The sequence below is a fragment of the Euprymna scolopes genome, chromosome 3, assembly GCF_053919585.1.
Source record: "Euprymna scolopes isolate OS-2025 chromosome 3, ASM5391958v1, whole genome shotgun sequence".
In the NCBI taxonomy this organism is placed as follows: domain Eukaryota; kingdom Metazoa; phylum Mollusca; class Cephalopoda; order Sepiida; family Sepiolidae; genus Euprymna; species Euprymna scolopes.
Window position 1 is genome coordinate 180,295,809 of NC_136484.1, and position 72,089 is coordinate 180,367,897.

The following is a 72,089-nucleotide window of genomic DNA, read 5'->3' on the forward strand; positions in this document are numbered from 1 at the left end:
TTCTTAATTATGATACGTAATCAGCAGATGAGCACCATATAGGGGTTCTTGGATCTATAGTTTAAAGATCCGAAGGCGAATGCATTAATTTATGTATGGCGTGATAACTCAGACTGTCAACGTATTTTTTCGATACGTGCTGTAAGTTTTAATTATTTTCAAATGAATTCACATTCCTCAAATATATTTTGCCAATTTTTAATTTATATATTTTATATATTCAGCGTGTTCTTTCTACTTCTCCGATATAACATAATATTCTCTGAATAATTAATTGCATAATTAAAATCACCTAATATGGAATCTATAATTTGTTTAAATATGTTATTAATAGTTATAAATTTAGTAAGTGCTATTTCTAATTATATTTGAAGGTAGGACATTTATTAAGTCGGGATGGAAGACATTTTACTTATTTTTAACGTTTTATCGCGGATATTAGGAAATTGATAAGTGTAAACTTTTATAAACAGTCGTTTATTCAAGTAGAATCAGCAGTCAAAATCGAATATTCTCCTCCTTGTGTGACATAAATATATAAACCATATAATGTTTTTTTAACTTAGATTTTTTTACAGATTTTTTTAGTTATATTTTAGCTTTAACGATGTTCATTTTCAAAATAGCACGTACATTATTCGAATACAAATGTATACTTTAAAGAAATACTAAAACGATTAAGAAATGTTTCACGTAATTGTTCTGTTTTAGAAACGTTTAAGAAATGTTTCACGTATATATTCTGTTTTAGTTGTGTAATATTCGAAGCTTCATTTACAGTACTAGATATGAAATGTACTTAGAGTTAAAATAATATTAAATGGCTCTAATTTTACCCGTTTTCATATCGATATATGATGATAATTTTACAGTTCATGAATCATATCTGATATTCAACTAAAATATTTTCTTCGCACTGCTTTTGTTTCGAGTCAGCGTAAATTTTATCTGTTGAAATTTGGTTATATTAGTCGGGAGTTTCAATGATAGGAAAATAGTTCTCATAAATGAAATATCTATATTATATTTTATTAAAATATAGTTGTTATACATTCTGTTCTATGCTTTGAATTAACACACAAAAACTACTCTCTCGCCTGACTATGTCGATATTTTGAATTGTCCTGTATGTTTCACATATGCAGCCCAGATTTAGTCTATGAATGCATGTTCCACTAAACTACGTTACAAAATCTTGAAAAATATTAATGATTATCTTGAGTGTTTTCTTCTGAGAAATATGAAAGTAATTTCTTGTTGGTTGAGCGTTTCTTAATTAGGCTCTTTTTTGTTGTTTAATGATTAAATGAAATATCTGTGAGGTCCCTATTTTTGTTGTTGTTTAATGATTAAATGACATAACTGTTAATATCCAAACTTTATATTTGTTTTCTCTATAATTTATTTGGACTTGGGTTAGATCAATTCTAAAATAAATTATAGTGTATTATAAACCAACGGTGAATAGAATAATTACAATAAACGCATAGTAAACTGTTATATATATATATATATATATATATATATATGTATATGTGCAGGAAAAGAAAGAAAGACAAATATAAGGGAACAAACCTAGGTATGTGTTCATCAATTGTTCGCCTTTATTTCGAGACTTTCTCTATCTAGAGATAGATAGATAGATAAATATAGATTAATTTTTTGTATTTTTTTTTTTTGGCAAATAATAAAGGTGTTGTCATTTTTTTTATAATTTACATAGTTTAATTTCAAGATGCATTTATTAGACAGAGAGATAAATAGATAGATAAATAGAGAGAGAGAGAGAGAGAAAGAGAGAGAGACATATCACCGGACGTGTTAATTACACATAATCTAGGAAAAGCGAAAGACATAGCAACTAAATAAGATGTACTTTCGAATGTTTTTTTTTCATATCTGCCTTTATGTGTTACAGGGTTTTACATATTGCTTTATGACGATTTTTTCACTCTATACAATGAATGAATAACCCATAATTTTGTTACATATCTATATCCATCTATCCAAATACCTATCGATATATGTCTTTCTCTCTCTCTCACTCTCACACTCTCTCTCTTCTCTCCTTCTCTCTCTCGATCTCTCTCTCTCTCTTATATATATATATATGTATATATATATATATATGAAGTTCCAAATATTTCTCAATAAAAATATAGAAATAGGTTGCGATTCTAAATATCTCCAGTACTAAATAATCCTTATACGCTGCGAAATTTACTGTATGTATGTATGAGAATTTTTGTACTCTCATATTATTTGGAACCATAGCAGCGTGTATAGTCTCTCAGCCCCTGAGGCCAGATGTTTTGAGGAAATATTAGATATTTTATAAATTATATACAAAACTAGAAAAAAAAATGACTATTATTGTAACCCTCTATGGCTGTAAAAAGTGCAAAAAATAACTCCTGAATGATGGATAATCCCTTAATGTGCGATATTAAGGGTAAATATCACATAGTCCAGTACAAAATTCAGATTATTACCTCTCCAACAAGATTCTGCCCAATAGGACTGGATATTTTGAGCTGACAAAATTGTCAAAAAAGGTTATATATATAAAATAAGTACGTATTATATACGTGGGAAGCCAAAACAACGCATTATTACAAAATAAACAGATATTTATTTTGTTTGAAATTAATATTAAAATTCATTAATATATTTAGAAGCAAAGCGTCACATTCAGTATGTTCTTCTTTCAACAACATGGCAAAAAAAGAGAGAAAGACATACTGAAGATGAAGCTTTGCTTCGAAATATATTTATGAATTTCAATATAAATTTCAAACAAAATAAATGTCTGTTTATTTTGTAATCATGCGTTGTTTTAGCTTCAAACGTATAGAATACCTATTTTATTATATTCAAACTCAACCAGCGCTTCTAAGGAAATATATGCCCAAATGTTCTTACATTTGTATATACAGTCTCCAGGTAGGCTAGCTTTAGTTTTACTTCTTTAAGATAAATTTTCCTTTGGGTTTCATTTTGCTTGTCTGTCTTCCATATATATATATATATATATATATATATATATATATATATATATATATATATATATATATATATATATATACTAGAATTTCAGCCCAGCGTTGCCCGGGTGTTTGGAGGTGTATGTTGGGCAAAAAAAAACTGGTACTTGGAAGACAGGCTCGAACCCGTACCGTGAAGGAGCAAAAGAACGGGGAAAACGTGAAGACTTTACTGTTACGACCACCGTCAAACCGCGAGTGACGTAAGTTAATATTAAGGCTGAGCAATCGAAAAGAGGGGATTTCTAAAATATCCGCGAAAAAACCGACTCCTCCATGTAAAAAAGTGCCCAGTTGAGGGTTAAGAAATTAATGTTTTAACCAATGCTAAGGTATGTGTAGTCTGAAGGGTTGAGTTTAAAAGGATACTGATCTTGTGAAAATCCGTCGCATCTGTCGAAAGTTTCAGAAATACAGGAAAAATACATACATACATACATTTATATATTAATAGCTAAAATTTTCGACCTAAACCGATTGAAAAGCGTGACCTATCTCTGAATACCCTTTATGTAAAATTTCAAAGGTTTAGACCAGAAATTGTCTGAGTAATTTGGTAGCAGACGTATTTTTTTTTTTAATTTTTACCCCTATTATGGCCCCTTAACATTTATTGTTTTGGGCTCAAATCAAGTTATTATGTTGGATTCATGCCCAAGGAACCTATATCTTAAATGTCAATTGTTTATACCCAATATTGGCGGATGAGGTTGACAGAATTCTCAAAGGTATAATCGTCGAACTTTGACCTCTTTACAGCCGAATTTCTGGCCGAAAAAGGATTACAAAGATTTTCCCAAATCTCAGTACCATGCATATTAAATTTTTATTGCATAGGGAAATGTACACAGGCACACAGACACACACAAAGACAGACACGTTCACTTTTATAGATATATAGATATAACAAAGGAATCACCACTGATCAAGGTCCAGAGTCCACTCGAGTATGAAGGTGAAAGAGTGTATCGTAACCGTTAGAAGTGTAAATTTGGGAAATTGGATTTCTTTGTTGGATTTTACGTTGGAGTTAAACACGAGCATAATTTAGTCAGCTGGAATGCAGGCAGACGGAGGAGAGTTCCACAGATTTGCAGTTCTAAGAAAGAAGCTTTGTTCATAGAATCTACGTTTAGGTATAGGCACAGATAAAAAGTGGGGGAAATTATTGATAGTATTTTGTGTTAGACGCGTGTTCCTTGCGAATGTTTGGCGAGGGGCGACCATAGATTGGAGCACAAACGAGCACTTGTCATTAAAATAATTATAAAGCAGAGACATGCTCGCGACGTTTCTTCTATAAGAAAGAGGTTGCAAGGAAGAGAAAAGGGCACTCCCACTAGGTTACGAAGTCTATTTTGAACTCTGTCAGAGCATGATAAATTCTTCCTAGCAGCTGCTGTCAAACCGTGGCAACAACACTCCATCCTTGGGCATACCTGGCTCTTATATAGGCGTGTTTACTTTATTTGCAATGTTTTCACTTATTAGACTATTCATTCAGAAAACATTTATACCGAAATAATAAATGGGAATAGACTTCCCTTTAACAATGTGAGCCATATATAAATAGGTGTCTTATATTTTAAGAAAATACTCAATCAGCGGCATATGTTTGATAATTTTTCCACCTCTCCATTTATAAAATTAACACTATCGACAGTAATACTTCACTATAGCAGCTTCCAAAAATCATTTACCTATTGTAAGGTAATCAAATATAACTGGGCTTAAATTAGGAGAAAAGGCCATAAAAATAATATTGATAGATATCTTTCCCCCACCAACAAAAATAAGTTTAGATTTATTATCTACAATTAATAATTTTAAACCCAAAATTTAGTAGTAAGAAATAATACGTTTCTTATACTGAACCCACTAGAACGAACAGGCGTCATTTATACGTTAAAATGCCTCTTGGAATATTGCGGCTCATATAATATCAATAAAATTAATTACATTGCTTACAACGGTTATACGATGACTACCCTTATCTTGCACAATACAGAACTAAGTGCAATTTTTCAACATTTACAAACAAACATAACTTTACCTCTTTCGAAGTTAGAGATATTATTGTCAGCAACACAAATAATACACCACGAAACCAACGTCAAGGGGGCAAACATACTATAAGTTATATATATATATATATATATATATATATATATATATATATATATATATATATCAAAACGCAGAAACTGCATTTCTCCAAACCTTATCTAGTGAAAACTCACTGAAATTATTGTCGTGCCACCCCTGCACTTTCTACCTGGCCCAGTCTTGATAACAGAATCGGCATCACTTTCTCACACACTCGGGAGACACGGTTGGCATGCATTTAACTCTATTACTATATTACTCCCAGCCATTCTCGCAGTAATATTTACAAATCCCTCCTTAAGATATACCATTTTAATAACGAGAAGCAACGCCGCGGACAATGTCAAACCAAACATGGAAATTATATTAATTTTTCAATCGATCCACTTAATAGATCAACAGAAAACTTGCAAAAATAAAAAAATATCATCAAAGGAAAGCTCTTTGTTTTCTTAAACAATGATAGTTTTATATATATATATATATATATATATATATATATATATGTATATATATATATGATGTACGTGTGTGTGTGCGTGTTGTGTGTGTATTATATACATATATTGCACACACTCACGCATATATACACAAATATACTTATGTATCTGTTATTACTTATCTATTTAGGCACATATATACAGACACACACATGTAAACGTGCAAACAAACAAACACATATACATTCATAGAATTATTCATTATAAAATAACTTATTAATAATAGTCATTCTGTAGGCAATTTGCCAGATTTATGCAATTTTGCGATGTGATAGAATAAATAAATAAATAGAAATAATTCAGCGAGATCTAATTTCCCGCTGCTTAATTTATATTCAGTTCATACGTAGCAATATGCAATTAGGACAATGAAGATCTGTTGTTTTAAATTAAATTACTTATATGTTTCTCTTTTATTATTGATGTTATCTCGTACACAAATAATTGCACAGAGCGATTGCTCTTGAAAGGCACATCAGCACATAATCAACATAGCGATAGGGTCGTTTATCGCTATTTTTTATCAACGCGCAGTACGCATGCGTAATAATGCGACGTTTGTTAGTTAAATATCGAAATTTAATACTCAGTGGAATATATCCGATTCTGAATTTATCGTATTTAAAGGAACATGTAATGACATATTTTCGTGCGCAGAATAAGAATCAAATTGATGTGTGCAGCTTTTTTGAAATCCTATGTTATTTACTGTGTGACTTTGTGATCTCATTTTATTAAGCTTCAGAGAGGCTAACACGAACAACACTCTTTACATTCGTTTATACGAAAAAGAGGATATTTTTTATCTAAATGTTTTATTTAGCATTGTTTCATTCTGTAAGATTTTTAAACATGATGTGGGAATGAGTTAAGAATTCGTGTTGAATTTTTAAAATGATTGGATTATTTAAATACTTCAGATAATTGTTCTCGTTTTTAAAGATCTAATCTCTGATCTTCTTTTAGGTGTAACAATTGCAAGGTTTGGCAGGTAGGAAAGAGGTCAACTCTACACTTTAAGGGTTCTGATGTTTAGATATAGCTTAAACTGAATTTACAAAAAGAATTAAAGGCCAAAATTTTAAGGCTAAACGCTAGGATTATCATTTCTAAATTATTTTTTATTAAAATTATTATTAACTCCAATAAAACGTTGTACAAAAATATACGAAAACAAGAACGTGCTTGTAAAACATTGTTAAATCATGTGTGTCTCTTGTTTGAACACTCAAGGGAGATAATCTCAGATAATCTTTTACAAAATTGCGCCCTTTTTACTTTGTCTTGATTATCACATGTAACAGAACCATCGAGTAAACAGTAGATTCTGTTTCTAACCGTTTAATTTTTCTCTTCTTTCTTTTTCTTTTGAACTTTTCAAAATATTTTACTTTCTTTTACTCTTTCCTTTTCATCGCATGTTAGTCACTGTATAATAATGCAATATTTTTTAATACTTCTCGTTCAAAAAAACGGGCAACACATCATAAATTTGTTAATCCATATTATGTTTCACTGTAAATTTAATTAAAATATTGATGGCATATTTTTTTTTAATAATTCCTCCTTAAAGGTTTGGTTTGATAATTATATTGTTATATTTGACCCAGAAAGGAAAAACAAACTCATACTGTAGAGTTAACCTCGTTTCCAAATAGTCAAATATTACGATATAAGAAAGATTCGTAGATTACATCGATTATAACATTGTGAGATAGTACTCAACGTTAGAAAAACTGTCCTATTAATCAAAGGAATAAAAACAGTTTAGCACTGTAGTAATAAATGCGCCTCCCGAGGATCGGGGGTCACCTCAAACACACAAAAGGGAATAAATCCGAGAAAGTAGAATCTCCACTCCCGTTGCACCTACTCTCCTGCCAGATATGGAATCTCACCAGCACCGAAAAATGAAGCTCGTTTTGTAGTTTCCAGCTTTATGCGCACACGAGATTTTGCGACAATGCACGTAATAAAATGCTGGCCGCCATCTTTGTTTTTCTTTTCTCGGCCTGAACTCATTCGCTGCACACTCACGGTAAAACTTCTGTTTTCCTTAGCTTCTGACCACACGCCTCCCTGATCTCAAGATCATATTTCGTAGTCTCTCATCCACTTTGGCGGTCGCCTCTCTCTATTTGACCTCTGAGGTGTCTCGTCCTGAGACTTTGCTGCTGATGTGGAGAATATGCCTAGGTACTCCGTCCACGACAATGTTGTTTCTGGTGTTCCTCCCAGTCACGCGACCTCTACTCCATTTTGTGGTGCAGCGCGCCCCCGGTGGCTCCACCACTCATACCTCATCCCCGAGTTTAATGGTCGCTGTGGCCTCTGCCTCTCTGCTTGCCGGCTCAAACCTGGGATGTCTCCAGGAATATGCGAACGTTGACAGTTGCGGAAGCGTCTCTGGCACTTGTCCCAATCTAGTCGACATATACCAGTAGACAGCTTGCTCAGGTGATGTGCTTCCTCTATCCGCAACTGCCTTTATGGTGCGGTGATTTCTCTCCACGATCCCGTTGCCACTGAGTCTGTAGACAGCTCAGAAAAATTGTTAGATATTCCATTTCTTCATTCCTTCCGGCACTGCTACTGACTTGAATGCGGTCCCGTTGTCGGTTAACAGCTCCTCCACGGGACCTCGCTCCAAAAACACCTCATCGAGAATTGCCGCTATTTCTTTGCCTGTCCCTCCACGTAGCTTTTTCCATAGGGCAAATCGCCCGGGCCTGCAGTCAATCATGGTCAGGTAAAGTCCACCTCTGTAATGGGTGACATCGCATGCCAGTCTCTCCCAGGTCCCACTCACTCCAATTGACCAGCTTCATGCGTGCTTGGAGCAGGATCAATCGACTGACATCTGTCGCCTGGCCTTGCTTCACTTGCTCCTTGGTGACACTCGGGTCGACTTTCTTCGACAAGTACCACGTCCTTTCTTCCTCAATATGGTGCAGATTTTGCAGCTCTCGCACGCCAACATCATCTAGATTAGATGCAGCAACAACATCTTTCTTTGGCACAAGCCAGCTCCTCTTTACTCCCGTGGGAGCATCTGCGTGGTTCTTCTCAGAAGCCACCATATATACGCGAAGCTTCAAACAAAACTTCTGCATCAGCTCAGCTAGCATCCCAAGCCTGCGCCTCACTAACATCTCTACTGTCCCTTTCGTTCTTATCCGTTTTTTGCTTGAAATGATGGGCTTTAGCAAACCAAACACAGTGGCAGTCTGCTTTGATGCAGATGTGAGCAGTCCCCATTTCAAAGCCAGATTGACCCCTTTGATTATCGTATCTAATTCCACTACATTGATGTGGCTGACATTATTCTTCTTCCTTAACAAGGCCGCATCTTCTGGAACCACTCCTCCAACTTCCAAGACGACCCCTGTTGCTATGCTGCTTGCATCACACCACACGACTCCATCAAATGTTCGCGGTATGTTGCAGGTTCCCCGGACTGGGTCTTGCCGTTCTCCTTCTTTCAGTAGCTTTTCCATCATGACGAGCGTTCTTCCTCCTACTTTATCATCCTATCCTCTTCCTTCGGCATGCCTCTTTATGTAGCTGCATTCTGGTCTAAGCCAGCCAGCAACGGGGTAATGTCCGATCAATTTCCCGCATATTGAAAAAAGTTCCCGTCTGTTGAGCTCTTGCTGTAGTTGCAGAATCTCGTTCCTTCTTCGAAACTCTAGGCTACCCGACGCACCTCGTTTCAGCCTTAGCCCCAAAGAAGCTCCCCCGTCTTATTTTTTCGGCGCTTTGGCGACCAACCACACTTCCTCAAATGAGCCATCACCTCCTTGGCATTTACCACAGTCTCATTCACAAGAATGTCGTCTATGTATGAACTCACTGCCCCATCTCATTTTCCCATTGTTTCCAGAATCTTTCTGAATATGGTTGATATGATCTTGGGTGCCGAATTCAACCCAAACCCCACTCGCGTAACGCACTACATTTTGCATTTGTACCTGACTAACTGGAATTTCCAGAGCTTCTCGGTGATGCGGAGTTGCAAATAGGCAGATTTTAGATCTCTCAACGTAGACGCCCCATTCATCTGCCTCCATTTTCTAATGGTCTTAATGCACACATCTACGGTATCGCCTCCAGTATGGAACTCAACATGTTAGTTCAGCTCTCGGAAATCCAGGACCGGTCTTACATTCCCTTTAGTTGGTTGCAGAACGGCCATCAACGGCAGTATACCCTCCCCAATCCACCGGCCCACTTCTTGTCCAAACTCCTTTCTCGCCCCTCCTCTGAGCTAATATATGTAGCATGCCCCGCTGTTTTTCAGCAATGGCGCTTGATGTTTCCATGCCCACTCGTGTAACTAGTGCCTGTTTGTATAAAATATAATTATTCATGATTTATAATTAGTTCTCATTTTTAAAAATATTCTTAAAGTTGATCATTATCTGGGAAACTAATTCTGTGCAAATAAGAACGTTATGCATTTATTTAAATTTATAAGTGTTAAATTTAATTGATTTCTTGGCAGTTGATGGTGGTGCATGGCAATGTTTTTTATTAATAGCATAGTTTCACGTTTCGAATCATTGGAGTAGCGACAATCTTCAATTGATGCGAAAGCATGAAACCCTAGTGTCTGTGGATATAAAACAATTATTTTTTATTTATAATTGTGTCTGCATATATGCATATATATATATATATATATATATATATATATATATATATGATTGCAACGTCTTGCCATACGAGTGGCACTCCCCCGGACAGTTAAAGTCCATGAGCCCAAGAGTATCTATACAACGATGATGTTACGGAGTCTTAGCTTTGTACGACATCTAAATATGTCTCTCGGTTCGAAATGTTGAGATCCAACAACAAGCAAGAGCAAGATAGCCAGCAACAAGTTAAACTGCAGATCAGGTAAATGCAGGTACTGGTCACCCGCTTTATGTGTTATTTAAAATCAGAGATTTGCTTCTCCTACAAAGGTGCCTTCACCACGGCTTACGGGAGCCCTCTCCACCCCAACACATATATACATACACACATTTATAGATAGTGCTAGTTTCCCGGTGACACCGAGAAAGGGTTCATTCGCTCAGTGAAAGGTCTTGTTTTTTAAGCCTTCAGGTAGACTAGCCGGCCTCCTCACCAAACAAGTCTGGTGGGGGAACCAGTTTATTTATACTTAGTACCTTTGCCAATTTTTCTATAAAGTTTTGATATGGTGTTATTATAGATATCCTGGTAGACAGAAGGCTTAAGGTAAAGTGATATTAAAATGAATTTTAATTTCAGGAAACCTTGCATATTTCATGTATAATATTTATGGCTTAGGTGTATGCAAATCTGAAATAGTTTAACATTAAAATAAAGTTATGTTACTTCATTATACTATTTCATTGCTTCAAACAAGCTAGAGTCATATTAATTTTCCTTAACTGATTTTTATATCTAGTGTGTACATAATTCACCGTACAGAACGGCTTTGCAGATAATCTATAAAGAGTATTGCACATAAAACCATGCTTAACTATGTACAAGAGTTTTATATATATATTTAGTGTATATAAAAAATATTTTTCGATGCCAATACTATAAATAATTGAGTATTTCCTAAAAATAATGAAATAGGATTGGACTTTTTGATGGGAAAACTCAGGTATGTTAGCTACTCTTGCTATACGGTTTGAATAGATAAGACAAAACAACCAAATTAATGAAAAAGATTAAATCAATGCTAGTGAAATATTTGATAGATAATAAAATAGCAATAAAGAAAGATGGCAGGGAATTGATTTGTGAGTAAATTGGCCGGTCTTGGTTAGGAAAATAAGATTACATAAATAGTTGTGGACAATAAACAAAAGAAAAAGTTTACTTGAAATATTCTGATATGTTTTGATTATGTCTGGATTAGTAGTGTCCTAGGAGATAATAGATCGCTACAGCCAAGATGAAAGAAAATCTGGTAAAATAGCTTGCGAACCCTTCAAACAAAGAATAAGCGTACGGTTAATTACACAACAGGTAGTATAGGTGTTACTTCTCATTCAACTGAGTAACCTTGATTATTAGAGTAACCTTGTTGTTAGCATCCACAAAACGAAGTGTACTCGGGACAATAGGGAAAGCTGACAGGACTATAAAAGGGTAAGTTCTTTTAAGCTGTGCTCTTATTGCACTACTGTTTTTATTAATGATATTTACGTCGTTTTATTGAAAATAAAATTTATAAGAATTAAACTACACGGACGCTTCCGCCTCTCAACCTTGTAGACCATAATCTCGCGCAAGTGATCTATATTGATTTTTCGTTACATAGGACCTTAATCTACACGTGCAGAGAAAACGAGTGTATTAAAATCGATATATAGTGTGTATCATTTATAGCATTTTTATAGAGAAATAAGATTATATATGCATATATTCTATATATATATATGCGTGTTTGTGTGAGTGTGGGTGTATGTGTGTGTGTGTGTGTGTGTGGTTAGGTGTATGTGTATTTACGTACATTTTCTTAAACATTCTGTGTTGAGAAAAAGAACATGAATAAAGCACATAACTGTGTCTTGCTCAATATCCGGACGATGATTGCTTTCAATTTTGAACAAATTATTACCAAAGCAAGCGTTGAAATCATTGCCAATCATAGCGGCTCGAATCCGCGCCATCTGGCTTCATCCTGGCATGCACCATCCCAGCTCTAGACCAAAACCTTCCTCAACACACCAAATGCAGGATAGGGAGCTGAGTATTTAAACTGAGAGAAAGAAGAAAATCACTTTAATTACGAAGGGTAAAAGGACAGTATCCTATTGTTCGCTGAATATTCGATAGTTCTCCGCCATCTCCATTCATGTTCAATTAGCATAATGTTTCATTGCACTAACGTCTATCACCTGCTCTGCCTTATTCATACATTTTTCCAGCAAATATCTCATGATAGTTAGCCAACTTCTTTATTTGGCGTGTGTACCCAACAGATTAGTGTCTCCCCTAGTCGTTCGTTGTATTTTTCCGGAATTTCTTCCATTATTGATGCATTCTATAAAATACGAAACAATAAAACAGTACGAAAAGCGTAAAATAGAATAGAAGCAACCCTTAATCAATCAACGTCCACCATATATTCATCGGCTAAACATTGGATTTCAAATTTGGAGTAAAGTCGTTCGTTGATTACCTCATTAGCAATAGCATTGCATTTCGTTAGTGTCAATACAACATAACAAAAGGAATGTATGAAATTGAATAAAAAAGAAATTTCAACTGAGAGTTGAATTTCTGATAGGCAATTTAGGAGTGAGAAGAGCGAGTTTCCGGTAGGTATTGAAAAAAGGGGTGCATAATTGTGATGTTCCCTCTCAATCTAGGGATGAATTCTTTTGTTCTAGGCAATGTAAACAATGCGCACTCATTTTTGACTGGCTGATTATATGTTGTATGTTGAATGAGTTGGAAAGGGAATATTGTCGCCGCTCTACTCTATCTCATTTGAGTAGCTAATCCTTGCTTCCTGGATCGTGTAAACAAGTCGTTATAGCAAGTTTTCATTTGATTAGTTCGGAAATCAAAAAGTAGGGACATGGTTGGACTTGCAAAAGGATTTTAATTCATTTTATCACTAGATGTCAAACTTGGCTAGATGTGTTGAACGCTGTAGAATTTGGCAATTCACAAGTACAAATAATTAACGCATTACCTGGAGTATTTATTAGCTCATCAGATATTCGTCCGAATCCGACGCATTTTATGTGCAGTTAATGCAATGATGTATTGAATTTCGGGAAAAAGAAAAGAATTTAGAGAATTTAATTCATGTTCATTATTTTGAACGCATAGTTATCTTCATATAAGATGTTTATTCGGGTATTTTCAAATTTTTATGAGCTGATAAAACGAAATAGTAGTTACCATAAACGTAAGCACATATGAACCAAATTGATCAGGTAAGCTAAGCAATGCAGTGGACACAATGGGTAATGTTATGTGCATTACATAGGTTAACGTTTCAAACGAAAATTGTTTTAATGAACACAAAAGTCTCACAATAATATAAATATTCTACAATAGCTTACTATTACACTACAATGCATTCTCATTTTCCTGTTGACAGGATATTAATAGACACATAAACACGTACATTCAGATACGTATATATATATATATATATATATATATATATATATATATATATATATATATATTTATATATATATATATATATATAGATATATAGATAGATATATAGTAAGTTATAAAATATATATGGCGATTAAGCTAGACTGAATATTCCGCGTTTCAACCACTCCAGGGCTCTTCAGGCTTATGCGGAATATTCAGTGTAGCTTAATCGACATATATATTTTATAACTTACTACCTCGCTCTACCTACGTATTGAGCACTTTTGAAGTAAATACTTAAAGTTTACGCATAAATTTATACTTTCGTATATTAATTTTATGTGAGTAAATGAAGTAGTTATATATATATATATATGCATATATATTATGTATATATATATATATATATATATGAATAAATTATTCAAGAGAACGATATGTTTTAAATTTCAGAGACATCTCTGTAATTTGGAAATTTGAAACATATAGGTTAATATAAATAATTTATATTATTGTTCGAGTATTTGCTACCGAGCAATTCATTATTTTCCAGCAATCTCCACACACACACACACACACACACACAAACACACACACACACACATATATATATATATGTATATATATATATATATATATATATATATATATATATATATATATATATACTAGCAGGGTTCCTGGTATTATTCAGTCTTAAAATATGCTTAAATATGTTATATTGTTAATGCAGATTTCGTAATCATTATTATACTATATTGGAGCCAATATATAGTAACGATATTAAACGCTTTAAAAAATGACTTGTGTAGCGCCATCGAGATTAGAAATAAAAACGTTAGGTTTACGATTCAATTTCCTAAAAAAAAAACAATCGACCCACTTTCCAACAGAATTAACTAGTAGCAATTCACAACATTAGTGTATTATCCCCCTTAATAATTGTCTTTAGAAACGATATGAAAACATTCAAGTAGAATGCAAATAAATTTTAAAACATTAAATAATAATAAATAGATTAGAAAAGCTCACTCGAAATGTTGTACAACGATTTATATATATAATAAAGCGTTTTTATTTATTCTCATATTTAATTGATCTTTAAACCTAAAAGGGTCTTTAATCTAAGTACCACAACAACGAGAATCTGTAAACATTACTTGCTACTAATACGAAACTAAAATTAACCGTAACGTCATTGCAAGGTTTTTACGGCCATACTATAAATATAGAACACACAACAACTCTTTTCATAAAAAATAATTATTGGGAAATAATGAAACAACGAGATCTAATTCAGGAACTCAACGAATGGGATATATAATTTTTTTTAAATGACTTAGAGTTTCACTGAAAACTTCTCATGGCTCTGTTCTTAAATAAAGATACGAAAATAAGGCGATATATTAATATTCAAATGGGCTTTTCCGTAACAACCGCAAAGGTAAATGTTTCTCACATGCTTTTCCGTTAAAGGAATTTTTCTTTTTTCTTTCTCTTCAAAACTGCTCTATTGTCAAACGTGCGTTTATTCATAAAGACTGAAAAATACTGATTTTTAAAAATTTTCAAACGATATAATGTTTGATATTGTTCGAGTGGACATGGAAAGAATAGTAATTCTTAATTATGAAATATGATAATTTTGGAGCTTACTCTTAAGTCAACTCTTTTTGGCTTAAAACTCATTGGTATATGAAAACTTACTGAATTACACGAACTCAGTATATTGCATATAAGTCTCTCTATCTCACTCTATCCCCCTCTCTCTCTCTCTGTATATATATATATATATATATATATATAAACCAAAGGGAGGGAGGCCTCTCCAGTCTTGGAGGACAACCTTCCTAGAGCTGTTGACTCAAACAAATTACCGGTCTGCAAACCTAAATTGCTTAAGGAGTAGATGGGCTCTGTCTATCCCCGGCTACGATACTCCTTCTTTACTTATTAGTGAGGCGTAGTCAGATAGTGAATCGATAAAAAACTTAGTGGCAGATCTTGTTTCTTGTCTAGGGCATTGAATGCCGTTCCCCAACTGACGACACATCCCACCACTCGTAACTCCGCACTTGGGAGTGCTTGAGTACTACGCATGCCTGTGCAATTAGATTGGGGTGATCTTCTTCTGATGGGCTGACGGTAGCGGATTGACAGTTCCTGGCTGCTGTTTCCAACTGGTAGTATAGGTGCCCTAACTCTTTGGTAGCGCTTAGAGCGGCTGCTCCCTTAACAGTTGTATAATATCGGGATGTTTGTAGTGCCATGTCGCGCATGGAAAGAGACCATGCACTCATCCCTGATGGGCTTTCCCGAGGCCACAGTCCCAGTTGAAGAAAGGTCAGCTAATGGTCTTCTTGTGTTGCATGTCTGATACCCTGCATAACCTCTTGTTCAGCTCCCCCTCACCTAACTGAAACTCTTTAAAAAAAACGATGACAGTACAATAAAAAGATAAGCTTAACCAGGCCTAGGGATAAACAAATCCAACTCGCCTCCTCCCTTGAGGCTTGCATTCACTAACATCCGTGGACTTAGAACTAATTGAGCTGATGTTGAAGCATTTCTCCTAACAAATACCCCGGATATCTTAGCACTAAACGAGACTAACCTACACTCCTCCATCCCCTCTCACAACTTTAACATGCCTGCTTATCTCCCACTCTGCCGTAAGGACTCTGACAGACATATGCACGAACTTGGAGTCTACATTCGTCACACCGTCCCCTTTACTAGAGAAACAAACCTAGAAATGGACGATCAAGTCTTTATGCGCTTAAGACTAAACATACAGCATAACATTAGCTACATTTATTTTCTCTTCCGCTCTCCCCCGATCCAGGACTGCGCAAATATCCGTGCATGAGGTCGCCAAGCTAATCAAGAACCTAGATTCCAGTAAAGCAACTGGCCCTGATGACATCCCAATTATAGTGTTAAAAAAGCTTCAACCAGAACTTGCTCCCATACTTACGAATCTATTTAAGCGCTGCCTACAGGAGAAGTGCTTTCCGACTCCCTGGAAGACCTCATCAGTTTGCCCTGTATTTAAGAATTCAGGTGATAAGTCATCTCCCTCTCAGTACAGACCAATAAGTGTCCTCTGTGTTATGAGTAAGTTGCTTGAATCCACATAAAATAGAGAAATAGTCAACCACCTCAGCAGGAATAACCTTCTTAGGGACACACAATATGGTTTCCGCTCTGCAAGATCTACCGCAGATGTGCTGACGGTTATATCTCACAGGATTAGTGAATCTCTTGACAAAGGCTTCCTTTCTAGGGCAATTGCTCTTAACATATATAAGGCCTTCGACAAGGTATGGCATAAGGGTCTACTTCACAAGATTTCCAGCTACGGTATAACTGGCAATGTTTTCTCAATCATTAAATCATTTCTCTCTGATAGGTTCATAAGAGTAGCTGTAGATGGACAAAAATCGGAGGCCTGCAATATAAATGCTTGACTCCCTCACGGGTCAATCCTGGGCCACACTCTCTTCCTGATCTACATCAATGACCTCCCTAAACACATACTTAAATCATTCGTTTACATCTATGCTGATGACACGACCATCTACGGCAACACATCAAAGGCTGTAAATGACAAAGTTCTCTCTGATTGTCTCTCCTTTGATCTCGAGCACGTGGTTCAGTGGGGGAAGATGTGGCTGGTTACCTTTAATGCATCCAAAACCAAACTCATTTCCTTACATCATCAACGCTCTGATCCCCATCTGGCATCAATTGTGATGGATGGCTCTCGTCTGGGTGAGGCCCCATGCTTTGACAAGCTTCTGGGTTTGACCTTTACTCCTGATCGGAAATGGTACATCAAGTCTGTTACCAAGGTCGCTGGTACATCAAGTCTGTTACCAAGGTCGCTGGAAAGATGGTGGGATCCTTCTACCGCTCCAGAAGATATCTCACTACTGATGCAATTCTCTATCTATATAAAAGCCAAGTACGTCCAAGGATGGAATGCTGTTGCCATATCTGGGCAGGAGCTGCTAAAAACAGCTTATCCTGCCTTGATAGAGTACAAAATAGACTTCGTGGCTTAGTGGGGGATGCCCTTTTCTCTACCCTGCAACCTCTCTCCCACAGAAGAGACGTAGCGAGCCTATCCTTGTTTTATCGTTATTTCCATGGCAAGTGCTCGTCTGAACTCCAATCTCTGGTCCCCCTCGCAAATCATTCACGAAAAACACCGATCTAGCTGAATCCACTGTGCAAAATTTCCCCCACTCTATATCAGTGCCTAAATCAAAATGCGGATTCCATGAACAAAGCTTCTTTCTTAGAACTGCACGCCTGTGGAACTCTGTTCCGTCGTCCTGCTTCCCACCGGACTACAACTTGGATGTCTTCAAGTCCAACGTTAAAAAATTCCTAATGAACCGCCCCCTTAAGTAAACACTTCATCAAATCTCCACACTAACGTAATGTACTTGCAATAACCTTTATCCCTGAGTTGCTTCCGGGCCTTGATAAATGGTTATCACTGTAAAAAAAAACGTTTTGCTATATCTCCCTCCCTATCACAAATGGTTACGTTTCCAACTCGTTTCCCTGACTATCAAGAACAACAAACATCACTTCTAGATATTTTTCTGACTACAGTTCCCTAGGATTGTGCAACAAATGCTGACAGCCCACTCGGGAACGCTGACCATGCAGTGACAATGGTAGAAATCGCCCTAAATTCTAGACCCAAAACTGAAGAGTCAGTGCTTAAAACAACGAGATATTATAAAAAGGCTGACTGGGAAGCCATCAGAGATCTTATAAGAGATGCCCCATGGGGAAATATTTTTCTCTTCCTGCGAAACAGTGCGCAAATGAGACCACTGATTGGTTCAAAACAGCAATGGAAGCACATGTACCCATGCGGAAATTTTATAGCAAGCCCCACTCTCCCCAATGGTCTACATCGATTTGCGAAACTGCCATTGTTCAAAAGCAACATGCATACCGCAGATTTAACCTACATAAGTCCAGTTCAAGCGAGCAGAAGTATATAGAATCTAGAAGTAACGTTAAGAAAGAAATAGCGACAGCTAAGAGAGAATTTACTGAAACCACTAAAAAACGCATCGAAGCACAAAAATTAGGAAAACGTGACTTCTGGAAAATCTAGAACAGTGTAGTAAATAATGGGCGATCAACAATTCCCCCATTATCAACAATCACGAGGTTTTTTGCTCAGCAACCGACAAGGCTAATATGCTTGCCAGCCGGTTTGCCTCAAACTCCACACTGGACCCTACCAACTACCCCTGCCTGACTTTCCTTTGCGGACAGACGCCACGCTAGACGATCTAAAAATCACCCCTGCTCAGGTACACGCTATCATTAGAAAACCTTGACACTTCAAAGCTTGTGGACCTATTAAAAAAGTGATCAGCCGAAGTAGCTCAAGTTCTCTCCAAACTCTACAACAAATGCCTTAATAAATCATGCTTTCCGGGCTGTTGGAAAACGGCTTCTGTGGTACCAATATTCAAGAATTCTGGCGAAAAAACTGGCCCATCAAATTATCGCCCAATTAGCCTCCTCCCTCTTTTCACCAAAACATTTGAGACCTTAATTAACCATGCTCTAGTCAGGGACCTTACAGGTGCAAAACTTCTGACTGACAAACAATATGGATTTAGACAAGCCCGTTCCACAGCTGACGTCCTCACTGTAATCTCTGAACGTATATACCATTCACTGGACAAAGCGGGGGAGGGCAGATCGCTAGCTGTAGATATATCTAAGGCTTTTGACAGGGTATGGCACAAGGGTCTCCTCAGGAAAATTAAATCAAACGGTATCACTTGTAGAATACTTAACATAATTAAATCCTTCTTAGATAAGATAAAAATCCAGGTTGTCCTCGACGTTCGTACATCTAAACAGTGTGATATAAATGCGGGAGTGCCTCAGGGGTTTATCCTTAGACCTCTATTTTTCTTAATATTTATTAATGACCTCCCCGACAAAACTGCCTCGTAGATAGGTATATATGCTGATTACACTACACTCTATGGCAGGGACGACAGGAAGACGAATGGACACATTTCTAAAGAAATGGCAAGAACACTAGTGGATGACCTCCAATCTGTAGTGGAATGGGGACATAAATGGATGGTCACATTCAATGCTGCCAAGACTAAACTGGTTTCCTTCAATAACTACAAGAAACCTTCTATGCCACCAATAGCAATGGCCAGTGATTCCCTGTCTGAGAGTACATCTTTCAAACTGCTTGGCCTAACGTTCACAGGAAACATGAGTTGGAGCAATTATATTGAAAACATTGCCAGGGCTGCTGCGAAAAAGGTAGGCTCTCTCTACCGTGCTAGAAAACTTCTGACACCTGAAAGTATCCTGTACCTTTATAATGCCACCATTCGCGGATGTATGGAGTATTGTTGTCACATTTGGGCTGGTGCATCTGCTACTAGTCTCTCGCTCCTAGACAAGGTTCAAAAAAGAGTCGCCAATCTGATAGGCCCTGAACTGGCATCTAAGCTTCAGCCTCTGTCCCATCGACGAAACGTTGCATCCCTCTGCCTTTTCTACAAGTATTTTAATGGTGAATGCTCTTACGAACTGCAGACACTTGTACCCCAACGACGTAGACACACTTGACAAACCAGACAGGCAGCTAAATCCAACCTCCACGCAGTAGAGATCCCTATATGTAAAATATATTTCTACTCCAGTACCGCTAGACTCTGGAATTCCATTCTAGGTTCCCGCTTCCCTAACTGTATTGACATGCAGAAGTTCAAGTGCAACGTGAATCGACATCTTGCTGCCCAAATCTACACATAGTGACCCAGTAGTTGCTCTCCCTGATAGTAGCCCCTACACCAAAGTGGCAATGCGCCTTGTTTGGGGTGAAAATGTTATAAGAAAAAATATATATATATATACATATATATATATATATATATATATATATATATATATATATATATATATATATATATATATATTAGGCACCGCCAAAAATGGCCGCAAAATCAAGTTGTGGTTGTTTTTTAAAACGAAATTACATTTATTAAAATCCATTATTTCTGAGTAACTTTTTTTTTCCAGAAAGATAAAACCCTGAATTTTATCATATAGAAAACAGAATAATGTAAAACTTTTTCTACTATTTTTAATTCAATTTTAAATGTTAAATTTTCCCAAAAAGTTAACAATTGACATTTTTTGTCTTGCACAAAAAACGTACTTAAATATTAAAAAAAAAGGGTTTTTGAAATAATTAATTAATTTATTTATTGTCTAACTAAGATTTAGGATGATTTTCTAAGAGAATATGCAAAAATATTATAATATAAGTACCTGAATTTCAAATAATTCCACTTATTCATATAGGTAACCAGATATTTCGCATTGACGTAGAGTTCAGATCGACGCTGTTTACGTTTTCCTTTGATAAAAAGCAAACTATGGAAGACCAAACAGGCCAAAAAAAACTTATTTTTCAGTGACGAAAATTTCAATGTATTATTAAGCTGAGGCTGGCCAGTACCAGATGGGTGACCATTTGTATGCGTTTGGTTTTTAATGTGTATGTGTGTGGGGGCCAGGCTCCCCAAAATGGGGGGGGGCAATTTAAAGCAGAATAAAAAAAAATTATTTCAGCGCGTTTGGTCCACCGTAGTCGAAAGGCGGCAAACGTTTTCAAACGGGATCGAAAAAAATGATGCTATTTTTAACACAAAGGGCACAATATTTATCGAATTTTTTTTTTTGGTATCGATTATTCAAAGCATGCCCTGTTTAATAATGGTCATGCATTATTCGGCTCGCTAAAAAAAAATTGTTAATTTATTTATCAAAAATTTTAAAATAGCTTTTTTCGTATAAATATTAAAAAAAATTTTTTTTTGTTTTGCTTAACTTAAATTAATTATTTTACTTAACATATTCACCGAATTTCACACTTCAAAACTCAAAAGCGGGATAATTAAACACAATCGAAGTTCTGATATTCAGACGTCAAAATAAGGTATGCTAACAATTTTTTTTTTTTTTTTTTTTAATCTATAATTCTGTCCCTTACGACAACACAATATGTTGATTTCAGTTTCAGATGATTATTTTAAGCATATTTGTTCCCACTTCAAAACAAGGGGGGGTTTTGTAAGCAAAAAAATATATATATATAAATATCGTTTATGAAAAATAAGTACACTGTTATAAAGTTCATTCTTCTCCTAATAATCGCTGAAAATTTCGTATTGATCGGATAATTACCTGATTTTTGGTAGATTTTTAAAAAGACGGTCCGTCAAAAAGTACTGACCTGCCCCCCCAGTTTTGGCGGTGCCTAATATATATATATATATATATATAGTTTGGTTTATTTCAGTCGACTTCTCCAAAAGAATAGGACTGTTTCTAAGGGGCTAAAACTTAAATATCTGCATGAAATACACAGATCCTTGAATATTTCTATTAAATCTCCTTTACGTCTCAAATATTGCATTCGTAAAAAAATTAAAAAAACAAAATTACTTGTAAGGAAATCGTCCCCAATCTTTCACAAACACACTCATCTAGTCAAAATCAATATCAATAAGTCTCCAAACTTACTATCGTTGCCTTAACCTAAACATGAATTCCATGAGCAATGCTCCCCCAGGAACTGCCAGCCTTTAAAACTCTGTTCTGCAAGTCAGCTATCCAGCTAGCTACACTAGCATTATATTTGAGTCCAACATAAATAAGTCCCTCATTAAGCCGACCTCTTAAATGATTTAATTATACTAAATTATATATATAAACAATTATTACGCAACTGCCCCACTGACTTCTTTACAAACATTAACACTTATCCTCGAGTAGTCCTCGGGCCTTTTTATGTGTTGATTCTGTAAAATTAAAAAGTAGATTCATACCAGCTTTTTGGACAAAACCTTCTGCGTATAGATTTTATATACGGAAGAACAGTATCTAGTTCTCTATTGTATACATATGTTGTGTATACGTATCTATATCTACTTGTGCGGATGTGTGTTTGTGCGGGGGGTGCGTATATAGATATATACAATATAAATACGTATATATATTTTATATAATAAAGAAAGATATATATATGTATTGTATGCAATATATATATATATATACAATATATACATATATATTGCATACAATATATATATATTAATGATTATAACATGATTTTTGTTTTTTACGTATATATTCATTTTAAAGTACCTTAATTTATGTTTTATATAGGTTGATATTATTTGTGCTAATCTTGGGAGCATTTCTCGGTCTTCCGAACTTCTTTCGTAGTATCTCTTTGAATCTGGATGCTTTATGTCGCGCTCTGTCTATATATGCGGAAGTAAAATAATTTAAAATTTAGTACGCAGATCCATATTGTTTCCCAGATAAGGTTGTGATTCTAATGTTTGCTTGAATGAATCAATCTCCATCATGAAAATCGTATTATTATTATTATTGTTATTATTATTATTATTATTATTATTATTATTATTATTTTTCTTCTTCTTCTTCTTATTATTATTATTATTATTATTATTATTCATGCATAGTTATTTATTATACTATCAAGTTTCTACTTGTTAATATTTAATTTTCTAGTTCATCATTTCATCCCATTTACGTAGTTTTCTTTTTATCTATCAATATATATTTAAAAACAAATCTGATAGTCCGAGACCCGAACTTTGAACTAACCACTAAGGATGAAATCCTATCAGCAGATGTTAATACTACGGCTGCTGTATTTCCGTCTGTTTAATGGATTCTAGACATTCAGTAGCTTCTAGTTGAGTTTCTTGATGCCATATTAGTGACTATTTTTTACGGTTTTTCCTAATCATGGTATGCAAACAAAAATATTTCTTCCATTTTTTCTTCATTTAGTTTCTCTCTCTGAGTTGCTCTAACCAAGTCTGTTGACCTATTCCACAAACCCTAAAACTCCATTATGGAGAGTTTCCAGAAAAAATACATGATTACACCCAGAACTAAAACTTCTAACGTAGTACCCCACTAACATGTCTCCTTCTCTAACATCAGGGGTCTACGTTCCAACCCTCCAGAGGTTCAAATCCAATTACGGGAGACCAAACCTGACTTATTTTCCAAGCGAAACTGGCATTGGACCGACTATTTCCTTGGAATTGTTTGTTAATTAAAGGATATTCTAATTTAATATCCAAATCTGACTCCCAAGATGGACAATGGTATGGAATATGTGCCTACATAAGAGATGGCTTTCCATGTTGTAGGGACATCTCAATGGAAGACTCTAAATTGTCCGATACGTGCTTTCGGATTGCTATTGCTCACACTGCTGCGTGCATATTTGCGCTTTATTTCCCCCATAACAGCGGAGTTAGTATATTTAAGAGCATATCTGAGAAAATTGACAACATGCTATCTGCTCATCATTCGGCTAACATTCATGTCTGTGGAAATTTCAATGCTCACAATGTGGAATGGTTAGCCCACTCAAACAAGGCAGGTGATTAGGGGAGGTTCTGTCACGATTCCACCATTGCTTATGACCTATGTCAGATTGTTCACGAACCCACCCGTGTGCCTGACACTGATGGTCAATATGCAGGTATACTAGACCGTTTTTCTCACAACTTGCCCTAGGCTATGTTCGTCTTCGGTTCTGTCTCCACTAGGATCTCCAAACCTGTCGGTTGTCTACGTTAAATCTTATAATCCTCCGACATACCTCTATATCGTACAGTATATCGATACTCTATAGCTGACTGGGATAACTTTCTTACATTTATATCAAATCTACATATTCAATCCATGTTTCAGAATAATGCGTCCTTCATGGTATAAGACCTGGCTGAATGGTAAATTTTAGGTATAGACCGATGCATACCCTCCAAAAGATCCAAGCAAAAACCTTACAGCCAGCCATGGTTTTCTCCATAATGTGCTGATGCCATTGCGCACAGAAATCATTTATTATTGCTTCCAACGTAATAGATGTAATGATGCTAAAGCCGCTTTCAGGACTGCTAGTAACCACTGCCAAAGAATAATAAAGGACGTGGGAGAGTTGTAAGCTCAGTCCGTCAAGTCCAAAGTAGCTGAGAAGTGGCTGTGTTCCCACCAATTTTGGCAAATAAAAAACAGGGTCCTAAATAGAAGTCTGTGTTTTATCCCATGATGATGAATGACCCTGAAGTAATATCGTCAGCATCGGACAAAACCAAACTCTTTGCCAAAATATTTGCAGTTAATTCTACCCTATGTTATCAGGGCCGCCATCCCATTGTATTTCCTCCTGTTTTGCAAACAAGCTATGCGATATGCGAATATTTGTGCGTGAAAAACCTCATCACGATGATCTGTGTTAAAAATTCAGGTGATCGCTCATCTCCCACTCAATACAGACCAATCAGTCCCTTGTGGGCCATGGATAAGGTTCTATAATCTGTGTTCAATAGAGAAGTAGTCAACCACCTCAGCAAAAATAACCTCCTCAGTGACATGCAATATGCTTTCCGTTATGATAAATATACGAAAGTATAATTTTATACGTAAATTTTAAGTATTAACAGTGCTCAATACATAGGGAGAGCTAGGTAGTAAGTTATAAACTTAGTTTTAAAATAAGTCAAATCACTAGATATCTACGCTTGCTGCTAAAAAAGAACACACAAAGAAAGGGTTGAACCTAAGGTAAACTGGGCCTTTGTCCTGTAAATGCTTGCCCATTGGTTGATTAGGAAAGGTTCGAGAAAAACTAGGAATCTGATTGGCTAACTAAAAACTCAATAGAATACGCGTATATAAAAATGGGAGACAACCATAACACTTCGCATAAGCCTGACGAATCCTAGCGTAGATGAAACTCTGACTTTTTACTTTAAAATTCGAGTCCTAATGTTAAAGTTTTTATGCGTCTCGTTGGTGAGATGATTTCTTGTATGTCTTGACCTGTTGGGTGTTCGCTTATATTTGGAGGCGGAGGGAGGCTATGATTCGGTTTATTTATTTTTAGTTTTTATTTTGTTGTTAATTGTTTGAGAGAGTTAGCTAGCGGTCGTGAGCACGGGTAGGCGCATGCGCACGTACACACTTATATACTTAAAAAAACGGTCGCATGTACACCTACATTCCCGCCTTGGCGTGCAAATATATGCACATATGTGCGCCTGCATGCATAGACACTCGCGTTGCTCTCGCTTACGTCAAATTTTCTTTGAGGTGCTAAAATTGGGTACGCGTGCGTAGGCATGGATGCGCTCATACACAGATCCATACACACATCGACGCCCCTGCCCCAAAGGAGGCGACCATACGGGCCCATATGCGCATATTGATTCAGGCATACTTTTATATACATATATATATATGCGTGTGTCTGTATATATATATATATATATATATATATATATATATATATATATATATATATATATATATAAGTATACGCCAATTCATTCTTAAATAAAACATTCATTTATTTTATTCTCTTTATATACTAGCGGGGATATACGCTCTTGCGTGGGTTTAAACGAGGATCAACTAATATTCAACACTTCCAATGCATGTATTGTCATCTAAACCGGTTAAATTCAAATATCTAATCAATTTGAACAATTGCTAGCACTAATGATGACTCGATGTGATCCATCAGGAAGATATTCCACATGTTTTCCCGCAGTGACTAATTTACAAAACATTGTAATCTACATTGCACCGTACAGAAAGTACTGTTGATGTTATAAATATTCCAATAATAACTTGAATTAAATTGTCAGTATAAAAGTCAAATATCCTAGTTCCATTTTGCTCGAAAAAAGCACTTAGAACGTGTTCTTGTCTTAAAGACACTTATGTTTATTTTGTACACTGGTGGGGCCTTTTTGCTTATGCGGTGATTAAGCTTGCACAGGCCTGTGTTCTTTTATTTTATGATTGCCCTATAGAAGCATATTTACTGTGGGAACAGTGGCAGAAACTAGCTTTGACGTGAGGGGCAAGCTGATTATACATTGTTGTTTTAAATAAACAGCTTCTTTTGTGAAATTGTATATGATAGCGTTTCTCGACAGATTTCACTCGTGCGGTATTTCATTTCGACCCTTGCTTATATTGTCACACCAGGAGAAAACACGCCCCGTTTCGAGAAAATAGACATATATTTCTTTCACAATTAAATTTTATCCATATAAAAGTAATATTGACCTAGTATCGAATACATAGATACATGAATTAATAATAATTTATATATGAGCGTATATGTGAATATGATAGTGTTGCGTGTTTATTCATTATTTATTTATATAATCGTTTACTTCTACGCTTCCTTGTTACGAGTACTTTTACGTTTCGTTTAATTTTATCAATGTTCTTACATATATGTTTGTGGGTGTGTATGCTCTTACGTATGTTACGTGCAGGCCACTATTATGTGTGTATGTGGGAGTCTGTTCTTAGCCTTGCCTTGAAAGTCTCCGAGATGTATATGTGGAACAATAATATGAACATACCTGCTGGTCTTGGCCAGTGGTTGATGCCTTCTTAGTCGCTGCTGATCTCCATCTCGTTCGGGAGTGGTCATTGCAGACAGATTCATAAATGACAACAAGATGGACTGAAGCATCAATCTTTTATTCAAGGCAAGCCTATATCTCGGACCTTGGTTGTCAGAGAGAGAGACCCGAAATCGCCCGTCTGGATTCTCTGCTGTCCAAAACCACTCTCTGCCCATGTGGTCGTAAACCGGAAGCGTACGACCACAATACGCATGTCACAATTTAATTTCCGGTACATTCTATCTAAGTCGTTCAAGGTTGATGCCTGTCAAACCTAACCTTTTCTTACTCTGCTAAATCGCTGATGGGAAACCTAATATGCTTCCTGTTGTGGTTGCAAGGTTGAACAATAATTAGTAAGGAAATACAATGAAGACGCAAACAACAAGATAACGCAAAAATAAGTGTATTAAAGAAAAGGTATATTTACAATATGTACAAATGACGGTGTCGAGTCAGAGAGTCTTGGTGGGAGGACATGTACGCTCTTCGGCGTCACTTCTGGTGGCATTTGAGTAAGACACACCAAGGCCAACCTAGGCTTGCCATTTATAGTGTTATGTTATTCGCATATGCAAATAAGTGGTTGCCACCACAACACCCCCCTCCCAAGATTTGAAGTCACACAGATTTCAATATCTTTTTCTTTACGTATACGGTGGTGGCTGCCCACTCGCTGTGTTATAGATAGAATTCCCGTCTGTTCCATTCTATTTAATTCTTTATCAATCTTTTCCAACCCAGCGAACGGAACATTTCGCTTTTTTCTAAAAACTGGGCTGGCGTTTTCTTTAAGTTCAAACGAGGCCTTGAATTTATTGCAGCGACCTAAGTTAGTCGTGAATGCCTCAGGAAATAATTATTTTAAATCGTCTTTTATATTTACTGTTGTTGGAGAAGAACATTCTATTTTTTTACAGAATGTATTGATTGGCTTATCCCATAGTCCGAATTTCTCAATTAAATCTATTCCAAACAGATTGCCACTATTTTTTAGTACGAATATTTTTAATTTCTTCGAAATCCCTTTCAATTTTATCGGGAGGACAACTTCTCCTTCAAATTTTATACCCCCAACAGTTACCGTCCGGGCTTCTTTACTAGTTTTCATCATGGCCGGTTTTCCCGACTTTTTCCACGTATTCAGGTTTATTATAGAAACATCGGAGCCGGAGTCGAGTTGAAACTTTATTGACGTTTTAAATATTTCCACTTTTACGTATTTTCGCCGATCTTTGTCTAATTTTGTATTTGATTTTGTTTGCTGTACTCTCTTTCTGGTGTAATCTTTATTTCTGCAGCAATCGCTTTTGTGTCCCACCTTCTTACAAATGTAGCATTTTTCTTCTTATAAGGACAATCTGATTCCCAATGCTTTTCTGCACATCTCTTACAGTTATATATAGGAAGAGGCTTGTTATATTGTGTACTATATTTATGGTTATTATCTTTGGAATATCCCGTTCCATTGCTTTTCTTTGTAAAGTTCTTAGTTGGTGCGTATGGTTTTCTAACTTTTCTTACATATGCGACTCCGGATTCTTCTATATTTTTTAAATCCTTTTTTAGTGTAATGGCCCTTTCACAGTCCTCTGCTAGTTTCTGGAGGGTTAAATCTTGCTCAGATTCCAGCTTAGACAACACTCGTCTGCGTATTTCTGCATTTTTCGTGGAAACTAACCCTTGAGCGAAGATTAGACATTTAAAATCTTCTACCGTTATTTCTGCAAGCTTAAAATTATCGCAGTTTTTATTGACAACTGATGCGTATGTCAAATAATCTTGGTTGTCCATCTTTCTTAGATTCATGCACAGCCATCTTTTATGAAAAAGAGATATATTTGGATTAAATAATTCTTTTAGTAATTTTACAGCTTCCATGAACTCTAATTCCGCAGTTTTTTTAGGTAATATGTAATCTACGAATTTGCTGTATTCTGATGTACCCAATTTTCTGAGTAAGAGGCTCACTTTCTGACTATTTGGCCAATTTTTACAGTCCGGTTGAAAAACATCCTCGTATCTTGTATAGTATGCTTCAAAATTCTTCTCTTCCTCAGGCACATAATGAAATGTGTCCATGCTATTAAAAGTAGTTGTATGGGAGAAATTAACACTATCGACATTTTCTCGATTAATCTTTAGTAGTTCCAGTGTTTTAGCAAAACGTTCCTCTTGTCTTTCTTCATATTCAAATTGTAGTTTATTATGCCTTTCTTCCTGTTCCAATTGCAGTTTTTTCTGCTTTAATTGTGCCATTTTTTGCTTTTCTTCTTGTTCCTGCTGCCATTTCAATAATCTGTCCTCTCTCTTTTCCTCGCGGTCAGCCTGTGCCTGTATTTGTGTTTGCAAAAGCTCGTTTTGTGTAGCTTGTCTGTGTTCATCCCGCTCAGCCTGTGCTTGTAAAAATTGCATGAACATTTTTGATAAGTCTTCCATGTGTTTTTTTTTAGTGTGTAGTTAAAAAAAATATTGTACCATGTACACTATACACCGGTTTGGGTTACAACAGAAAGCAAATTGCTGTAAGCTCCTGTTTTCAACAATAATATCGCTGCTTGCAATAATATATTCTTTTTGCGAGTCACGCTGCAAAAAAAAAAAACAGGTTTATCTGGAATCACGAAATGGAATTGACTTTCCGTTTTAAGGCACTTACTAATAAGTAACTCTTTCCACAAAATAAAAGTTTGAGTTTTATTTTTTTAATCGAGTCACAATTGAATAAATGTATGCAGTACATTTAGTTCTTTGAGTTTTTTTCTCTAGTGTTTTAGTAATTAAAATACCTCTTAAATTGAGATTACCTTTTTTTCCGTGACGTTTTATTGTATTATCCGTTATTCAGTGACAACTTCAAGAAAAAATCCTTTCCTTGAATTTTAGTTTTAGCTGTGGTATTTCCTTTTAGTACCGACGTCAACCAAAACATTAATTAAAAAGTCCTTTAGTTGTTGTTTTGTTTACGGAGAATAGTAATTAGAATCCACCGGTTAACTTTTTTCGTAGGTTACTTCCTTGCTTTTCGTAATACGAGTCTGGCCTGTCGTTTTTGCGACAGAACAATGTTCGCTTTTCGTTTGCAAGTTGGTCCTTTAGTAAGATTTGTCGTGTAGCGACAAACAAAAATTCACTTTTACATTAGTTTGCAAGTCAGATTCCCAGAAAACGGCGTAAATTGTCGCTTTTGCCACGTTAGATTTTTTTTCAGTTGAGTTGAAACTTCTCTTTAGCGTAAAATCCGTTTGCTCGTCAACACTTTGCATTCCTTAAAAAATTGGTCAACCTTTGCGTTGTACTTTTTTTTAAATAGTTCTTCGTCAAACTGTTATATTTGACGCTTCATATCTCGTCGCCAACTTTTGTGGTTGCAAGGTTGAACAATAATTAGTAAGAAAATACAATGAAGACGCAAACAACAAGATAACGCAATAATAAGTGTATTAAAGAAAAGGTATATTCACAATATGTACAAATGACGGTGTCGAGTCAGAGAGTCTTGGTGGGAGGACATGTACGGTCTTCGGCGTCACTTCTGGTGGCATTTGAGTAAGACACACCAAGGCCAACCTAGGCTTGCCATTTATAGTGTTATGTTATTCGCATATGCAAATAAGTGGTTGCCACCACAACACTTCCATAACTCCCTACTTCTAAAACTACCTATATATCATTTAATATGGGATTTCCAATACTACAAACGTGACGCTCTCTAACATATATATATATATATATATATATATATATAGTTAGGTAGGTTTGTTAAAATATATACTAAAACTGCATTTATTCCAAATATTTTCTATATTACTTCAAGTAAATACGCTCAATGAAATTGAATTTACACTTTCCGAACATCATCCTTTAACATTCCAGTGATGTATGTATATGACATTAATAATAATTTAATGCTTCTTACACGTGTTTCATTAAACGGTACAAATTAACCAAATCAATATTCCAACATATATACGTGCCTAAGAAAAATAATTGTCCTCGGATTGATAAGAGAAAAAAAAGAGGTAATAGAAAATGAGAACATTTAAAAATTCATAAGAGAAAATAATTCTTATATGATATATTAAAACCTTCTTATTTCAGATCATATAATGAGAGAAAAACGCGTAGGATGTGATATTTGAATGAATCTTAACTTCAAAATATTTTAAATTTACTTATTTATGTTTTAAAAGGATGAAAGAAGTAACTGAAAATAAACCTTAATTTTATTCGAAAAATATTAGTAATAAATTAACTTACTCAAACCGGATTAGAATCGTTATATACAATATTACAACATAAGAAATGTTGAAACTAGAATAACCAACAAACTCCATAAAGTTTATAACAGATACTTAAACAAAGTTATAAAATCATATTTTGCTAAATAAAATAAAATGATCATTTTTAAATTCAGTATCCTACAAATATAATTATTTTACTTAGAAACATATGGTGTATCTAAAGATTTGTCTGCTGAATTTCTATCATTCAATAAAACACGGGGAAGACGCAATGCCATCTCGGGCTTTTAAATATGCACTATCTGTAATTAAAAGTAAAAATATATGTATATTAGCCAAATGCCTCAGTAAACTAAAAGTGAATAAAGCTATTAATAAAAATAACTGCAACCCCCTTTGCCATAATAATGCTAACCATCGCTTTAACCATAATAAATCTAGCCCACGATAAACATTGAGGAGAAAAAATAGTATTTGATTTTATCGTTTTTTTTTTGTTTTTTTTGTTTTTTTTTGCTTTAATGTAAAGACGGCTAACCCAAAAGGAAATAATACTTCAAAATCCCGTTCAGTTTCCTGACACAATCATAATCTCATCAAATAATAAGGAAGTTGAAGCAGCCGATGCATTTTCCTTTACCTTAACCTCTCAGACTAATTTAAACTGCCAAAAACGTGATTTTTCTCTCGATAATATATGCATCCATAAAGATGCTGGTTATTCTTTCATCATACCTGATATACCAGCTAAAGCACTTCCTCTCAATAAATAGTTCAACTCATTTGCAACTTATCTTCCGTCAGTTTACTATAAACGATGTGTCCTATATGATGAAGTATACTTCTAGTTTTTTTAGGTTTTCAGTACTCTCGACCTTATTCGATAAACTTTGCAAAAGTATATGCGTTATCGCAACAGTCGTTTACTATTGATTGCTCGTTGGCGGCGACCATTTGTCCACACTGAAATTTAGGTAGCAATAAGTCTCTCCAAGATCCATATTCTCTTTGCATTCAACCAGTGATGGGCTGACGTACCTTTTCTCCTCAATCGTTTCTATTCTTTCCTTGAACTTCATCACGTATTTGGTTTATGTATGGCTACATACACAAAATATAGTTATATCGTTTCAATTTCTATGTGATGTTCCGTTGTATTTTACATGGGTAACCGTTTATGTGTATTTAGTTTGTGTCTTTAGTTCATGTGTGTTAGTCTCAACATTGAGGGGGTTCCTTAATATTTCTGTAGTTTTCATTCTTGTTATGCCTTGAATCTTCTTAGCTCTCCCTCTGATTCTAATCGCTCCCATTCTATTATTAAATTTTCTCTGTATTGTTCGGAGCGCTTATACTACTGTGGTGACTTTTTCCATCTTCCAGATTCCTTTGAGCTCTCTGGTCAACTCTGTGTATTTGTTCCTCTTCTCCGTTTCAATTAATATTCAATCTGTGGTCTACGGGAACGAAAATATCTCCAATCTGACAAGACTTTCTCTACTTCTTAATTATTATGATATCTGATCTTCTTGCTTCGTTTAGTTCATCCATTTGTATGTGCATGGCCTATAGGAATTTGTGAGTTTCTTTATCTTCTACGGATGCCGGTTTGTATTGTACCATTTTTCTGAGTTGTCAAGATGCAATGGTATGCATAATTTACAGTACACTGCTTTCCGTACATGGTTTGTTTATTTATTCTGTTTGTGCTAATCTGTTGCATTTACTTATTATGTGGTTTATTGTTTTGTCCGTTTGTCTACAGTCTGGATTTGTTGTTTTCTTGTAACTTGTCGATCCTTGCGTTAATATTGTTGGTTTTGCATGCGTCATCCTGTGCAGCTGTTATGAAAAGTTTAGTTTTCTTGTTTAAATTTCTTTTTTCTAGACATTTCCAAGTGTTTTCATTAGTCTTATATTTTGTTATCTTTATGCAGGATTCTTGTAGCTGTTTCCCCCTCCTATTTTCTTTATTTCTTATCCTCTTCTCTCTTCTTTTATTTTCTTGTTCATTTTTGCAGTGTCCCTTGCTGCGGTTGTTACTCTTTCGACATTATGCATTTTCTATGTTTTCCATGCAAACCAGCCATTTCCTCCGTATTTACTTTCACATAGAGTCGATATGTTCCGTCTTTTCCGTTTAGTGCATTGTACATTATCATGAATTTCTTGGTCTACTAATCAAGAATCCTCAGTTATTCTTTTGTCCAACATATAAGCTGATAAAAATATCTTACTAGTGACACTACTAAAGTTTTTATACTTTTTTATTAGTTTCCACTATATATACTGTGTCAATCGCTTTATTGCAGACTAGTAAAATAGCCGTATTTTACTAAATATACGTCACAACGAAATGAAAATTATATCATCAAACAACTCCTTTAATGTTAGTTATTTCCAAATTTTTACTCAAATTCATGCGATATTCACCTAGTTATGAGATTTTATAATTTATCGATAAATTCCCACTGTCCATCACTGTATTGCAGGTCTCTTAAGTGTTGTTTCAGGGCAAAAATACCATGTCTTATCTTGCGAAATTTATTTTTTGTTATATTTTTCTGTCTAAGAATAATAACCAAAAGCTTTTGTCCTCCGTGGAAGGCAATTATTTGATCTTCAAAATAGTTATGGCTCTAGCAACATCAACTATGTTCTTCCACAAGGCATCCTTTGAAGTAAATTGCTCACCTCCCTTATAAACTCCTCTTTTTTAATACTGACCCGTGGTATTCAATGCGCTTAAGGTCTGCAGAACACGGTGGTCAGGTCATGAGAGTTTCCCCAACGAATACCATAGGTTTAAAGAAGTATGCAGTCGACCCAAGCAGAATCTTATAGTACATTTGTCATGTAGAAAAAGCACGTGAAAGCGACGTGACGATGGTAGGTCATCTAGCCATGTTCACAAATGATTATCCAAAAAGACCATGTACGCATTGCTGATAATGTTTGCACCCTCAGGCGTTCGGAATGATCCAACCAACATATTCCCAATGAGTCCCAGCCAAAACATAATGCCTTCACCTCCTTGTTAGCGATGAACTCTTTCACGGGTCGGAATTCCGTTCGGGTTTCAAACTTTGGCCCATCTATCCGAACCATCAAGAATAGCATGGGTGTCATCCTTAATAGAACCTGTTGGAAATCCATTTTCATTTAATTCTGTGTCCGAGCCACTCGTTTTGCCCTATGTTGTTTGCTCACTAGAGGCATTGGAAGAGGTTTGATTTTCCTTGCAATCTAATTTCACAATGTATGGTGCATGCCTGCATCTTGGAGCGATTCCAGTTTTTGCAAAAACGAAAACACTGGTGCTGTTTTTGTTTTGATTGACTTCCATACGAATTTCCGGAATATCACTATCTAAAAGTTTTCTCATGATGCCTTTATTTTTCTGGATTTGGTGTTCGGGTTGTTCAAGAATGCAGTCAAGGAGTTTGGATCCTATTCCGGCTCCGTGGCCAAATTTTTGATTCAGATATCCTGGCTGAAGATGATGGTTGTGTTTGTTAGAGCTTCTATTTCTCTCTTTGTTTTTGCAAACAGTTTCAGGTAATCCATGTACATTAGATTGTTCATTTCTTCGTCTGTATTAGTGAACTCGTATCCGGCTTGGAACTTTTTTAGTATATTTTCAGGGGCATCGTGGCTATGATGAACAGTAGTGATGATAAGGAAAAAGCTTGGAAGGTCCTTCTTTTAATTTTTTATCTCAAATATGCTCGTAGTTCAAATATCCCTGTTTTCATTTTATGTTCTAAAAAATTGCCTGGTATTTTGTACATTCTCAGGCATCCTATTATCACTGCTTGTGGAATCTTGGCATACGATTTCTTGTAGTCGATCCATGCCATAGCTATATTCTTTTTTCTACATTTAACCTCCTTCAGGATCCTTTGATCTATATATAATAGGTCATGTGTTCCTCCTCTTTCTTTCTCTGATGTGGGAGTTTATGAAAGGTATGATAAATCTGTTCCTTCAGTCGTGCTGTTATTATTTTTACCTCACATGGAGCTTCCACGCACGTCATCAAAGATCTGATTGGAAACCTGTGGTGTGCTCGTGAAGCTGAGTGACAAGGAAGTCTCCCCACACATCCAGCTATCTGAATCTCCTTCGATAGCATTTGTAAATACATTTGCGCCATCGGAACAACATCTTACCATTCATGTCTCGCTGGTAGCGACTATTGGGCTATACTGGAATATGAGTAGCACTAAGCCTACGAAGGATCCCAGTTCACTTCACACTTGTCCAGCGGAAGTGTGGTCAGCGCTCTCTACTCGGTCTTTCCATCCTTCTTGACCCTTCTCAGATCTTTGGTATCACTTTTCTTTTTAGGAGGGGCGGTTTTTCGTTCTTTCTAGTTATTTGGCCATCTGGTCTTCTTGCTTTGATGGGTTTGTCCGTCTGACTGTCTATGTCCCATAGGGTTTTGTGGTTCTCATTTCCGAGTATTGTTGCGGGTGTATGCTTGTACCATTTATCTGTACGTTCAAAATGCAGTCGTTTGCACAATTCCCAGTGCACCACCCTCCGCACTTGGCCGTGCCTGCTTTTATATTCCTTTTTGACCAGTTTGCTGCATTCACTTACTATTTGGTTTATCCTTTCGTCTCTTTATCCACAGAGTCTGCATTTGCTGTTTTCTTCTGTTTTATCGATCTTTGCTTTGATATGGTTGGGTCTTATCGAGTGATATTCGGCTGCAGTTATTAGAGATTCAGTTTCTCGGTTTATATATATATCCTTTTCGCATCCATGTCCGGTGTTTTCGTTATTCAAATCTTTTGTCATTCTTATGCATCTTCAGCGGAGGTGATTCTCTTCCCATTTTTCTTTTCTCGTGTTCTCATTTGTCTTTCTGTTTTCTGTTTTGTTCTTTTTTTAGTGCCTCTTGCTGCCATAATTATCTTTTCCGTATTGTGCATTATGCATTTTTATAGTTCTTTTTTGTGTGCCATTTACACGGTCTTCTATGCAGACCAGTCTCTCTCTCTGCCGTCTTTCATTTTCACGTAGAGTTTGTCAATATCGTCTTTGGATGTAGTGCATTATGCATGGTCATGAGTTTCCTGGTCTTCTGGATGAGTTGTCTCAGTTCTTCTTTTGTCCACCCTATAAATGGTCCACCTAATGCTGTTGTTGTTATTATTATTATTATTATTATTATTATTATTATTATTATTATTATTATTATTATTATTATCCTCATGTTTATTATTCTTGTTCCCGTTTCTCGTCACTCATTTATTTATTAGTTTGTTATTATTAATCACTAAGGGTTTTCATAATATCATCCTATAAGAAAACAGCCTGCAGTGTTCCCTAGAATTTGAGTGAAAAGTCTCCTCAGATTTCTCCTACTTACATTTTTTACAACAACCTTAGCAAATTAGTGCGTATTATCGCAATAGCCGTCTACTATTGATTCCTCATTAGTAGCGACCATTGGTATTCACTGAGATATGGGTTGCAATAAGCCTCTCAAAGGGTCCAGCCCTCCTCGCGGCTATCCAGTGCGGGTCGTGTTAGTGCTTTCTCTTCGCAGTTTTGTCATTCTCCTTTGCCCTTTTTATTTATTTGTACATCGCTAGTTAAAGGAGATGAGAGCACAAGCGGTTAACTTACAATTATGCAATTTTTCAGTTTCAGTTTTGATGATCGCATGTGGTGTTTATTTGTGTGTTAGCTTTGTAGTAGTTTTTCATACCTTAGCAACTCCTGCGGATTATTTGCATTTGTCTCCGTACTCATAGTTTTCCCCTAATATTTCAGCTGTTTTCATTATTGTCATCCGTTGTATCGTCTCAGCCATCCTCTGATTTCACTATGACCTGTATTTTTTCGAATGTATTAGGTATTGATCAAAGTGGTCCTATTGTTTTTGCTGTCATCTTAACTTTCTTCACACTGCATATCCTTGCCAATTCTGTGTATTTTCTTCGTTTCTCTATATCTGACCTACACTCTCCGGTTTGCTAGAAAGGATAAATCTACAAACTGGCAAGACGTTATCTTCTTATAACTATTATGATATCCAGTCTTCTTGCTTAGATGGGTTTATTTGTTTGTATATTTATGTCCCATCACATTTTGCGTGTTTCGCTTTCAACTAATACTCCCGTTTGTTCTTGTATCATTGGCCAGTGTTTTCAAGATAGAGTTGTCTGTATAATTACCAGTGTACCGCTTTCCCCAAGTGATCGTATCTATTCTGATAGTCTTTTGATGCTACTTTGCTACATTCATTCATTGTATAGTTTATTGTTTTGTCTTTTTGTTCGCAAAGTCTGGATCTCCTGTCTTCCTATGTCTTGTCGATTCTTCCTTTAAGATGACTTGTTCTAATAGCGTTATCCTGTACGGTTGTTATAAAAAATTCAGTTCCTCTGATTAGTTTTCTTTTTGTAGTAATGTTTAAGTGTTTTCATTAATCTCCTCTTTTGCCACCTTCATAAATCTTCTGTGTATCCTTTTCTCTGTGCATGTTTCCTTTCTCATATTATCCCTTATTTCTTTTTTCTATCTTGTCTTTACTTTCAGTATTTCTTGTTACATTAAATCTGTTTTTAGTGTTAAGCATTATGTAATAGTATAATTCTTTTTGTGATGCTGTTACAGTCTTCTATACGAACCAGCCCCTACCACGGTCTTTACTTTTGACGTAGAGTCGGTCAGGGAAATCTTTGGAGTGTAGTACATTAGGCATAGTCATAAGTTTCCTGGTCTTCTAATCAAGTTGGCTCGGTTTGTCTTTAGTTCACGAAGAAACGGGTCAGAGTCTTACTAGTTACAATGTTCGTTTATTTATTATGATTATTAATGATATTAAAATGAATGTTATTTTCCATATCATTATCATAATTATTATTACTTATATTAGTTGTATTGTATTTTACATTATGTCTACATTGGCGCTAATATTTTGAAACAGCTTTTCTATTGGGATATATATATATTATTCCTTAATTGGAATTCATTTTTGAGATGAGCATTATATATATATTAATTTATTTTTTTCGGACTATTATTCTCATCTTTATTAGTTGTTGTTTTCCTATCCGTCGCGGTTACCACCTAACGAAGACCAGAGAAATAGTTGGCCGAAACGTCATGAAAAAACAACAACCAATAAAAGATGAAAAACAACGACTAATAAAGATGAGAATAATAGTCCGAAATAAAAATAAATTAACTTTTCTACTATATATTCTTTAACCATGCCCTCTCTCTCTCTTCCTCCCTCTCTCTCTCTCTCTCTCTCTCTCTCTAGTTCACTTCCGTTCGAATGAAAGACTTTACACATACTCTCTGTAAAGATGCGCGCCTTTTGACACATAACTTAATTATTTTAAGAACAATCTTTTATTTTACCTCTTTGTATTTTTGAAAACAACCGTTCTGTAATTACAGATATTTGACTGGTAAAGACGACAACATTACGCCAGTCGCGCTAACTATAGATAAAAAAAAAACGTTCACGCTTCGAAATAATCTTTCTTCCTCAACCGATTGCAAACTAGATTTTCTGTGGATTTCTATTGTTGAGATATTGGACTTTAATTTGAACCTCTTGACAGCTTTGTAAATTCGACTATTTCTGATAAAAACATTAACTTTTATGATAATTTCCCCTTTGGTAATAACTAACCATTACATATCGTTTCAATTGGCATTTTAATTTATTTCATGTGCCATGTCTTTTACCATTTAAGGGACTATTTACACGTTTTTGCCTTTGTAATAAGATTCATATGATGCAGTTTCAATTTATACCAGCAGCAGCAAATTCATAGAATCGATATGATATCAACTTGCCCATATGTTTTCATTGATAAATAGACTGTATTTATTGAAAGACCGGGGATTAAGAAAAACTGCATATTTCTTTTTTGAGTAACTTGTCGCGCAATAAATTCTTGTAAATTATAATTCAGAGTCTTAAGTGATATACAAATTGCCATTAACATATTAATCGATGCTCTTTGTGTAAATAAATTGAGTTTAGGTATTTGGATGATATAAAAGCATTGTTAATTCACTGCCCGCATAGCATCAGATAAATAGCGCGACGGTTAAAAACTCAAACTGTCGTTTGGGAGGTCAGGTTTCAATCCTGGCTTCAAGTAGATGCTTGTCTAGCCGCACTGATGAGCTGTGAAACAGGAAAAGAGTCATCCGCGTACAGTACTCTTTCTCTGTTTCACTGCTTATCAGTGCGGCTAGACAAGCAACCACCTGAAGCCAGGATCGAAAGCCGACCGCCCAAACGACAGTCGGGGGTTTTAACTGTCGTGCAATTTGCCTGCTGCTATGCGGGCAGTGAATTAACAATGTTTTACATCGTCCAAATACCTAAACAAAATTTGCTTGATATATATATATATATATATATATATATATAAACAAAATTTGCTTAATATATATATATATATATATATATATATAATCTGTACCTGGCCACACGTTGCTGTGGCTCAGTTTGATTAAATCGAACACAAAGACAAAATGTATATTTTATTTATGTTTATGTTATCAATATCTGTAAATACATAATATTTGAGGTTTCCCTTTTTCTGTGCAGATGTAGAGATTATCTGATATTACGACTATAGAACACGCAAGATATACTTGTCTGTGTGAGAAGTAATAGGATATAGATGTAAGTCACTTAGAAAATTGAGAATTTCAATAGTTTAAATTAAAATAGTATATCCATTTGAATCATTCAATGAACATGCACTCTCCTTCTTTCTGACAGAAAGAAAATACGAGGATATAATTTTATTATAGACGTGTATATGAGCAGGACCCGGAAAATCTCGTAAAATAAAAAAAAATTAACCGATTTTTTTTTTGTATGAAAGTGTTGTTTTATCAAAAATAAATCGAAAGAAAATTGAAAAAAAAAACTCTTTAAAGAATAAACAAAAAAAGGGAGATCGATGATAATTCAGAAGAAAGAAGAAAAGAATGTAAAAATGTTGTAGGATAAGTTTAAACAAAAGGAAATTGTTTGGTAAAATTTTGGTTTTATTCAAAGAAAATGCATTTTTAATTCAATTTTCACTCCAAACAACGCACGGAGCCACTTTGATGTAGGGGGTTACTATCAGGGACATAAGTGGCAGAGGTATTATGAGGGGAAATGAGTAGCAAGATGCCTGTTCACATTTTTTTCTTAGAAATGCACGCCTATGGAATTGTCTTCCGTTTTCCTGCTTTGCAGATGACTACAATACGAATACAATATGGTTGTGTTCAAGTATATATATATATATATATATATATATATATATATATATATATATACATATATATATGTGTGTGTGTGGGTGTGTGTGTGTGGATTTGTGTGTGTGTGTGTAAAATCTATATTTTTTTAACCAGTAATCAAAATAACCACTGAACCGATTGCTTCGACATATTTGTATATTATTTTCATCGTGCCCATGTGTCTTTTTGTATATATAATTTATATTTAATAAATCAGGTTTTTGCCATTTGTTTATTTGGGGAAATATCACCGCTCGCTGGTGATTCACCAGTCACGAGCCATCACTAAATGTTAATTTCTTTTTTTCTTAATGTAAATATAATGTGTTTTCAATATGGGCAAATTATTTAGAATGAAATGAGTTTAGTAATTTATATCAAACCTAAATATTATTTTTACTTACAAATAACATTATAGATTAAGTTATGATAAGTTTCATTGGATGCCTACCAAAATTTGTATATCTACTTACGTTATATTAGAAAGTGATCGACCCCTAAAAATATTTACATATAAAAAAATTTGCAGAATATCATGTGCTACTGGTACCATGTAACCCATTACTACCTGCCTCATGGTCGGGTCACCGGCGACTAAACTGGTTCCCCCACCAGACTTGCTTGGTGAGGAGGGCGGCTAGTCTCCCTGAAGGATTAAAAACAAGACCTTCCAAAGGGCGAATGAACTCTTTTTCTGGGCCAACGGCCAACTAGCACCGTGTATATTTGTGTGTGTATATGTGTATTGGGGTGGAGAGGGCTCCCGTAAGCCGTGGTGAAGGCAAACTTTCTAGGAAAAGCAAATCTCTGATTTAAAAAACCATAAAGCGGAAGATAATTACCCGCATTAAGCTGGTCTGCAGTTTAATTTGTTGCTGGCTATCTTGCTCTTGCTTGTTGCTGGATCTCAACATTTTTAACCGAGAGAGAGACTTAGCTGTCGTACAAAGCTAAGACTCTGTAACATCATATTTGTATAGATACTCCCTCAGGCATTTGGGCTCATGGATTTTAAATGTCTGAGGGAGTGGCACTCGTCTGACAAGACGTTGCAATCATATATATATATATATATATATATATATATGTGTGTGTTAGTATAACGATTCCTTACAAGATAATTACTTATTTCATAGCACTGGACATGTATTTTGCGCTGTTGATGTAAATACTGATAATTGCTATATAAAACGTGTTATTTCCTGATAAAAATTGAGGTTGATATGTAGAATGATTGATATATGTATATATATATATATATATATATATATATATATATATATATATCCATTTATACATATGTATATACATAGACACATTATATATACCTATATTTATATTTATATATATGTATATAAATGTATATATATATATATATATATATATATAAGGCCAGCAACATACAAGAGATAATGATATATGAAACGTATAAACATAATGAGACGCAAGGTTTCAAAATAATCGGGAATAAACAAAGCCGTGAAATTGTTTTTAAACGCCATGAAGCAAAATATATTTTGCGACGAAAGGAGATGGAAAATGAATGCAATTTTATACGGGCAGAGAATAAACGCAAATGAACGTTGGCAATTACGAACGATATCATAACCTAATCGAGATGCCAATTTAGCAACAAGAGAGAAAACGAGAATCACGCTTTTTTCCTTCTCGTATTTCAATTACAAATAACCAACTCATTGGTTACGGAGAGATTTATTTTTTAAGTGGAAGCCATTTTGTTTACGCTTGCCTCGTTATCGTTCTTGCCTTTATTGCTCTTAATGCAAGACATTATTTATTTCCTATTTTTTTTACTTTTTTTCCAATTTCATAGTTTGTTACGCTTGCTTACAACTATTTTTCTTTTTCTTTTAAAATAAACGTTTCGTTTACCATATGTCAATTTCGGTTTTTCTTCCGTCTTTTTTTACTGTTAGAAACATGTTTTTTATACTTGTTTCTCTAATCGATTATTGAGGTCTTTATTCATATTTTTCATCGTTCGATTCAAAATGATTTACAATGCGTTGATATTTGCTATAACGTATTTATGCGAGGTTGACTTTAATTTCAGAAAAAAAAATTTCCCGTATTTTCAAATTATCCTTTTCATTTTTTTAAACATCGAAAAAATTCCAATCTGGATTTTAAAAAAGTTTGGAAAAAATGAATTTACATTTTGTTTATTTATTTATTTATTTATTACTTTTTATCTCGCTTGTCTTGTGTTTTATGTTTACCTCTATTTATGAGCAAACTTTTATAAGCCGAGTAATACGAGCTATTTTACACTGTATGCTCAGAATATATTCGCCTTTACTTCTATTATTTATAAACTTTTGAGAAAACTCTAACTCGATTTAATTACTATAAGTTTTCTACATGGGGCAAAATACCCCCTTACGTGCTCTAACTCATTCACTTGTCATCTTTGTGCACGAAATGTCACTCGTTTACTAAAGTGAATATTGAAAGAGATATGTTAGGTGTTTCCAATCAGTGCTTTGGAAATGGGCCTTATTTTAAGTAACGACATTTCTCTGTTGCTTGAATGTGTGTGGGCACTGTTATTACAGAGTGATAACAATTCATCAGTTAACTAAATGACTCCGTAGAGCAAGATAATTGAAATATTTGTAGGGATACGTCGATATGTGAAGCTTACTCGTCTGCATGATACAAGAAGCGGGTTAAAAATGGTCTGTCTGTGAGAGGAAATATATGCAAAAGAGACACTACGCGTGCTGTTATTAACTACAGGCGTGTTGTTCGAGAAGTGAAGGCGTGAACTCAGTGTTCTAAATACATGGTTTTGGACAGTCGAATTAAATGGAAATCGCTACGCCTTAACTATCTTAGACATGAGCTAGTACGGCATATATATATATATATATATATATATATATATATATATATATATATTTGAGCCCTCTACGAGTGGCGAACGGATGTTTATTTAAATAGACGTCCGGACAGTTTAATTTCGGCCACCGATTCCGTAGTCAGGGGGTAGGACTGCCGACTGTCATCACGACGGTTCTAGGTTCGATCCTCGGCTTGGGAGAGGTGTTAGTCTAGCGGCACTGATGAGTTGTGAAACAACGAAACAGGTCTGTATGTCGATGACTAAAATATATTATATATATATATATACATATGCATATATATACATATATATATATATATGTTTGTGTGTATCTGTGTGTACGTATGTGTTTGCGTGTGCGTGTGTGTATCTCTATATATCTCTGTGTGTATATATTATATATTACCGTGTGTGAATGTAAGTAGTTTGATTTTAACTTATTAAAGTAAATAAAAATTAATTAAAAGATCAGAAAAACATTGTCACGGATCTGCTAGCCTCCAACTCCCAGAATATGCACAATATTTGACCTTATATCTTCTAAAGCTTAACTCATTCGTTAAATCAAAATTGACGAACTATAGTTATAACAGGAAATTTTAACAATACTTCTTTTACGTGAAATAACTGCTTTCTTAAAATTTATTTTTTTCATATATTCTTAAGGATTTCTATGGCGCATAATGTAGACACAACCTTCCGTTAAGAAAACTCAAATTATTATATTTGCACGTGTGTTATAGAGATATCATTTTATGTGTTATGACATGTTTTATTTTTTTCTTAAAACCGTTTAATTGTGTAACATTTTCCGGAATTAAAAAAATGTAATGATTTTGGTTGAACATTTTAATACGTACTGCACACATAAGGCTTAGTCACACCAGAGCTTGTTATTAATCTTCATAGAGGTAGAAATATATTGCACAATACTCTAATATTCAAGTAATTAATTTCAATACATTACTCTTTTTTAAATATCGACGACATTTTTAGACTACATAAAAATTAAGAAAGGATTGCGATTGTGTAAAATATGGAGGTTTTTCGCCACATCGACTATTCAAGCGCACCTTTAGAGATTAACTATATAGAAGGGTATTCGTCAGTTATTTCTTTTATAATTTAGGCTAGAGTTTTTTACCCTAGTCGGGTTGGGCCCCGCTTCTCTCAGAAGACAAAGTGTCCAGAGAATATCAGATTCAAAAACGCTTTTGTTATTATTGTAAAGCACTGAATATAATAGGCAACACTCTTTAAAAGAAAAATTTTGGCGTGAAATTTGTTTTAACAGTTTACAAAATGAGACTCTAACTGAGTTTGGGAGTTGAAACTTACAACTTTCAACTATGATGTTAATCTTAAATTATGCATTTCATTTGCAGTTTTATTTAAATTCTAAACATTTTCCTAAATTGTATTATTTTCTCTATCACGCCTATGTTTTTTTCTTTCTATCATTTGATTTATTTTACATGGATCTGTCACCAAAGCTTATTTGCCATATCACTGAGTTGATTGTCTTCATTCGTTCACATGTCTTTCTTTATTTCTATGTCTTCTTTTCGGTTATATTTTTTGTTCTTCTATTTCAAGTCACTTCCGCCCTGGAATGAACGGCTTAATCATAATGCTCTGCTATTATTCTATCGCAATAAACATCTTCTTCAAATTTGTCTATATAACCCATTAGATGTTTCATTTTCTTAAATACAGTATTTTCAATTTCAACAATTACCGCCCATCCTTATCTCGCTCACACAAAAGCCTAACAAGCTTACCGCAATAAACTACCGACACCGTAGACATACATATATACGCACACAACACACTCACATATATGTCTACATATATGTGTGTATATATACGTATATATACAAATATATATATATATATATATATATTTAAATATATGCGCGTTGGTGTTTGTGTATATATAGGTATATCTTCATATATATATATATATTTATATATATATATATATATATATGTATATATATAATAAGTTATAAAATATATATGGAAATAAAGCTACACAAAACATTCCGCGTTTCACTCGCGCTAGGATTCATCAGGCTTATGCGAGGAGATTATATACGCACATTCTATTGAGTTTTAGTTAGCCAATTAGCTTTCTAGTTTTCACCACACCCTTCCTACTCAGCCAATGAGCAGGAACTTACAGGACAAACTCGCAGTTGACTTCGGGTACACACCTTCTTTGCGGGGTGCGCAGATATCTAGCGTTCTGAGCAATTTAAACTAGGTTTAATGTTTTTTTTGTTTTTATGTTAGTTTACGCACAGACACACACACGTACACACACACCTATATATACATATATATATATATATATATATATAATGTATGTATGTTTATTTTATTTATTTATTCTCTATTGGTCTTGTAAATTTTAAAGTTATTTTGTATCTCTATCCTAGAATAAAGTTTATCTGTGAGCACAGTTGTTCGCTATATATATATATATATATATATATATATATATATTCGCTATAATTGGCTTTCTATGTACTGCATCTCGGCAGTGATGTGCTCCGACATAGGTGGGAACCCAGGTCGTCGCACTCATGAAGTGGGCAATACTGACGACCTAACCATATAAGCCACAGCAATGCCTCGCTTTTTTATTGTATTTTTCTACTTATTAAATGCCTATTTTGAAAGCTACGTTTAATCAGTGTCTTCTGTTTTTTGTAATTGTTTGCTTGTTGCACCAAGTTGCTTCCAAACTTCACGCCTAGTTTGAAGCGATATCCATAAAAATAGCATATGTTATCTTTTCTGTATAAGATCAGAAAATAACTAATTATCTACATTGAAGAAATCATGTATTTATTAGTGTGTACATCCATAAAATATGTATAAAAAATACGGTACTCTTGCATAATTTGACACGATGGCTCGTGAATTCCCGTCAAGCATGGATAGTGCGAGACCGGTAATTATCGGTGTCAGCCGAGCGTAGTTCAAATGTTGTTAAACTAACTCGACTTTTTATTTTGTTTATTTAATTTTTTTCTGTTATGTTTTTAGTAATTTTTAAGGTGATAGTGAGGGGGTGCGGGTGAATGTTATTGTCTGATTAGTTACTTATTTATTATTAATTTTAATTGAATTTTTGGAAAGTTTGATTAGCCAATTAACAAGCGCTATCTAAATGGAAGCAGACGACATTCGAATTGGAAGAAAGCGACTAGACAAAAAAAAGCTGGCAAACAAATATATCTTCAAACTCGCCAAACAGAAAAATGATAAGCAAGAAAATTAATCTATACATGTTAGAAAAAGAAATAAAAAAACTTGTATGCAGACAATAATCTTATATTGTCATGAGAAGAAATTGTTGTCCCCCCAAAATGAGGTGCAACAATTTTAAATACAAATGTTTACTTAAAAAAAGATCATGTGTAAAAGAATGGTTTCTTCTTGAGATGTACAAATGCACAGTGCCAGCAAAAGATCTTGAGTGAACAACAAGTCCTGAAAATAAAAAAAACAAGAAAAATACGGTTACAAAAAAGAAAAAAATTATTAAAAAAATCTTGTACTTACATCTAACAATTATACGGTTGAAAAAATCTTTTCATGGAGAAAAAAAACTTTCTGTTGGTAAATATTTTGAAAAAAAGTAATAAAATGAAATAAACATATTTTCATTTTTCAAGGAAGGTTTTTGCTATTTTTGATTATTTACATTTTATTTTTTTCCGTTTTTCTTTCATTAGTCTGCGTCTGTTACGACGCTCGTCTAATATCGATAATTGCCGGTCGCGCCCGATCCATGCTTCACGGGAATTCACGAGAATCCCGGTCAAATTATGCAAGAGTACCAAAAATACATTCGAAGATTTACAAATATTAAAGAGAATTACACGTTTATAATTATAGTAAAATTCGGACAAAACAATGTTCCCGAAAGAGGGAGTCGTCCAGATTAAAAAAATAATATGAAAAAGTCTAGAAATATGTCTCTCTCATTCTTTCAGATACGTCATTAGAAAGAATACTACACTTTAACATTAGTTTTACTTAAAAAAGTAAAACTAAATAAACTTCATAAAATATCTAGACATGCAAGTAATCTTTTCTGTTTAATATTCAAGCAAAGGATATTTCAATCTATTTACTTAATTTGAGTCACGTTAGACAATTATATAAGAGACATGAGACTAACAAATTAAATTTGCTATCAATTCACAAAAAAATCATCTGAAAATCTGTTTCAATATTTATCTCGCAACAAAAAAGATATTTCGAAAAGTTTATAGGAAAACAATAGGTTTTTCAAATACATGTATGGACATCTACTTTATATTTTTTTTATTATATTGGTTTCTTCTATTGGTGAATCTAAATCCCCAGGGAATTGTTATCCGTGGCTTTTTCTTATAATTGTTATATGTCTGCTGTTGAGCCTTATCTGTGCATGTATCGACACGTACACACTCAACTAATGCATACACGTTTCAATAAGCACTTAAACTTATGGACGTTTTCATATACAAGTAAAATATTATACATACTCGTATATATATACATATATATATATATATATATATATATATATATATATATATATATTATTCTTTATGGAAAGAGCAAGACAACAAATGTTTTAAATAATAATAATAATAATAATAATAATAATAATAATAATAATAATAATAATAATAATAATAATAGAATTACAATAACAAAGACTTTCGTTGGCTAGAACTACTATTGAGCGTAACCAGTTATACACTCCTTTTGAAATTTTCATCTCTATTTTTCTCGTTATGTACTGAATATTTGTTAATGAAACCTATATGAAGTATGTTCTTATTAAATTGTAAAGATATTCTATTCTGAAACAAGTTAAAAAATTTAATCTAAAATGTTATTTTAAAGGTTTTGTTAAAAAATCAGATTTTTTCATTATTCAGACATGTATGACAAAGACGCGTCGGAAAAATGAGTTTTTTTGAGAAGAAATACAAACTGAAACAAAGCGAATATTCAGACCTGTAATAATACAAAGTGGGAGTTTCAAAAATGAGTTGTGGTGTGAGGAGAAATACAAAATAAAATAGAGAATAGGAGACTTTTTATAAATACATTCAGAATCACATTCATTTTTTTAATCCAAATTTTTAAATTAAATAAAATATAATCTTAGAAAGATACGATACAAGTTAGAAAAGCATTTCGCCCAAGGCATGAAAATTGTTAAAGAAAATGTGTTTACTATACGCTTAAAAAATAAAGGTACAAGATTCAATTTGAAATTTATTTATCTTCAAAGTGCACTTTTATACATTTTACAAAGGTATTACATTTTATACCTTGCTTTTTAAAATTTATAAAAGTGCCCTTTGAAGATAAATAAATTCTAAATTGAATCTTGTAACTTTATTTTTAAAGCCTATAATAAAAACATTTTGTTTAACAATTTTCATGCCTTGGATGAAATGCTTTTCTAACTTGTATATATATATATATATATATATATATATATATATATATATATATATATATATATATGTATGTATGTGTATATATATATATATATATACATATAAATATGTACTTTTTGGTCAAGAGCAAAGTGTAGTATCTGTTTTTCAGATGTTGCACTTCCATTTCTTGTTCTCTTTCGGTGGAGGAGAAATCCTTCAAGACTGAGACAATTTTTATTTTTGTACCTTTTCTCCACGTTAAAAAACGACCCTGGTGTCTAACTCTGTCCCGTGGGGAGGCATAGTAAATAGGTATATATATATATATATATATATATATATATATATATATATATATATATATATATATATATATATATATATATATATATATATATATATATAAATTAGTGGTCTGACAATACCTCAGGGGAAACAATCAAGCAAAATCATCCTAAGAAAAATTCATTCCACATCAACAAAATGATATTGACTTTCACTGACACTATTTATACAAATGTACAACAAATTGGGGATATTTTATTGGTTTTAAAAAAATATTGTTGTTTTTTACTTACTGTCAGAAAATTTTAACTCTACGATTAGTATTAGAATATTAAAAGGCCTGAAATTTTTTATGTGCAATACAACCCAATGTGCACTTTCATGTTAAGTTTGGCTACGTGTTGTATAAATATATATATATATATATATATATATATATATATATATATGGTTATTTTTTTAATGAAAAAGAAATCCAACAGAGTGCTAAATTAAAAGGAAATCCGGAAAATAAGAGCGTATTTATATTTTGAATTGTGTGTACAGGAAGTTGTTAGATGAGATTAGTCATTGGTACCGTCGGTTTCGAACCTGATAATAAAGACCGTTTTAGATATTCATACCAAGCTATTTTTAGCCAATTCTCATCTCGTCTCGGATCTCGGTCCTAATTATCTGGCTTGAAACCGACGGTCCCAATGACGTAACTTTTCTAATAACTTTCTGTACACAAAATACAAAACACACACACACACACACACACATATATATATATATATATATATATATATATATATATATATATATATTGCTTTGAAAAGTATGAATGGAGTCATTATGGGTTGAGAAAAAAAAGAGAGAAACGGGAAATTGTATAGAGACAAATCAACTAAAAATAATTATAGGTAAAAAAAACCTCGAATAAAAAAGGGATCAATACGAAATTTCGTGTAAAAAAATTAAGGGATCTAGAGGTTAACCTTTCGACCGACCTTTTTCAATAGATCTCGTCGGTAAGTTGCATGAAATTAACGAATGAGAATGGAAAAAGGTGAGGAGATGAAGTCGAGAAAAAGAATATATATATAATTAAGAAAATCCGTTGTCTACAAATAAGTATAGACAAAACAGAAAAACCAGCGTACATGTAGACTTTTTTTTTTTAGAGTTCTTTGAATAACTCTAATTTATGTGAAAGTTATTTTTGTCTACATAAAGCTGGTTTGCGCATCAGCACACTGACGGTCTCCAAGATGTTGAGGTGCTGTTTGTTCCGGGCGTTATGTAAAATGCGGAAACATTCATCAGAATATGCTTGGCCACAAGTTTTATTTTCGTACAAATGAACACCAATTGACGATTCGAGAATTAGTGGTCGTCCGGATGTATTCCGTAAAGGCCTGGATGTATTTCTTAAAGGCCCGGATGATATAAAAAGTTTGCGTAAATACCCAGGAACATGTTGTGCCACTCTGACCCCTAAACGTTGAAAAGTTCGACCCACGTAGTCAGCATCGTACCGACATCTAAACTCATATATTATTAAACTATTTTGTAGCGTGGGAAGTACATCTTTTTTAAACGCTGGGAAGGCAGTTTTGGTACACAGCACTACTCGGGGTTGCACAGCGTAAAAACAGTGGGAAACAACCGAAGTGATCTTGCTAACGAAACCTCTACTAATTGAACCTATGTAGGGGAGCTTTAAATAGACCGGACATTTAGCCGGACCGAAAAGAGGCTTAGTGGTAAAACTAGCAAGTTTTTGGCGAATATGCTTAGAAATTATACCAACAGGGAAACCATTTTTAATAAGAATGTCCGTTATTTTCTTAAGTTCATCCTCAAGTTTGCTTGGCGAGCATGGCATGAGTGCACGGTGGACCAAGGTCTTAATTAAACTTATTTTCCTGTTCATAGGGGCAAAGGAATCCCTAACTAATATACAACCCTGTAAAGGTAGGTTTCCTGTATATAGTATTATTAAACCGATTCCCTATCCTTTCTACAAGGACGTCCAAAAAGGGTAAAGAGTAATTCTGTTCTTCCTCCATAGTAAACTTAAGTGCCGGGTGGAGAATGTTTAATTTCAGAAAAAAATCACTTACTTCATGGCGGCACTTGAAAATGACAAAATTGTCATCTACATAACGCCAATAACGAACAGGTCTAGAAACCTGAGTAAACAGTAAGGATTCCTGAAAGCCTAGGAAAATATTGGCCAGGATAGGACCCAAAGGACTACCCATGGCCACACCATCTACCGGTTGATACATTACGTCATTAAAGCTAAAACAAACCGACTTGGTAGCTAGTTCCATGAATTCAAGGAAAATATTCTCCGGAAAATCCGGAGGAGTTAGTGCTACGATAGAGCATATCCGAACAAATTTGAATAGTTTGATCAAGGGGTATATTCGTGAAAAGATTGGTAACGTCGAAAGAACATTTGAAAGTTGTTTCTGAATTAACATCAAGTTCACGCATAGTGGCAGCGAAACGAAAAGAATCCGCAATGCAGTTACCCGAGAATTCCTTTAGTACAGGCTCAAGAATCTCGGACAACCATTTTGCCAGTTCATGCTGGGGTGAACCGATCATAGAAAGAATGGGTCTTAAAGGGACCTCGTTCTTGTGCATTTTTGTGGATTCTGGTACCACGAAACATCTGTATATATATATATATATATATATATATATATATATATATATATATATATATATATATATATATATATATATATATCACTTTGTGTGGCATCTTTATAAGTCCCAAATCTCAGCGAAATTTGATTAGGACTTAATATATATACGTTCGTTGGAAAAATAATGACCAGAATTGTGTAGTAAGCTGTCTTACATTTGCTCTTAAAATCAAACATTAAAGGGATCATTCCTCATCTCGAGACTATTTTGGAACATTTTATCGTGCTATAAAATGTTTCAATCATAGTCATTTGTTTTCCTATTTTTTCATACGAATTAAAAAATATCTGATATTTCCTCAAATCGTCTCGCTTTGATGAAAGGGGTACTAAAACTTGGCACGATGGTTGTAAATTATCTTAAATAACAGTAAGGGGGCACTTGATTCCAAGTATTTTTCATATGTTATATCTCCCCGTCTTTGGTTTTTATAGCTAAAGTAAAGTCCACGGTGTATAAGGCCTATTTGATACTGGGTATATTCACAATCGAACCCTACATATCTTATTCTTGATCTTATTTCCTTTCATCTATGCATGTGTGCACTCAGGACAATATTTCCGAAAGTGGTTATTTACGTACATTAAATATTGGGATCGCAACTATGTAAAAAAACAAACATAGGTAAACACTGTTTACATCCCCATTCCGGACATGCTTTCACATCTTTGGGGATTCCTCTCTCATAGAACGCAAGTTCTGTTGTTATTTTGTATTGGTGAGGTCTCGACAGTATATTCGTCAAATCTTCACAACAGGCTTGACTCAGGTCTTGGATAGGTGCATTCTTTAGCATACTAAGGATAATGAAACGAGTTTGACGGATTAAATAAAAGTACAAGTGAAGAGAACACTGACAGCAAATACTTTCATTATTTGTATTCGTGAACAATTCCATCGGCCTACTTTGACAAGCCTTCCTGCTTGAAATAAAACAAACAAAAAAAAAACAAGAAACATCAATTAGAGAATTGAAATGTTAGTGTCTTGTAAAATCGTTTATGCATTTATATTCATTCATATCTAATTATCTGTCGATTTTACTTTTTCAATGTTTAACTGTTGTGGATATTTCACATCTTTTCATTCTTCACATATACTGTATTAATACAGGCATTGTCACGCATTTAAAACTATTGTTTTATTTAATTATTTATCCAGTTTTTAAACTTTTGGATTGAACTCAAATCTAAGTAGTAATAATGCAGCTAAGATATCTACTTTTTTTTTGCTTTTGTTACCTACTTGATTTTATAGTGTGCAATCATTTACAGCGTACAACTGAGTAGATAACCACGTGTTCACGCGTAAAATAAAGCAATAATACTAAAAAATACAGAGAAGAAAGCGCCCGTTTTGAAAAGCTTCTGAGCTCCATGTTTTGAAAAGCTTCTGGGCTCCATGTTTTGTAAAAGCTTCTGGGCCCCATGTTTTGAAAAGCTTTTGCCCTCCATGTTTTGACAAACTTTTGGGCTCCATGTTTTGAAAAGCTTCTGCGCTCCATGTTTTTATAAGCTTCTGGGCTTGAATTTTACTCCTGATCTGAAATGGAATACGTACATCGAATCTGTTGCCATGGTCGTTGGAAAAATGGTGGAATATTTCTACCACCTCATTAGATATATCACTGCTGATGGAATTCTGTATCTATATAAAAGCCAAGTACGTCCAAGGATAGAGTACCGTTGGCAAAACTGGACAGCAGCTGGTAAAAAAACTCATCCTGCCTTGACAGAATTCAAAATAGACTTATTAACTTATTAAGTGGGAGATGTCCTTTTCTCTTACCTGCAATATTTTTCCACAGAAGAGACGTTTCGAGCATGTCTCCGTTTTATCGTCATTTTCATGGAGAACATTTCGATAAAGTAATCGTCGACTAGCATACGGAGGCAATAGTGTGTTGGCGAGACAAATGATCCAGTTTTGTTGACAAGACAGGACTTATTACATTAGAGCCTGTTTAGTAGACGGTTCCAAATACACTGGCAATTGATAAAACGGCCCATATATGGCATTGTTCCATGCATGACCAAATTTTGACTTTCTAAAGGTAAGAGATACAAATTAATACGAGTAATTTTGCGGTCTATGTAGAAGGTGGCTTGCTGACTATTGAGACTCTGTATTCATCATGATTTTCTAATGTCGAATATTTTTTTCATTATATAAATAGCTTAAACTTAATAAAGAAAGGTTATAGTATCTTTTTTTTAATTACATTTTCACCCCAAACAAGGAACATTGCCACTTTGTTGTAGGCGGCTACTATCGGGGACATAGGCATCAGGGGTACTGTGTAGGAAGTTGGGCAGCAAGATGTCGGTTCACGTTGCACTTGAACTTCTGCATGTCAGTGCAGTCGGGGAAGCATGGACGCGGAAGGGAATTCCAAAGTCTAGCTGTTCTGGGGAATAAACTACTGGCGTTGAAGGCTGTCTTGCATCTAGGGATCTCTACTGTGTAGGGGTGGGATTTTACTGCTTGTCGGATTTGTCGGGGGTATTTACGTCGTGGGAGCACAAGTGCTTGCAGTTCGTCAGAACATTCTCCGTTAAAGTACCTGTAGAACAGGCAGAGCGATGCAACATTGGGACAGTGGCTGAAGTTTAGCTGACAGTTCAGGACCTATCCGATTGGTGACTCTCTTTTGAACCTTGTCAAGAAGCGAGGGACTAGTGGCAGATGCACCAGCACAAATATGACAACAATACTGCATACATGGGCGAATGGTGGCTTTATAAGGGTAGAGGATACTTTCAGGCGTAAGTAGCTTTCTAGCACGGTAGAGAGAACCTACCTTCTTCGCAGCGGCCCTGGCAATGTAGTCAATGTAATTGTTCCAAATCATGTTTCCTGTGAACGTTAGGCCAAGGAGTTTAAAAGATGTACTTTCAGATAAAGAGTCACTGGCCATTGATATTGGCGGTAGTGAAGGGTTCTTGTAATTATTGAAGGAAACAGGTTAAGTCTTGGCACCATTGAAGGTGACCATCGATTTTTCTTCCCATTCCACTGCGGATCGAGGTCATCCCCTAGTGTTTCTGCCATTTCTTTAGATATGTGTTCATCTGTTTTCCTGTCGTGTCTGTTATAGAGCGTGGTGTCGTCAGCATACATACCCATCTCACAGAAAATTTTGTCAGGGAGGTCATTTATGAATATTAAGAATAGAAGAGGTCCAAGGATAGACCCCTGAGGTACTCCCGCATTTATATCATATTGTTTAGGTGTACGGCCGTCAAGGACAACTTGGATTTTTCTCTTATCCAAGAAGGATCTAATTATATTATGTATTCTTCCAGTGATGCTGCATTATCTGATTTTCCTGAGAAGGCCCTCATGCCATACCCTGTCAAAAGCCTTAAATATATCTAGAGCTACCGCTCTACCCTCCCCCGCTTTGTCCAGTGACTGGTATATATGTTCTGAGATTACAGATAGGATGTCTGGTGTAGGACGGGCTTGCCTTAATTCATATTGTTTGTCAGTCAGAAGTTTAGCATCTGTAAGGTAATTTACTAGAGCTTGGTTAATTATGGTCTCAAATATTTTGGCGAAAGGTGGAGGAGGCTAATGGGGCGATAATTTACTGGGTCAGTTCTTTCCCAAGAATTCTTGAAAACTGACACTACTGAAGCAGATTTCCAGCAGGCAGGAAAGCAAGATTCAAGGCATTTGTTGTAAATTTTGGAGAGAACTGGAGCTTCTTCGGCGGCGCACTTTTTTAATAGTACAGCCGGGATGAGATCAGGTCCACATGCTATTTCAGTGTCAAGATTTCTTATGATAGTCTCTGAGCAGGGGTGATTTTTAGATCATCTAGTGCGCCGTCTGTCTGCAAAGGAAAGTCAGGGAGGGGGTGGTTAGCAGTGTCCAGTGTGGAGTTGGAGGTAAATCGTCTGGCAAGCAAGCTAGCTTTCTCAGTTGCTGAGCAAACAACTTCATGATTGTTGGATAGTGGGGGAATTGTTGATTGCCCATTATTTACTACACTGTTGTAGATTTTCCAGAAGTCTCGAGTTCCTAATTTTTGTGCTTCGATGCGTTTTTGGGTGGTTTCAGTAAATTCTCTCTTAGCTGTCGCCATTTCTTTCTTACAGTTATTTCTGGCTTCTATTTACTTCTGTCTGTTTGGACTGGGCTTATGTCGTTTAAATCTGGAGTATACATGCTGTCTTTGCGCTATGGCACCTGCACAAGTTGAAGTTAACCATTGGGGAGAGTAGGGTTTGCTATAGAATTTGCGCGTAGGAACATGTGCTTTAATTGCCGCTTTAAGCCATTCGGTGGTCTCATTACCACAATGTTCAGCAGGGAGTGAAAAAATATTTTTCCATGGAACGTCCCTGATGAGGTCGCCTGTGTAAGTAGAAAATCAAAGCCAGTTGCTATGGTGGACAGTGAAGTCACCAAATACATGGACTTGTGAGCTAGTGTGGAGGGAGAGTGTTGTATCTATGCAGTCAGAGACTTTGTTTATTAGGGCACAGTCCGTGGTCGGGGGAGAGCGGTAGAGAAAATAAAAGTAGCTAATGTTATGTTGCATGCTAAGTCTAAAGCACATAAAGGCTTGATCGTCAGATTCTAGTTAAGTTTTTCTAGTCAAGGGGAGGGTGTTTCGAATGTAGACTCCAAGCCCATGCATATGTCTGTCAGAATCCTTACAGCAGAGTGGGAGGTATCCAGGTATGTTAAAGTAGTTAGAGGGGATGGAGGAGTGTAGGTTAATCTATCTTAGTGCTAAGATGTCCGGGGTTTTTTTTAGGAGAAATGCTTCGAAATCATTTAAATTAGTTCTAAGCCCACGGATGTTCGTAAATGCGAGCCTCAAGGCAGGTTGTTTTTGTTTAAGTTTTGGCCTGATTTTAGCGTAATTTTTTAATATACTGCCATTTTTATTTTAAGAGTTTCAGTTTAGGTAAGTTGTTATTCAGAATACAAGAAATGCAACACAGGCAGATCATCAGCTGTCCCTCCATCTACTAGGGATGCAGCCTCAGGATAGCCCACCGGGTATGAGTGCAGGGCCCCTTTCCATGCGCGACATGGCACTACAAACATCCCGATATTATACAACTGTTGATGGAGCAGCCGCTGTAAGCGCTACCAAAGAGTTAGGGCGCCTGTACTACCAGTCGGAAACAGCGGCCAGGAACTGTCTATCTTGTACCCTCAACCAATCGGATGATGGTCAACCCAATGTGCTTGCATTGGCATTTCGGTATTCAAGCACTCTCAAGTGACCAGTTTAAGGGTTGGGATGTGTCGCGGTGGGGAAAAACGGTGTTCATATCCCTAGTCAGGAAACAAGGTCGACTACCGAGTGTTTCTGTCGACTCCCACTGTTTCGACCTCTACGCCTGGCTAATAGACCAAGTACGAGTATGGAAGCCGGGCGACAGACAATGTCTATCTTCTCCTTAAGCAATTTAGGTTTGCAGACAGGTAATTTGTTTGCGTCACCAGCTCTAGGAAGGTTGTCATTCAAGACTGGAGAGGCCTTCCTCCCCTTAGGATTAGTTTCAGAGTTTTCCTTCTCCTAGACGGATGACCTGGGAAAATCCTATGGTGCATCAGTACTGAGAGGGTTTCCTCCGCGCCTGGGTCCTAAACCAGGTATTTCTGCGACCACGCGAGGATTGGTAGTGTTGTTACTGGGTTAGTTCATAAAGGTGATATATCTACTGAGAGCTTATACTCCTCAAAGGGATTATGGGGCATTGCTATTTCAATTGTTTGCTACTGGAAGAAGGGGTGAGTAAGAGTTCATGCAGTGGAAGCAGCTATATTTTCAAACAAGTCTGCTGTAAGGAGTTAATATGGCTTAATATTTTTCCCTTTAAATTTATAATTGAGAAAATAAATAAAAAAATAAAAGTAAAATAAAATGTTCTTCCTTTTATTTTTATGTTGCTTAGGAATAGGATAATGCGTTACAGAATGGTTGATATTATGAATTAACTAAAAATTGTTGTACAAACTCTGGATAATTTAGATGTTAGTATCAGTCACGTTAATCAAAATAGATAAAATAAAAATACTTTCTGCGTTTGCTTTTTAGCGGCGGTCATTTAAAACAGTTCCACATCTCTTCATATGCCGGCATATGTAATATAAAAACACGTCATTAAAAATAAAATAAATCAAATAAGTGTCCATATAATTCAACCCACGGAATAAGTAATTGTATTAAAACGATAAAATTAAAATAATAGCAATAGTAAATAAATAACAAGTTAAAAATATATTAAATAACATTAAAATGTAAGATACAGTATAATTTCAATAATGTACTTATGTATTAAATTACTAATCTTAAAAGTAAAATCGCTAAAACAATGAACATGGTATCATAACACACTAATACCGGCATGACACTAATTCAATAGAATGTCTATTAGAAATTGCAAACATTAGGTTCACAATGAAGTTCTTGCGGAATTTTTCATTTTCGTTTTGAATGATTGATTTTTAAAATAAGTTTTCATTATAATACCTTTACTTTATATATCATTTTAAATCCTGATTTTCTGGTTAATTTTTTTTTATGTAGTGGGCCGTTTCGACGGAAAAGTACTAACAACAAATGGATAAAATTCATCAAAATCTTTTAAAACAGAATTAGTCAACAGAAAACACCCAATTCTCATCCAGGACAATGTCTGCGAATACGTTGCTAAAACGACCTTACGGAATTTGAACGAATTGAGATACGAAATTCTGCCTCATCCGCTGTACTCTCCAGATCTCTAACTTACATATAGCATATTTTAAAGATGTACCCTTTTAAAAAAGGTTCTTTTGAATCGAAAAGTTGACGCTTCAACCTTTGACTGCACCACCAACTGATGCTACAAGTTGAAGATCTGGCCCGAATCACACGCCAAATATTTGAACTGGGATATGCGTCCAGCACAAGACTCATGAAGGGTGGTGACACCGCTTCAGGTACGCAGGTTGACTGAATTGCTTAAATTGATTTGGACGCCTGTGATCGTTTCATCACGTGTGCACGCCTCTGTTACAGCCTCTATGTTTCGGAAACACGACTCAAATATTGTGATGTCATCGGCAACGTGGCTAGTGATGATCTACGCAATACGATTTCGAGCAAGACCAGACTTGCCTCTCCACTCCTTAGCTATCGAAATAGTGGCTTCAGCGCAAGAATATAGAACAGGGTTGACAGCGGATAACAATGTCGTTCAAGTGCTTTCTGATAATCTGTACTACTGCCGTTGCTGCACGGTACATAACTGAAATCTGTCTGCAGAAGTTTGATTTAAAATCGGCGGTCTCTAATCCAGCCGCCAAAAAGCGATGGGCTATACTATTAAAAGCTTAGTACTGATCCAAATTAATTTGTGCAGGTTCCGTGTCATCTTTTATCCCTCCATCTAGCATCGTACTGATCAGAAACTATTTGTTTTGAATCGATCTTCCCTTCACAACGTAATTTTGCTGGTGTTCGATTAACTTTCCGATAAACATGGTACAAACATGTGCGACAGTCCTTAATACAGTTCGTAGAGCAGACGATTCAGTCCTGGTAATTTGTTGCAGTCGACATACTTCAGTGCAGTAAGGACCTTATGCTCCGTAACTTTTCTTTCGTAACTAGTCGCTCTTATCGCAAAATATCTGCCAAACTCATGTAATGGGAGATTGGACAGTTGGGCGATGCGCTGCTGAAATGTTCTCAAAATCCCTCGTAGATCTCCTGGGTTTATTCTAAGATACACCCATCCGGATACTTAACTTTGGCAATATATTTATCCCAGCTAGGCCTCCAGACTTTCTTATTACGATCGTCCGCGTCGAAGTTCACGCCCTTGTTCGAAACTTTCATTAGCCTAGCTCTTAATACTTGGGCCTCATAACTCTCGAAAAATTCACGTTGAATGTGCTTCTTAGTTAGTTCTATGCAAACGGTAGCCCTCCGTCACCGCCACTGGTTCTTCCTATTATCATTATCTAGACCGAGGAGCTGAGCATGTTTGATGGCGAAGTCTCAAACTTTTTTTCATCCTAACCCAACACTGACTTCCAGTAATCGCCCTCACCAAGTTTCTTAAGAGAAGAATCACTAGTCTTTCTTAGAATTTTCTATCTTTAAATACCAGTAGCGAGTTTCTTTAGACATATTTCCTAACTTCAAACGGGCCATAATTGGTTTATTTTTCAAGTGACTTAACCACCTCAATCTAGGATATGATAAAATGTCTACTCGCCTCTTCTAACTAGCATCTTATCCAAATACGTGTTTTAGTAGAACAAATACTACTTATAAATGACTACGTCTCCTTCTCTGACTGTTCAAAACGGAGTCGATCAGATCGTATCTAGCCATCAGATCAGCCAGTCGCGTTTTGCAGCGCTCTTCTGTAATGTTCGCTCCACACTTGCGGTTCTTTGAATCAAGGCTACCAGTCAAATACCCCATTAGAACTATACGCTTGTAACACGCAACGAAAGCAGCAAGATCCCGAAAAAAGGTAACCCTGTCTCTGGCTGCGCTAGCCATATGAATAAAGAACGATCGAAACACAGTTTTTGTCGGTAATATCAACTACGACTATCCTGCTCCCCTGTTTATGAAATGACTTTTCCTATGTTTGCTGCTGTTGTTGTTGCTGCTGGTGTTGTTGCTGTGATTTTTGTGGCTGCTGTTGGTGCTGTGGTATAGTGGCTGGTGTAACGACGATGGAGACAAGCTCACTTCTCGTCTTTCTTTTTACAATTGTCCTCTCTTCCTCCTCCACTATTACTTGGGTTTGGTTGACCTGGTGGGGGGTTGTATGTGAGCAGGAGTTGGGAGGGTGACTGCTGCGAGCTCTTTGAATGTGGCTGTCCGGTTTAAGACTGCTTTTTGGAAGATGTCATTAGCCATGTGGCTCTGCTTTAAGCACAGTCAACTGTATGGAGGGCAATCATCCACAAGAAGGTGTTTTCGTCCAATCATTTATTGTCAATGCTACCGGGATAAACTGGGAGCTTGTTTCATCAGTCTGATTGAAACTGTATAGTCTGCCATAGGCAGTCTTTTGCTGTAATTTTCATTGTAAAAATGTATTCCCGCCCTTTTTTTTCTTTGATGTTCAGCCATTATTTTTATCCTCCCCCTCTTCATTTCTGCTTAGGATAATTGTTCCGCATTTTTTTAAGGAAGTAGAATGTGCCACATGCCGTAGCTCCTTTGGTAGAAGTAGATCGCCGGGATGCTTAATTTTATGGGGAGCACCACTGTCTCTTTTTTTGTTCTAGAAGGCGATTTTCCTTGATGTTCGAAGTCAAAAAAGACACAACCCTGTCCTCTATCGCCTACTAGTCAGTAGGAACAGTATACAGTACATTTTCATGTATGTACTGCTTGTATTTATGTATGTACAAGTCCGTGTAGTCTTGCGGGGACCCGTGCTTGTCTGGGGTCTTTCCCCAAGTGTTATGAAATTTTAAATTGAAAGAATGCAGCTTATAAGATAATGTTTTTAACATATTGAATATAGGTTAAAATTCCTTTTGTAGAAATAGAAAAAGTTTTGGACACGTATGTCCAGAACACGTGAAAGAAGGCACATGTTTTAACATGTGTATGACGTCACGGAAAATAGAAAGTTCTAGGAATAGAGAAAAAACTTTAGAGTTAGTCAGTCAGTGAAGAAACTCGGAGGGAGTCAGTCGTCTAGGGAGCGAGACGTCACTTCAAGAAAAAATGTGAGACTTTGAATTCTTGGTGATGGAAACACGGCCGTGTGACGAAATAAACCATCAAGTGTTTTTTGTAAAGCTCGTCTTGTCTTATGATTCTTAACAAAAGGTAAAGTGGAATTGTATCATATATTTGTGTTATATGTCTTTACATACACGTCTCAACAACATCATGTCCGAACTGTCTGAACACTATCCCTTCACTCCAAGAGTTTCTTATTCAACACAATTAAGGAATGAACATTTAATATATAAGAATCACTTCCAACAAGCCTCTCTAAGTCTCATATAAACGAACAATCTCTCTCTGAGTGTTTTCAACATTCCTCTTAATACAACAACATACAAGAACATATTCCCATCTCTGTAATAAGACAAGAACTTTCTAAGCATCTCTCTCTAAGACTCTCTCAATGAAACCCCTATATAACACAAGCGGTCCTGGATGTGACCCTAAACTATATCCGATGGTGAGGCCTCAGCTTGCGGGCTTTGGGGAGTGTGGAGCCACCCTTTAATTTCCATTGCTCCGAGGTCCACTCTGACCGGGAGTGGTAGTACCTATTAGAGTTAAATATGGGTTAAATCGAAACCGACTTGCAAAGAAACAAATATATTCTATTAAAAAAGTGTCTTCGAAATCACCGGATTCAGCATTAAATAACCTGAAAAGGGTTGATATGCCGTAAAACAAAAAAAAATACCAACCAACTTTCCCCAAGCTAACGCCCCTGAGTGTGTTGTTTTGGCTTTGGTAGCTCTCTGATCCCTTATAGTGAAACCAAGGGCATATTGGCTGTTTGCAGCTTTATGGGAAGTCTTTAACGTATATGTAGAGGAAAACACCACATTGGGTAAAATCCCCCTCTTCTTGCCTTAGGCAAAGTCCTTCTATGGGGAAGTGTTCATCATACTTTGGCTAAAAAGTTGAGCTGGTTCTGAAACAACCGCTTCTAAAAGTTCATCTCCCCCATTTTTAGAGCTTTGTGAGGTGTTACTTGGAGGGGTAGCATTGAAATCAACGTAGTAAACTCCGCCGTTTTTAATTTGTGATCCCCTTTGCGGGGATATGTCCTTGTGGGGATCAGCCTTTTTGTAAGAGTCTTTTCGAAGCTTCACCTATTGTATTAGTCTGGAATCCGGACGATACGCCCTACTGTTCTTTAGGGGAACAGTATCTTCCTTATACATCTTTTGATTGCCCTCGCTCTTAGTTTGACCCGTATCCGTATTATCGAATTATAGTTTGATCCATCCTTTGGGGAGCCGTCTTTCAGAGGAGTAGTATCTTTGTTAGATTCCTTTTGAGGCTAGTCTTTTCCTTTAGTGGGTGTCTTTTTCTTGCCCGTACGCCTCCTTATCGATGACTTTTGCTCCTTTCTTTTGGGAGTCGTCCTTTAGGGGAGCTGCCACATCTGCAATTTACCCCAACCTTGGTCATTGATGCTACTTCAGTTATTTCATGATGTTATCCACCATTATTCTTCTGCAAGTTGACAATTGCTTGTTGAAAAAATCAAGGTTTCAACGAGCATGTATTCACCTTTATAGTAGAGCATCAACTTTCATGCCAAAAAAGTGGCGCTTAAACCGGCAAGAGAGGGAGATACGACTTGAGAGAGGGAATGGTGGAAGGGTGTAAGGCGGAAGAAAACTTTGACACTTCTTCTTTTCTTCCGCCTAACACTCCTTTCCCCCTTTTGCCGTTTTGGTGCAACATCTTTTTGGCGGGAAAGCCGGCATCCCACTCTAAAAGCAAAAAGAGACAAAAAGAGGGCTAGAAAGTCTAGGGTTCTACTAGCAATGAGAAAGAAAGTAAAGGCTGACACTGCATTCTCGAGCACTAGAATGTTCACAGGAAAAACATAGACGAAAGTTGGTTCTCTGTGGTTCTGGTCTGTACTGATCTAAACGCACATACGTTCCCACACACAAAAATTAATGAATGACAGTGTTGAGATTGAACGAACACGCAAGCACACATACATATATTCCAATTATACTATTGAGAGATTGTACTGAATCTCATTGCGTAAAGAGTCGCCATAATTAATGAGGTGTGTCTTCAAACTATGATATTTGGCCAACTTCCAAAAAGATCAGATAAATTTAAGTTTAAACTTAAGATTATTTCGGTTCATCGAAAATAGAAGTCTTACAAGTAAATAACAAATAAAATAAGTTATAATTTGAAGTTAGAGAAGAAAAAAGAAGCGATTGGAATTGGTTCGCCGACACAGTAAAAGTAATTAAGTCTGCAAACTTTTCGACACAGCGTTAAATAATGGTGGGCAGAAAAACAAGATAATATGTGACTTTTGATCAGACAGTTCAAAATTAAGTTCGCTTATTAGACATGTTGTATGTTTTAAACTTTGAAAATGCGCAATATTATTTATTTATGTACATACATTTATTTATATACATACATATGATTATTTTTTTTGGAAAAAGAAATCCAGCAGAGTGCTCAATTAAAAGGAAAATCCGAAAAATAAGAGCGTATTTATATTTTGTATTTTCTCTACAGAAAGTGGATAAGTCATTGGTACCGTCGGTTTCAATTAGGACCATTTAAGATATCCATATTAAGCTCTCTTCATCCAACAACCATCTGAGATGAGTGTTGGCTGAAAAGAGTTTTATATGGATATCTAAAACGGTCCTAATTATCGGGCTTGAAACCGACGGTACCAATGACTTATCTCATCTAACAACTTTCTGTACACAAAATACAATACTTATACACATATATATGTGTGTGTCTGTGTGTGTGCGTGTGTATAATCCTAATCCATTACAATATGATGCCATAGACAATTTACTATAATGCTAAATTGTCTATGGCATCATAGCGTAATGAATTAAGACGCTGGACTGGAATACATAAGGTCCAGGGTTCGAATCCTAACAACAGCCAAGCTTCGCTGAAGAGGGGTAGGGGCCTGAAACATGTGCGTACGTAGATTCATTTTTTTTTAAATAATAAATAAAATTAGGTCCTATAAAAAAAGGGTGAATTTCTAAACAAATACATGGTATGTTACTTTAAACCATGTTCCCTTTATTTAAGGCTGTTTTGTCTTGGTGCGGCACAAAATCACTTTTTAATTCATTAAGAAACAGATATAGCCACCATTTCATAAGTGCTCTTAATGACACTATTCATTTAAGAGGTAAACTACGTTCTCTTAAATGTAAAATAGCTTTTCTCCACTTATGTTTAAAGAATTTAGTGGTCCCTGGTTACAGCTCTACTAGGATCTCGAAAATCAAATGCCGTAATCCATTCGGTATAGAGAAGGCCTTCTTGCTGGATGAAGTTCGACGTCATTCTGAGACCTTGTCCTCTATAAAGACTCAGTATCATTTTCTTTGGGTTTTCGTCTGGAATACCTTGTCTTTCTTCGACAAATTGCGTTTCTCAAAATTGTTATCTATACAGGACCGTACTTTTCAAACTAATGCTTGGTCTAAGAATGATAAATATTTAAGTACGTTGATTAAAAGAAAATTTGGTATCCGTAAAAATTCAGATCAACACATCTTTAATCTTTCAGATTACATTTTATCTGATATAGACGAAGTAATATTATCTAGAGGTCTTGATTTTTGCATCCCTCCGTCAGGTATTTATAAGATTGGAATTTTGCAGAATTTGAATTAATGTTTTCCCAGTTGAGAACCCTTTGTTCTTCCTCCATTGAGTTTATAGGCCAACTTAAAGGCCGTCTTAACGAATATGCCCATTCTTTTGTGAATTCCACGGTACGCTCTGATGAATCGTCTTGGCAAAAGAACCATTTTCAAGCCGCCAAACTTCTCCAGGCAAGATCCGACATCTACATTACTAAACCTAATAAAGTTTTAGGTGTCGTTATTCTTAACCGTGACGATTATTGCTCCAAAATGGCCACCATTTTTGGAAGACACAAACAAATTTCAATCATTGGGTGACTTGTCGGCAGATCACACTTTAAGGACTGAAATTAAGTTCCAGAAAAAGTTACTACAATTATATTAAAAATAACTTTTTCTCTAAAGAGGTTTACTCTTTAATACGTCCTGTCGGTTCCCAAAGGCCCAGGATGTATGGATTACCTAAGATCCACAAACCTAATTAGCCTCTTAGACCTATCTTCTCCATGGTTGGTTCTGTCCAGCACGGATTGGCCAAATGGCTTGTGGAAATTCTGAACACTGTAGTGAAGTTTTATTCAATTCATTGCATTCCTGACTCGTTTCCGTTTGCTTCTTCCATACGCAATCTTTGTCCGTCCATTGATACTAAATTCTTCGTTTCTTTCGACATATCCAGTTTATACACAAATGTCCCCCTAGACGAAACTATAGGCATTTGCACCGACTTTCTGTATCGTGGTCCTACAGAGACCCCAAGATTTCCAGAAAACGTTTTTATCGAACTAATGGAGATGGCTACTAAGTCGGTTGCCTTTAGCTTTGATAATATTATGTACAGACAGATCGACGGCGTCTCGATGGGCAGTCCTTCAGGTCCTAGTATTGCAAACAGTTTCGTTAGTTTTTATGAATGTCTGCTTTTTATAACGTGCCGAAACCTTGGTGTTATGTACGGTACGTCGACGACACTTTTGCTTCCTTTCGGTCACGGGAGGCTGCTTGTTCTTTCTTCCAACATTTAAATAAGCTCCTCCCATCTTTGCAATTCACAATGGAGGAAGAAAGGGACAATATGCTGCCATTCCTCGACGTACTCGTGGAGCGCACTCCTTCTGTTTTTCTTACCAGTATATTTAGGAAGACGACATTTACGGGACTATATCTCAGTTGGGATTCTTTTGCCCCCAAGCGCAGAAAGAAAGACCTCATCAGAACTCTCACGCATCGAGCTTTGATGATCTGTTCTAGTTCTCGATTGACGTCCGAGCTTCACAAAATTAAAGAAATGTTCCTCTCCAATGGATACTCTGAACAACTAGTCTCATATACCATCCGAAGTAAGGTTGACAACTTTAATAGAACTAAGGTATATGGTCCTCCTCGTTGCCCCATTTATCTCAAGCTTCCGTGGTTAGGCTCTTCCATCCAACCTTTAGCAGACAAAATATCGTCTTCAGTAACACACTGTTTTAATGCTAATTTGCGCATTATTTATTCCACTCGTCCTGCTTTCCCTTCCTTTCTTAAGGACGCCTTGCCTTCCAATGAACAAAGTTCGGTTATTAACCTTTACCAATGTCAGTGCGACGCTGACTATGATGGCAAGACGATACAGCGATTATCGGCCAGAGTGGCTCAACATGTTCCAGGCTGTATCCGTAGACACGAACCGGTCCCGTCTTCTAGAAGTTCACAGGCGCAAGAGTCTGCTAGAGGTGATCACTTGTTGTACAATAATTTGCACGTAAATACAGGCTCTGTATGTGTACACAACTGGGTGTCTAACACTCCAAGCTGGAAAGAGCAAATTCACATCAAGGCTGCAGCGAGATGTTCATTAGAAGATGACTGAATACTCCCAAAGAATTGGTGAAGGAAGTTCTTAGTCGAGGTGAAATTGATTGCGTCCATTCACAACATAGTGGATCAATTGACGCGTAGGCGACAACCATGGTTCAGTGTCGTGATGAAGGATGCGAGACCCGAGCCACTGATCGGTGCGTGTCGCTTAGCGGGGCGTGGCCAAGATGATGTCAATTTTCAAAAACATTGAATAACCAGCAGTGCAAGGCACTGCTTATTTCGTCCGAAGATTTTGCCCTGCAACAATAAAAGCATGAGTCAGATTGATAATACGGACGAGCGTGGAGTGCAAATCTATAGATCTAGCGATAGTTTACAGGGAGAGACGAGAGCGGAGATGAGTAGTGATGTGCAACGATTTGGGATGGCTATTACACACTACGGTGCATACTATTTCCTTACTATCACGGACTGGAAGCCGAAACAGTTTTCAGCGTAGGGAAATTAGCATATCAGGACTCAACAACTTTAATTCGCTAACAGGAAGTGGTCTTTATTGAACATGGCCCACCTCGCCTAATTCCTGAGACATGATGGCATAGCGTTCCGCAGCAAAGAACTCAGGACGTTTTCATATAAATGAGGCGTGAAGTTGGTATTTCGCTGTGCATATGCCCCGGCTGGAAATGGCATAGCAGAGCGATGCCACCACACTGTAAAACAGATCGCGGCTAGAATGCACTGTTCAATACAAGAGGCTGTCTAATTGTACAACATGACTCCAAAAGTTAACGGGTCATCCATGACCTCACCAGCTTTTTTGTTTTATACCTGTAGGAGGTCCGGGTGAAAATAATCGATGTTTTGCCACCAGTAGCAGGTCGCGAGCATAGTCCATACGAAATTGGAAACTATATGCTTGTGAAGGCACTAGAGTCGTTGTACCACAAGATCTGGCCAGAGTCGGTGAACTAAGATAATCAGTCCACACTCTGTTTTGTTTGATATGATTCCCCCACACGTGAAGGACCTGCACCGTCGATACCGTGTACTCTTATCAGAAGAAGTTTTCAACAGCAAACATCTTCGGAGATCCGGTCGGAAATTGATACCCGATGACTAAACAAACTCAGTTGGTCATGAGGCAGAATTAGAAAACGCGCGCGCTCCTGATGAATCCCACGGTTCTGACAATGCCTTATGATCGCAAAGATACACTTAACAAAGTTGACCCACGCCGGTATGCAGCCTGTATAATTATAAGGGAGGAGTGTGACAACAGTGTCGGAAATAAGCGTTCGAGGGTGGGGTATGAATTACTCAAACTCGAAACTTTACTGATAGGAACCGAAAATTTATACGTGTAATCATCCGATGGTTGGGCGCGTGACAATAGTTTGTAGAACGAATACAAATGTGATTTATAAAATGACAGGAAGAACGAACGGATCGGATTTTTCAACTTCCGACTCGACAGATTTCTAAAACTGCCGTATATAGAAGAGTTTTGCTCACTGGGGGTCATTTTGTACGTACTAGTAATTCGTTTCTCAGTGGAAACAAGCACGACAGATTCATTTTTCGGTCAATTCGCGTGTAAATGGGAATAAAGAATGACAATGCATTTCGGGAAAAGAACGATGCATGTTTTCGCCTGAAACGGTATTCGACAGTTTAAAACTTCAATTTAAACACTTCAAAAAATTCGACGAGGATCCAGCAGAATAGTTCCTCAAATACAGAAATTGGATGTAGAAGAGCATTAGGGAGTCTCTGAATGGTTTGCCTACCATTTGATATGCGTAACAGGTTTTACAGTATTTCACCACGTCCCTACATATTCTTGGCCAATAGAAGTTCTTGATAATCCGGTTACCGTATTTTCGATATCAATATGACCTCACATGGGCGTCTCATGAGCCGTCTTAAACATCTTGTATCCTTCCGACAAAACTAAGTGATGTATTGTTAGCCAATCCCCGAGACCATGTGTATGTTTGGATATTCTCTTCCTCGCAAATGTACCGTTTTTTTTAAAGTACCCGGATGTCACTTTGTCCAGATATTTATCATCAAACCCTTCTCTGAACAGTGGGGCAATTTCATCGTCTTTTGTCTGCTCCTAAGCGACTGACGTCCATGAGACGAGGTTTCCTCAACTATTTGTTCCTCCTTACTTCAGGGGTTTTCGTTTGAAGTCTCTTTAGTTTTAGTACTCACGTCTATGTCGTGGGCAAAACATTTTAGGGAAATGCCAATAACTTCATTTTACGTACCATTGCTCGACTCATCATGTTTTTCTTGGCCTTCTATTAAGCCCTTGCCCGAGTCCCCACACATACATCTATACTCCGGTGTTACCGCCCTCTTCCTTCTCTGCACCTGCTAGGAATTTCAATGATACAGACCATGTGACAAATAAGAAAACAAACATTAAATACAACAAAATATTTCCAAAACAAACCCATATCTGGTACAGACATATATACTTTCCCATGGCATAACTACGATCATATATATACTAGGAAAACTCAGTGTGTAATGAAGGAAGTCTCAATGAATAAAAAAGAGATGTAATAAGTAGCAATTCCCCGAATACAGTACCCTCTCATTCATTGTGGCATGACCAGTATTTTATCTTTCAATATGCAAAAATACATAAATTTATTTAAAATAAATTTCGACGAATCAGCGTGGAGGTTAATACACTCTATAGACTTACATAAGTAATATTAGGATGTCGACATTTCAGATTTTTAGCAACAAGCCCACTTTCATGAGGTGTTTATTCCTCTATACTAACTATTTTACTTTTTCTTTTTTATTAGGATGGTTCAAATGAAAATCTTTCAGCAAAAATTGGCTATAGAGAATTTAGTTTCATAGAAAGTAAAAATTGTTTTGAATATGCTGTTTTATAAAATTAGTTGCAGCAGAAACCGGTATGCACATATCTATTTAGTAATGTTTAGTACACATTTTCTAGTTGCATTGATTTCATCAACAGTGAAAAATACATCAGGCGAACTTTATAGAAACACGTGCAACTAAACGGACACTGAGTTTTCATCTTAATTTCGCAGAATTACGTTACGATGCTTCATGCTTAAAGGATCCAGATGACACGTTCCGATTCTTTTGTGTCGTGCATTGGGATTTTAAAGCACGAGAACGTGCGCTGCATGTAAACAACCCGTCCAACACGTTCACAACGATTATCTCATTCAGTTGAATCGGTACATTTGGAAAATACATCAAATAATACGAATGAAGCAACAAGACTCCACTGAAAGTATTAATGCTATTACAAATTCATTGGATTGGCTAACTCATAAAAAATTGCGAGAAGCACGGCCAGTTGAAACAATATATTAACGTCCTTTTTTCTACTGTCTATCGTGTGCAATAAACCAAGTTGTAAAATATTAGCCATCTCAATGTATAGCCTTGTACTCTGTTGTGCGGATGTAAAAGAACTATTATGTTGGTGCAAAAATAATGCAGTTTTTATTACTTAGATTTATAGAGGAAACTGCATTATTTTGGCGTCAAGCTAATAATATACAACATTATAACTAAGGGACGCAATTAATAACAGAAAAATAGGAAAGATTCGGTTTTATTATAAAACATGATTTTCTCCTTAAGCTAGACACTTCCAACACATCTCTAGCAATGCACGTCATTCAAATAGGTTCCAGTTTCCGATATGGCGACTTTATCAGGGGAATTTATTTTTATATCTACAAACATCAACTAATTCCTGGGTATATATTTAGGGGATATGGTAAGCGTGAAAATGATAGGCAGTTTAATTCATGCAATTTTACATATTTACTATGCTTTTTGTGTTGTAGACTTTAGAAATGTATGTTTATTATAGTTGTCACTATTTTTAAACGGACACAAAAAATTAACTTGGTATTACTGGTCCAATTTTTATGCAGTTTATGACCCAATCTTTGACAATGTTCTGTCGCGATCTTCTGGAAGATAACGTAAAGAGGCGTAAAATGTTAAAGCGTAGACTAGCAGACGATTAAGTCGAAACGCAGATCCTCCTTTCAGCGTGTTGGGATGGCTGTATATTAAGAACGCCATTCTTAACATGAGGAAACATATGATTCCAGGTGTACATACCGTGTTAAAAATCTGTTTTTGTGTCAAATTCGGATTTTTTCATTGACAACGCTGGAATCTGATTGATTCAGTTTACGGCTTTTAGGTAATATGCCGGGAAATACTGACATGAAGTTGCAGGTCGTCAAATAGATTGTCTAAAATGATGTATTCTTTCTAAATGTAATTACCGAACGAAATACTTTACGCCTGGCAAAATAAGTACGCAAGAATCTTAAAGATGTTTGCATATTTAGTAGTTTTAACGGCTTTGACATGTTACTTTGAAATGTTATTTGACATTTTTCTTTGACATGTTACTTTGACATGTTACTTTGACATGTTACTTTAATATGTTACTTTGACATGTTACTTCTCACGCAAGCGATTCATTCATTATCAGATATATTTTTTGCATTTGAAAAGGTTGTTTTATTCAATTTTCAACCCAAACAAGGCACGATGCCACTTTTAAGTAGGGAGCTACCATCTGGGACATATGTTGCAGGGATATTATGAAGGGAGATGAGTAGCAAGATATCTATTCACGTTACACTTGGTTGGTTGGGTGTTTTTGTTTTACGGCATATCAACCCTTTTAAGTTTATTTAATGCCGAATCCAAAGATTTTGAAGAAAAAAACTTTAA